Here is a 72089-nt window from a genome sequence, read left to right on the forward strand (position 1 = left end):
ACTCTGTGTAGAATGCTATTTTTCCACTGTCATCAAGGTTAGTTTTCCTACTTCACTAAGATATTTGATCAGATTGGCACCTTCTCAGAGACATTCTCTGACACTCTATCTCTCTATGTAAAATAGTACAGTCATCACTCTCTGTCCCCTTACCATTCTCTGATTTTCATTCAGTATACTTCATTTATTTAAATATACTTTTTAATGATTTCAGAGAGGAAGGGAAAGGGAGAGAGAGACTGAGAATCATTGATTGGCTTCCTCCTGCATATCCCACATGGGGATTGAGCCTACAATCTGGGCATATGCCCTCACGGGGAATCCAACCATGACCTCCCGGTTCATAAGTCAACACTCAACCACTGAGCCATGCTGGTTAGGCTCATTCAGTATACTTTATAACTATTTGATGGTATGTTCTTTTTCAATGGTATATTCTTGTTTTAAAATCTGTATACCCAGATTTTAAGCACCATGATGGCAAATACTTACTTTTATCTTTCATTGTATTCCTAGCACATAGAGCAGTATCTAGCACATAATAGGGACTAGATAATTGAATAAATGATTTTTTTTCCTTTAAACATTATTTTAATCTGCCACCTATCTACCCTATTTTAATTCCAAAGGGCACAGAAATGAATGACAATCTTTACCTTCTAGGAGCCCTTCATTTAGAAGAACAGACTTATACACACACACACACACATACACACACACACACGCACAGAACTAAGATTCAGCATATAAAGGAGGTAATTAAAGAGAGGAGGTAGTAGAGAGGATTATTGGAAAAAATTGAAAAAGTTCAACCCGAGCATAATTTAAAGTAATAAATAACAGTTTATCAGGCACGTATAGGAAGGATGAGTGGGAAGGCATTCCAAGCTAAGGATATAGTATATGTGCAGGCAGAGGCAGGAAATAGCAGATGGCATTTGGGAACTGTAAAGACGTTGGTAACTGGAGTAAGTTATGTGGTGGGAAAGGTGGGAGAGGTGGTGCCAAGTAAGCAATGTGGACTCAGAATGTGAAGAACCTTAGATATTATAATGTGTGCACATTTCCTCCAGTCGCTGAACGGGAAGCTCTGAAAACCTTTAAGAGGAGATTGATGAAACAGATTTTCACTTGGGCCATTTTGCTCACATGTTAGAAATGCCAAAGTTAAGAAATTCAGCTTGGAAAAGTCTAGATGAGAGTATGAAGTAGAAACAGTTGAGGGGAAATAAAAGGATGTATGAGACAGTCATAATTCTATACATATATTTTTTTAGAAATTATATAACTTTTGTCTTTGTTTCTATACTTTAAAAAACAACCTTCTAGATCCAGAGACATAAAAGCATGGAACAGACTGTCAAATCTCGGAGGGAAGGCAGGGATGGGTGGGAAGAACTTGTATGCATATTTGCATAACCCATGGACACTGACAATAGGGTGGTGAAGGCCTGGGGTGGGGTGAGGGGTGGGGCAGAGGCAGGCTAGAAGAAGTAAATGTGGGAAAAAGGGGACATATATAATACTTTCAACAATAAAGATTAAAAAAAAATTTGTGGCAAAAACCCCAAATAAAAACCAAAACCAAAAACCAAAACAAACAAAAAACCAACCTTCTAGTATAACTGGTTTCCCCAAAAGACATTTCTCCTGGGAAAAGAACATATTGATTAGGCAATTCAAGTAATCCAGTGGGGACTGCAATTGTTTTATATTTACCATTTACCCTGTGAGCCTTGCTAGTGAAGTCAGTTCTTTAGACACCAACAAAAATTAAAATGATAATTAATTTCTGACATGCAGAATTGAAAACAAGACTCCTTGGTAACAACTCCAAAGTATGGAGATCCTTCAAAGTCCTAAACAAATAGTTTTACTATTAGTGACAGATATTAATTATAAACTTCATATACCACTGTACACAAATTTAATAGGATTTATTGGAAATTTCAGAAAAACAAAGCTTCTCAACTGTAGCTAATAATTTGAATAACAAATTAGCCTTCATTTTCTTTTTAAATATAATGAATTTATTTCTAGTAGCATACTCATGAAAAACAATATTTCCACTCATTAAAAATATATTATCAATAAAAATACATAATAAAGTATAATTTGTAGCAAAAATGTAAACTAGTTAATTTATTTCTATTACCCATGTTATACTTTACCTTTAATTTATGGTTATAGTGTTTTAATCATTAACAAAATACATAAATAAATGATATATTTACAGGTTTTAAAAAATAGTGATTTCATTTCATTTAATAGTTACTGGTACATTTCATCAGTATTTTCTGTGCAATCTGGATCCAAGGTTGGGGGACAGACCGGTCCTTGGCTGCATGTTCTGTAACATAATTTCAGAATATTCTTTTACTGTTGTATTATGGATTTTGCAGTGGATCTCCTTATAGATTACAGGTTTTAATAAGGTTAAATGCATAATGAAAACTCTCAAATGCTACATATGCATTAATCTGAACACAGAATACCACCTTATGTAAGACATCTGACTAATTATAATAATTCATAAAATTCACTCTTTGCTATTGGTAAAAGTTGTTTAAGAGGTTTTTAAAATCATAATCTGATGTGTAAATGTTTAAAATTTAATAATTTTATTTTCTATAGCAAGTACTTGTAACTCATATAGTACCTTAGGAGTGGTTTAACAACATGCATTGGGCTAAAGAAGTTGCTTGAGCCAGGACCAGTTTGGCTCAGTGGATAGAGCGTCAGCCTGCGGATTGAAAGGTCCCGGGTTCGATTCCGGTCAAGGGCATATACCTTGGTTGCAGGCACATCCCCAGTGGGGGGTGGGCAGGAGGCAGCTGATCGATGATTCTCTCTCATCGATGTTTCTGGCTCTCTGTCCCTCTCTCTTCCTCTCTGTGAAAAATCAATAAAATATAAAAAAGAAAAAAAAAAAAGAAGTTGCTTGAAAGGTAATTGTCCAGAGTGCATTAAATTTATTTAAAAAAGTAAGTAAAATATTCCAAATGAAAATTCTGCTTTATAAAATTCATAGTTTTTACATTGAAAAGTCATGGCAGGTGCCCTGAGGATGCCCCGCAGTAACTCTACTACACTACACTGTTTGCATATTATCTCTATTAGAATATAAGTAACTTGAGGACAGGAAATGTTTTCCTCTTCCTAGTCTAAGTCCTAGCAGAGAGCCCGGCACATGGCAAGATTTAGGCACTATCTAGAAGAGACCAATATAACTTAAAAAAAAAAAAAAAAATCATACTGCTATGGTTGCCAAAAGGACAGGACAAACTAATTTTGGACAGAGCAAAGCTTGGGCTGAACAAGCTGTTCTAGAAGGGATGACACCAAGGCCAATTCTCAAAGAGTCAGAGAAAGGCTTTTATGAGAGCAATCCCTGAGAGGCAGTGGGAGCAGCGTGGGCCCCGGAAGGTGCAGAGTTCTGGGATCAGCCTGTACTCAGCAGTGTGCGAGTTCTGAGCTGAGAAGCAAATGGAGGTGAAAATGGAAAGGTTCTTGAATGCAGTTCTCCTGAGTTTTGTCTTTTTGATAATTGGTAACCACTGAGGGTAGGTTTTAAGCAGGAGAGTGATATGTTCATGTTTTAAAAAGAATTATTCTGGTAGTAATAGGGTGTAAGATGTACCGGAGAGAGCAAACCTAGAGGCGGTTGAAATGGCCCAGAAGAGACATGATGAATTCTTAAACTAAGACACTATCAGTAAAGAATGGAGAGGAGTGAATGGATTTGAGATGCACTTAGTGTTACTGGAAGATTTACTGAGAGAATGAGAAGCTCGGATGAGACTTCTAATTTTTATCTGGGAAATATGGTGGATGATGGTGTCATTAATTGAAATAAGAAATAAACTGATGAACAAAATAGATTCAGAGACATAGAAGCATGAAACAGACTGATGAATTTTGGAGGGAATCCAGGGGTGAGTGTGGAGAGATTAACGGGAAACTTATATGCATACTAGAAGCCCAGTACACAAATTTGTGCACAGGTGGAGTCCCTCCATTTGGCTGACAACTGGGGCTGATCAGGGCCGTCTCGCCCAGTCTCAGTTGGGGCCAATTGGGGCTGGCCAGCTAGGGGGAGGGACCAAGGGAGGTTGGCTGGCTACGGGAGGTTGGCTGTGAGAGTGCATTGACCACCAGGGGATAGTTCCTGTGTTAAGCATTTGCCCCCTGGTGGTCAGTGCATGTCATAGCTACCAGCCGGTCATCTGGTCATAACAGTTGCTTAGGATATATATTATATATATATACACACACACACATACATATACATACTGCCCATGGACACAGATAATAGTGTGGTGAAGGCCTGGGAGGGTGCAAGATCGAGGGGGTCAATGTAAAAAAAAAGGGGGGGGGCATCTATAATAGTTTCAACCATAAAGATAATTATAAAAAGTAGAACATAGTTTGTGGGGTTGTGGAGGCAGTGAGGGGAAAGTGTAGATCCGGGCCCTGCCACTGACCAGCTCTAGGATTTGAGGACATTATTTGATGTCCCTAGTTTAGAAGATTAAACGAAAAGAATATGTGTGACAACAATTGGCACAGTACTTTTCTTTTTTAATATATATATATATATATATATATATATATATATATATATATATATATTGATTTCAGGGAAAGGAAGGAAGAGGGAAGAGAGATAGAAATATCAATGATGAGAGAGGATCATCGACTAGCTGCCTTTTGCATACCCCCTATTGGGGATTGAGCCAGCAACCTGGGCATTTGCCCTGACTGGGAATTGAACTGTGATCTTCTGGTTCATGGGTTGATGCACAACCACTGGGCCACACCAACCAGGCAACACAGTACTTTTCTGTGGTAGGAATCCAGTACTTTTCTGTGATAAGAATTCTTGCTAAGCTGAGAACTTCAGTTTCTGAATTAACTACACAATACATTGTCAATTGTAAAGCTAGACATCCTATATAATAAAAGCCTAATAAAAGTGTCCAAACATTTGTTCAACCTTTCGACCAGTTGCTATGACACACACTGATCACCAGAGGGCAGATGCTTAGCTTGCTGCTGGGGTCTGGCCAATCAGGGCTGGGTGAGATGGGCCAGACATGCCCTGGAGCCCTCCTGTGATCCCTCTCCAGCCCTGACGGTGCACGAGTGGGGTCCCTCAGCTGGGTCCCTAATGCTCATCATTAACTTTTCAGTTATTTGTCAGCTACTCTAGCAATATAATAACATCAATGTATTCAGTAGAGTAATTTGCTGATTAGGTAACTTTCTCTTCCTATTGAGAATTTATAATGCATGATCAGTTAGTCATCTGTGGTTAGTACACTGTTTTCAAGTTGAGCTGAGGTGTATAGGAGAGTGATCTCAGTTACTGCAGGTCTTACTCTCAAAATGAGGTAAGAACCATAAATGTGCTAATATACCGAACATTGTCAGTTAAAATTCAGACACAGAAAAACTATCACTGCAAAAATTACTTAATTTGCTGAATTGATAGAAATGAAAATTTGGTCAAAAAAATCCAAATTAGCATGAAAAAAGTAGCCATGAAAAATAATATACCAGAAGTCAAAGTAACCACTGCCAAATGAGTTGTGTTTAAATTACAGCATCATAAATGCCACATCAGAAAGACTATTTCTAAGAAACATGTGTCCAGTGGTTAAAAGATCTTCAGGAGGCAGGGACAGTCTTTTTCTACTTCCTATTATTCACCACTTTACTCAGAGCATGCAGAAATCTGAAATGCAGATAAATGTATAACTTCATGTAAAAGTAAGAAATGAAGTATACCGCATAATCTTCTTTTTTCCTGTCAAGATTTCAGAACTGAGAGTACATAACGGAAAAACAATTGAACAAACATGCAATTAATTCTCTAACAAAACGTTTCTTTGTTGAAGACCTAAATTGAGGATGTGCCTTTTATAAACCTGAATGTCTCCTATCACTTCTAGGCAGACATGATTTCTTCTTCCTGTGATTCCCTAAGACTATGCAGCACAGTCTTAGCTTACCTGTATTATTTCCCTGGATATACTGTCCACGTGTGTCTTTCTCCTTTAGACTGAAAATTCTTGACTCACTGTTTTTCGTATATATAATCTTTACCAGGATCCAATGCCAAGGTAAAAACAAAATTCAGAGCAGTAGGGTCTAGTTTTGAACTCTGAAGACATGGAAAGGATATGGGCAATGATGGGATCATTGCCAATGAAATTTCTTAGCAATTTTCCGATTAGGCTACATATCTAAAATTATTTGAAAACTAGCACACTGATACCTGTTCCTGTTCTCATGAAACACTCTGGATATTAAAATACTTACAGTTTTTTTTTTAAAATGAGAGGATATTTGCTAGATTCCAAGAGAATGTCTTATAATTGAAAGTTGATTGAGGAAAAAAACTCCCTAAAAACTAATCTCAAAAATTAATATCAATATAGGATTCTTATATATACAATCATGAAGTTTCCTAAAAAGGAAAACAAAACAAAACACCTTCTTAAAATACTTACCAGCAATGGCATTATTTGTAAAGCATTTTTAATGGATGGATTTTTGCAAATGGTTGCTTGTACATCTGAAATAATTATAATAATACAAAATATAATTGCTATGTTTATTGAAAGAGAAGAATGACTAAATCAAATACTAAATTCTGATGTAACAAAATATTCAACATTGAGTAAGAAGAGAATTATTTCTATTATTCCCAGAAGTAGTCTTTAGACTTATATTAGAGTAGGGAATAGAATTTGATTAAGAATAATACATAAAACTTATGTTGATAAAAATGTAATTTTAGTATTTTGATTATTCTATAACAATCTTTATTCAAATGCTAGGTTTTCTTCATTTTTTCCTTGTATTCTTTAAAAAAACACACCAAAGAGCCGAAATCGGTTTGGCTCAGTGGTAGAGCGTCAGTCTGCGGACTGAAAGGTCCCGGGTTCGATTCTGGTCAAGGGCATGTACCTTGGTTGCAGGAGGCAGCTGGTCAATGTTTCTCTCTCATCGACATTTCTATCTCTCTATCTCTCTCCCTTCCTCTCTGTAAAATATCAATAAAAAATATATTTAAAAAAAATAAAAAAACACACCAAAGAAATAAATTTCATTCTTGGAACATCTTAGGAAAGATATGTTTATTTTGTTATAGAGACACAAAAAAGTTCGACTCTTGCCTTTTCAATATTTAGGCTTCTGTCTATATGATAGCAAGGGTCTGGCAAAAGCGAGAAAATTTCAGGCAGAACCTTTAGCAGGAAGCATTTAAATATATGGAAATATATAATAGAAAAAAACCCCTACTTAAAAACTGACTTGAGGGTTTTTTACCTTTTTCTGCATGATTTTGTATTTTAAACTCACAGCTTTAGTTCTATATTGCTTTTGTGTTGTAGTACCATTTTGTTAATATATTTTAAGATTTAATTTTAGAATTAACAGAGTATATAATACATGTATATTTTAATGAATTATATAGCCAATGTCTGTATAACCACCTAGATTAATAAAATTGAACAATATCCCTTCTATAGTGCCCTGTGGATTGCACTCCTTTCCCTGGTTCACACAGAGGTAACCTAGTATTCGGACTTCCTTCATAGTTTTAACACATATGTATACATCCCCCAAAGAATACTGTTTAGTTTTGCCCATTTCTGAACTTCATATAAATTAAATTGGACTGTCTTTATTCTCCTGTGATTTTCCTCAAAATTATATATTACCTAGATTCATCTATGATGATATTTGTAGATGTTAATTTTCCTTGCTGACTGGTATTCCCAGAGCATTTAAAATTTCCAAAGTTTGGCTTTGATTGTCTCTATATACTTAACAAGTTTCCTGATGTACATGTGCAGGGCTTTATCTAGGATATGCGTGTGGAAGTAAAATTGCTGGTTGTCGGATATGTTTATGTTCAGTTTATTAAGTGGTGGCAAAACATTTCCCAAACAGGTTGCCCCAGTGTACACTTCAACCAGCATTATAGGTGAGCTCCAATTGCTTGCATCTTTACCAACACTTAGCATTGCCAGGCTTTTAAATTTAGCTCTTTTTGATGAGGATATATCTCATTCTTTTAATTTGCATTTTCCTATCTTGAATGAAGGTAAATATCTATCAATGTTTATTGTCATTTGCATTTCCTTTGTTGTGAAATTCCTCAAGTCTTTTTCCTCCTATTTAAAAAATATTTTTATGGATTTCAGAGAGGAAGGGAGAAGGATAGAAACATTAATGATGAGAAAGACTCATTGATTGGCTGCCACAAGTACACCCCCCACTGGGGACTGAGCCCACAACCCGGGCATGTGCTCTTACTGGGACTTGGACTATGATCTGGTTCAGAGGTCGATGCTCAACCACTGAGCCATGTTGGCCAGGCTCTCCTATTTTTTTGAGTTGTCTTTTATTCTTATTGAATTATAGTTCTTTACATATTTTGAATGAGTCCTTTATCCTATGTATTATAGTTTCTCTTATTTGTGAACTGTCTTTACATACTTTTAATGACATTTGATATGAACAGAAGTTTGTGATTTTAATATAATCAAATTTATTTTCTCCTCTATGGATTATGTTCCTTTTGCTCTGTTTAAAAATCTGTCCTTACCCCAAGGCTAGAAAATACTTACTTATCCTCTTATAAGCTTTATATATTTTCATTTACATTTAATCTTGGAACTTATTTTTATGTATGGTATCTTGGTAGGGATTCAATTTAATTTTCTATTTTGTATCCAATATGGAAAGACAAACAGCTTGTCTCAAAATGACCCCATAAGTTCTTCATAGCTAGGATCCAAAAACAGGATCCATGTGAGAGGGGCTGTGCCTAAATCCAACTTCCTATGAAATCAGTAGCATAATATATGGTCCATTATTGTAAATATTTTATATGTATTTTGATCAAGTTTGTTAATCATGTTTGATTCTTATATATCTATTTGATTTTTTTGGTCTATATCAATTACTAACCATGTAAAAAAATTCTCTCACCATGGCTAAAAATATTTTACATATTTTGAGGCTATGTTCTTAAATACATACAAAGTGAAAATATGTATATATTCTCTGGAACTACAACTTTTGACCATCACAAAGTTATTTTTTTTATCTGTACAGCCATACTTTCTGCTTTATAGTCAAATTTGTCTGATCATAATACATTTAAACCAGTTTCCTTTGGTTAGAATTTGCTTGCTAGAATTTATTTTCCATCTTTTTTATTTTAAGCTTTTCCATATCCTTATGTTTTAAATATCTTATTTATAAACAGGATATGAGTATGGTGTAATAGTATGGCATATTCAAGTATATTTTTAATTGCTATTTACTTGATTTAAGAGGTGATAATCTGGATACATTTTGTATTTTTAATACTTAAGCTAAATGAAATTTTAAATTAAAATAGTAAGTAGAAAATGTAACCCTTCTTACAAAAGGTGTTCTCCCACACTTACAGAATAACCTTTCATTGAGACGATTAAGGGACTGCAGGACCTTCTGCTCTTCAGCTGATAGTGCACAGATGTTCAATTGCTGGGTCTTATTTAAAGCCAGATTTGTTTTCTGTAGCTGCTTGTTACTCATGACAGACAGAATGTCATCCTCAGTCACTGAAGATTTCACTAGGTTTTCAGCCATCAAAAACTCAGAAGTACTGTCTGAAACTAAAGAAACTTAACATTAACTACTCTTTGATTCCTATTTGTCTTTAGGATCAGCAAATATACATACTTAACTGACATGTCTATATCTATTCATTTCACTAACAGAAACCCAGTGAATCTTCTGTTACTTTGCATTTTGTTTATCAGGACCCTCTATATTTAGCATTTCCCCATCCCCAACTTTTTTAAAAAAAGATATCCAAATGATGGCATTGAGGACATAACAAGTGTTACCTGAAGTAAAGAAAAAATACATTCTGTTAAAATTATTTTGTGTAGTTTTGTAACTCATTTGTAGTACAAAGGGGAAATAAAGTAGACCGTCTTTGCAACAGCAATTAAGATGAGTTATAAATAAAAGAGTAAGAGAAAATAAATTTAAAGGAAGATTAGAAAATGAGATAATCAGCTGAACAGGACAACCTAGAAACAGATCAAATTAGTTATAAGAACCTAATACTTGATCAAAGATGAGATAAAAGAAAGATAAAAATTAGCTTGTTATTTAAAAAGAATCAACATGGAGTTTCATTTCACATCATCCATTTAAACAAATTCCAAAGAAATTAAAGAATTAAACTTAATCTAAAGGAAAAAGAAACACTTCTAAATTTCTATATTGAAAGGTTTTTTGAGCTAAAAAAAATAATGGAGAAATCACTATAAAATACCGAAAACATGTTTATTTATTTATTTTTTAAAATATATTTTATTGATTTTTTACAGAGAGGAAGGGAGAGATACAGAGAGCTAGAAACATCGATGAGAGAGAAACATCAACCAGTTGCCTCTTGCACAACCCCTACTGGGGATGTGCCCGCAACTCAGGTACATGCCCTTGACCGGAATTGAACCTGGGACCTTTCAGTCCGCAGACCGACGCTCTAACACTGAGCCAAACCGGTTTCGGCTGAAAACATGTTTATTAAAGGCCAGTCTTCCCTAATAGACTTTAAATTTTTGAAGGGCAAGAATTTTGTATGTTTTGTTCATTATTGTATTATTGTATATCCAATAGTTGGCTGCAGCTGGAAATTGGCTTTCCTAATCATTTATTGCATGAAAAAAATAAAAATAAGACCTCTATATATAATAATAAAACATAAGTGCAATAAAATACAAATAATAAAGTAGTAAAAATATTTGCAATCAATATAAGGATTAGAATCCTTGATATTTAAAGAATTTTTAGAAGTTGGTAAGAAAATACAAAAATACAAAAATTCCAATATCTATAGGGAAAAGGAATATAAAGAAATAATTCACCAAAAATTAATATACATATGAAAACAAGTATATTAATAAACAATGTACAAATAAAAACAAACAAAAAATCACATCTTTTCCTGTGATATAAGCAAATAATATAAGTGATATATATCAAGTTAATACATACCCCAGAACTGAATAATAATAATACACTCAGGAAAATACTTTAGTAATATATATGAAAAGCCATAACAATACTTACATGCTTTGATCCAGAATTTATTTAGTACAAACTTTTATTCAATAAATATTTATTAGGTGCCAATTACATGCCAATTACTATAATTTTAATTCTGAGAATCTAACTTATGAAAAGAATTGAAAAGTTAGAAAAAGGCTTATCCTATCTAATAAAAGAGTAATATGCAAATTGATCATCATTCTAACACACAAGATGGCTGCCCCCATGTGGACACAAGATGGCCAGCAGGGGAGAGCAGTTTGCAGCAATTACCAGGCTGGCAGAGGAGGGAAGTTGGGGGCAACCAGGCCTGTAGGAAGGGCAGTTGGGGGGAGACCTAGGCCTGCAGGGGAGAGCAGTTGGGGAGAACCAGGCCTGAGGGGAGGGCAGTTAGGGGTGACCAGGCTTGCAGGGAATGGCAATCAGGGGCAATCAGGTTGGCAGGGGAGAAGTTAGGGGCAATCAGGCTGGCAGGGGAGCAGTTAGGCATCAATCAGGCTGGCAGGGGAGTAGTAGGAGGTGATCAGGCTGGCAGGCAGAAACGGTTAGGGACAATCAGGAAGGCAGGCAGGCGAACAGTTGGGAGCCAGCAGTTCTGGATTGTGAGAGGGATGTCCGTCTGCCCATTTAGGCCCGATTCCAATGAACATCCTTTGAGGGGTCCCAGGTTGGAAAGGGTGCAGTGGTGGCAAGAGCCTCTCTTGCCTCCACGGCAGTGCCAAGGACGTCTGACCGAAGGCTTATGGACTGCAAGAGGGCACAGGCCAGACTGAGGGGCACACCCAGCTCCCCCTCCCTGCCGAGTGCATGAATTTTCCATGCACCAGGCCTCAAGTGTAGAACTATGTTTGGTACATTACAACTTAGAATAAAGAAAAACTGGCAACAATCTATTTAAATGAGCAGGGGAAGGAGAATTAAGTCCCAAGTGGTACTTGAACACTGACATAGTATGTTAGTATTTGGGAAAATTCATATAAGAAAAAAAAAATCCCCTGGTCAGGGGAAAATGTTTAAGCTAAAACATACCTTCTTCAATATTAGAAGTATCCAGTGTAGCTTCTTTTGGCTTACTTGAACTTAGTTGGATGCTTTGTCCAAAATTCTATAAAAATAGAATATTAAATCAACATAAGTCGGTATTTAAATTTCATGATATATACATGGACTTTAAAAAGTCAGGAAAAGTGTTATTTGCTATATATATTTTCAGTTACCACTATTCATGTAAATTATATATATTTTCTTAAAATATTAATCGATAATTACTGAGATAAGACCTTCCTATAGTACCTAAATATTTTTAAAAATGTTTAATTTCAATTTTGAAAACTTTTCAGGTTGCAGTGTTGTCTTGGATATTTGGAAGAAAGAAGTAATTTGGGTGGTAATCAAAAATGTTAATTAAAGAAAAGTTAAAAACTACTTTAATGTTTATTTATCTACTTGATTTATAATAGTACAGGTGAATCACTACTGCCAGCCTAAAGCCTTGGATTATGGCTAAGACAAGAATAGGTTAAGTATTTTAGTGACAAAACTTAAAGCAGAAAGAGCTGCATAGAACTGGGAAATGGGAAATCTCAGAGCTCTGGCCATCAGTACACCCATTCAACACTCTCAGGAATACCCACGCTCCTTCCCTGGATATGCTCTACTTTGCTTCTTTACTCCTGTTTCACTTTAAGAAATGACCTTTTCACCGAAAGCAGTTTGGATCAGTGGATAAAGCACTGGGCCTGCGGACTGGAAGGTCCCAGGTTCCATTCCGGTCAAGGGTATGTACCTTGGTTGCGGGCACATCCCCAGTAGGAGGTGTGCAGGAGGCGGCTGATCAATGTCTCTCTCTCATCGATGTTTCTAACTCTCTATTCCTCTCTCTTTCTCTCTGTAAAAAATCAATAATATATATATATATATATATATATATATATATATATATATATATAAAGAAATGACTTTTTCACTGATAAAACTGCCTTGCTATAACCATACCTCACCTTTGATTATTTTGTTCTGAAGAGTAGCTGATGCAGGTTTCCTCAACAGCCCTCCCTCAGTAGCTCTCATAGCCTAGCCTCATCCTCATTATAGACTTGAAACACCCTGGACTGAGACCGTGGCACAAAGTGGTAACTGTGCTTTTTCTATCTTTCACTGATCTTTTAGATTCTCCACACAGAAGTGGTGGGCTGGGAAAAATGAGGGATGACAAAATACATTTTCTAACACAAGGTGACAGGGACCAGTGCTATAGTAACTGAACCCCACAGTACAACTAAAACCAAAATACAACACCCTCCACACTCCCACAAAACCCCAAATCAAAGAAAAACAATGAAATTGAAAAATTAAATTTCAAACTTGATTTTGCCTCAGGAATACAGACCTGTATTCTAAAGCTAACTTCAGAACATGTGTAAAGTGGGTGTGTGAATGAAAGTGGAACTAAGGCTTCTGGAAAGAAGGACAAAAATAGAATTCTAAAGACTAATATAAAATATAAAGGAGGATGACAGAAGAACAGCATAAAACCGGAAAAATAAAGATAAATTTAGAGAGGGCACAAATAACAGCCACTTAAAATTTAGTTTGCGTAATTTTTTATAACTACATTTAAATTTAAGCTATATTAATAAAAATAAAGAAAAAATAATTTTTTTAAGTTTATATATTTTGAGATGTTTGATGTGAATAACATGGAAGTTAAAAAAGGATTTAATATTTATAAACATGAAGTTAGGTTTATAATAAGTACTATGCTTTATATTAAGCAGTAAGAATATATTGGTAAAGGACAACTTAATTTACTTAAATAAATGATTTTTTTGCTGATAAGATATATCATGCTTGATTGTTCTCCATATTAATAATTTTGTTTACATAAAAATCAATAGTTTTTACAATATAAAATAATGGGATCATCAACCTATAACTTGAAATATAAATTCCTCATAAGGCACTATTCCAATTTTATTAAAAAACATTAGAAGTTATATTTATAGTAGAAACTCCAAGTAAAATGCTATTCACTCACATATCTAGAATTTTTAATATTTTATATTCAATCTTTGGATCAAGATAGACCCTTAGAAAATGTAATATCTAGGTCACATTTATTTAGCTCTGATAGAATTATCTTCACTAATTTTAAAATTAATAGTATTGTGCTTTTGACTTTCATTGGAGATGTCTATTTCAAACAGCCATATGAAACTTCCTATTCATTTGTTATTATTAATAGGGTTATGTCCATTATGAACTTCAAAGTTCACTATAGAAGATCCTCAATGGTAAATGTCTTTTAAATAGTATAACTCAAACAAATTCATTATCAATATCTGATGAGACCAGTATAACATCCTTTTTTTTTTTTTTACCATGTCTTCCAGGAAACTCAGACCAAACAGGATATTTAAACACAGGAAACTATATTAGTCTTTATGATTAGCATACTAGCACTTGCTTCCTCTACCCATGCATCTAATTTCGTAATGTATATTTAAATAACTTTACTGTGAATAACCTCAGTTTTTTCCCAGAGCTGACCACATCTATAATAATAAAAGTGTAATATGCTAATTAGACCAGACATCCTTCCAGACATCTGGGACCGCGAGGGAAGCCCGGGTTCCGGGTGCCAGAGGGAAGCTGATGCCAACAGCCGGAAGAAGGAAGGCCTACTCTTTTACGAATTTCATGCATCGGGCCTCTAGTAACAAATAATTATAGTACAGCAAGCTCCCAGCATAGAGATTCCAAGGTTGCTTGACAATGACTTTGGGTATACTTATATTTCTGTTGTGGGGCACAGTTTATAGCAAGAGCAGAATCCTTGAACAGAACAGTCTGTTTTCCAAGCAATTTTCGACCATTCAATAGAGATTTTTACTAATAATGTACTTACATTCATTTGCTCACTGCACTTCTGTCCTACAGATCCAAGGTTTTGTTTTCTCTGCTCTAAAAGATTTCTTTGTTTATTTTCAACAATTCTTTTTCTTCTCATAATAGTAGAATCTTAAATAAATGCCAGCACAATATCAAATTTATACGAGTAAGTAGTATATCCACCACAAACTTCCAAATTACCTTCAAACATCACAGAAAAGTCTGTTTCAAACTTTTATTGCTTTACCTACTATTCTCTAACAGGGCACAGTTACAATGATGAATTAAAATCTCTGCTGGGTTCTGACTGAGTAGCTCAGTTACTTACAGCATCATCCCTATATGCCAAGGTTGTGGATTCATCACAGTCAGGACACATACAGGATGCAACAATGAATGCATCAACAAATCACTCCCTCTCCCTCTCCCTCTCCCTTCCTTTCCCTCTCCTCTTCCCACTTCCCTCTCCTGCCTTTCTCTATCTCTCAACTCAATAAATTAAAAAGATTATATAAAAAAGAATCAACCAATGAATGCAAAAACAAGTAGAACAATAAACTTATGTTTTTTTCCCCTCTCCCTCTTTAAAAAAATTAAAAAACTAAAAAATAATCTCTGCTTTTGAGGGTTACAGTTTAGAGCAGTGACTTCCATAGTGTGGTGCATCACCAAAATCAACCACTGTTGTGCATGAAGAACATATTAGAATTCTACTATATTGATTACCTAGAAGTAATATTAAACTTTATATTATGGTAATACAGTTGACCCTTGACCGGGGGCGGGGGGGGGGGCGCTTTTAGTGGCACTGATCACCTATGCAGTGGAAAATCCTGTATAATTTAAGTTGGCCAAACGTGGATGGGAAATTTGTATATGGTTAGCACTATCACCCTTGTCAGTGTGCAAGGTAAATGGTCACATATTGCACACAAATACAAAGTTATCTTGGGGCAAGAGATTCTAAGTGTGTGAAGTTGGCAGTGTTATTTATATGTGCACTTTTGCATTCTTCAATGTTCTAAATTTTATATGTGCTTTGGTTAAGTAGATTATGGATATCTCATATTATCTGAATGAGTCCTCACAAAATGAGAAAGAGGCTAACAAGATTTTTGTAGAGTTTCCATTACAAGTGTAATGTTTTATTATTTAAAGTGAGTGGTGGGTACATGAGTATATTATTTTTCTATGCTTTTTGTATAATATTAAAATATACATTTGCCCTAGCTGGTTTGGTTCAGTGGATAGAGTGGTGGCCTATGAACTCAAGTGTCCCAGTTTCAATTCCAAGCAAGAGTAAGTGTCTGGGTTGCAGGCTCAATCCCCACTGTGGGGGGCGGACAGGAGGCAGCTGATACATGATTCTCTCTCATCATTGATGTTTCTATCTCTTTCTTCCTCTCCCTTCCTCTCTGAAATCAATAAGAATGTATTTAAAAATATAAATTGCAAAATCAGAGATCAAAAGTAATACAAATAATGCAAGTATTGGTGAATAAGAAAGGCATAACTGACACATCTCTTATTCTCACTGTAAACTCTTTGCCACATAATGATAACGACAGTATAATTATGTTTGTAACAAAATGAGGATCACAATTAAAAATTAAAAAAAAATAAACTTCACCCTAAATACATATTGTACCTGGAGGTATTAGCTAATGATGGCATATGAAGTGGAGTCATCTATATTGATAAGGCATTTGAAAAAGATTAAAAGAAAAAAAGATATTTGAAACTAAGTATTCAGAGGATTATTAATAATATATGATAGAAAAAAGTATTTTATCTATAAGACATGAAAGAGGTGAAGTAATAACCGACCCCACAGATGTACACAGGATTATAAAAAAAAATACTATGAAAACTTTACTCCAAACAACCTAGACAAAATAACATAGTCCTAGAAAAATACAATCTTCCAAAATTCAATTAGGAAGAATAAAAAACCTGAATAGGACAGTAACTACCGATGAAACTAAAGCAGTAATCAAAAACCTTCTAGCAAACAAAAGCCCTGATCCAGATAGTTTCACAGGTGAGTTTTATCAAACATTCAAAGAAGGACTAAAACCTATCCTCCTCAGACTATACCAAAAAATTCAAGAGGAAGGCACATTTCTAAGCTCTTTCTACAAAACTAACATTACCCTAATCCTAAAACAAGAGAAAGACACTACAAAGAAAGAGAACTACAGGCCAATATCCCTCATGAACATAGATGCTAAAATCCTCAACAAAGTTCTAGTGAATTGGATCCAGCAATACATTAGAAAGATTGTACACAACGACTAAGTGGGATTTATTTCAGGGATGCAAGGCTGGTTCAATATCCGCCAACCAATAAACATGATACATCACTTAAACAAATTGAGAGACAAAAATCACATAACCATGTCAATTGATGGAAAAAGCAATTGATAAAATCCAATACCCTTTTTTTTTTTTTTATTAAAAACTCTCAGCAAAATGGGAATAGAGAGATCCTATCTTCATAATAAAAGCTTTATATGACAAACTTACAGCCAACATCATACTCAATGGGCAAAACCTAAAACCATTTTCCCTAAGATCAGGAACAAGTCAGGGATGCTGACTTTCACCACTCCTGTCCAACATAGTACTGGATGTGCTAGCCATAGCAATCAGACAAAAATAAAAAATAAAAGGCATCCAAATTGGAAAAAAAAGTAAAACTGCCATTATTCACAGATGCCATATTGTACATAGAAGACTTTTAAGACTCCATCAAAAAACTATTAGGTTTAATAAGTCAATTTGGCAATGTAGCAGGATACAAAATTAATATCCAGAATTCTATGGCTTTTTTTATACACCAACTAGTGTATTTCTTGGGATATCCTAATATTTGTGCACAGAGGGGGTGGGTTCCTCAGCCTGGCCTGCACCCTCTCCAAACTGGGACCTCTTGGGGGATATTTGACTGCCTGCCTGCCTAATTGCTCCTAACTACCCACCCCTCACCAGCCTGATGACCCCTAACTGCCTCTGCCTGCCAGCTTGATCGCCTTTCTCTGCCCCCCTCTGCTGGCCTGGTTGCCCCCAACTGCTCCCCCCCCCCGCCCCCACAGGTTTGGTTGCTCCTTACTGCCTCCCTGCTGGCCTGGTTGCCCCCAACTCCCTCCCCGCTTTCTGGCTTGGTAACTTCTAACTACCCTCCCCCCACCAGCCTGGTCATCCCTTACTGCCCCCCTGCTGGCCTTCTCTCCCCCAACTGCTTCCTCTGCTGGCCTGGTCACCCTGTGCAGCCTACTTTTCAGTCATTTGGTCGTCTCTCACTAACCACCTGCCAGTGTGGTCACCCCCTGCATCTTGCTGTTCAGTTGTTTGGTTGTTCCTCACTAACCCCCCTGCTGGCCTTGTTGCCTCACGCAGCCTGCTGTTTGGTTGTCAGTCTGGTTGTTTTGGTTGTGATGGCTCCTGGCCTTTTATATATTAGGATATCCCAAGAAATCAGGAACTCCAATCAGAAAGGATATAAGTAGACGTATGTTCACAGCAGCACAATTTATAATAGCTAAGATTTGGTTACAGGCTATGTGCCCATCAGCAGATGAAAGGATCAAAAACCAGTACAGCTACACAATGGAATATTATGCTGCTGTAAAAATAGGGAACTCTTACTATTTACATCAGAATGGATGAGCTTGGAGAGTTTTTGCTAAGTGAAAATAAACCAGTCAGAGAAAGATATACCACATGATCTTACTCATTTGTAGAATATAATGAACAACATAAACTGATGAACAAAAATAGATCCAGAAACACAGAAGCATTGAACAGACTGAACTATCTTTGTTTAGTCCTAAATCTTCTAGAGGCAAGATCTACCAACACTTTTGTACTTACTTGATTTGTAACATAATTATTTATTTTTGTGCTTTACTGCTTTGTATACATGTTCAGTTTTATGGATTGTATATTACTGATCCCAGGAATAGATACAGTATGTGCTTAAACTGCTTATGTATTGTTCCATTCACATACACACAAATACTATCTACCAATTACTATACTAGCTAGAAAACTATGGTACATCTACACAATGGAATACTATGCTGCCATAAAAAAGAAGGAATTCTCATCATTTGCAGCAACCTGGATGGAATTGGAGAACATCATGCTGAGTGAAATAAGCCAATCAATGAAAGAGAAACACCATATGACCTCACTCATTTATGGATAATAAAGAACATTATAAACTGATGAACCAAAAGATAGATATAGAGACAGTAAAGCAACAAGCAGACTGTCAAATTACAGTGGGGAGGGGAGGAAGATCTGGGGGAGATAATAGATCAACCGAAGGACTTGTATACATGCATATAAGTACAACCAATGGACATAAAACTCTGGGGAGGGAGGGTATGTAAGGGAGGGAGGGAGGGGGGCAAAAAAAAAAAATCAATAAAATATATTTAAAAAAAATTTTTTTATGGGCAAAAAAAACCCCCCAAAAACTTGGTATTTTTGCAAAAATAATATAGTTTGCACTAGCATATCTGGCCAAATTTATACATATGACAGTTTTACTACCTGTATCTCATTGTTTTAGTGCCAATTTTCCTAAGGACTGAGGCTGAGATATTTTCATGTTTATTGACCATTTGGCTATCCTCTTTTATGAAAAGCTTATTCAAATATTTTGGCTTTAAAAAGAAATTGGCATAAAAAATAAAAAGAAATTGGTGTGATAGTTTTTTTGATGTGTCACTTAATCCAGAGTCCCCAGTTATTTAATCAAATACTAATGTGGGTGTTGCTGTGCAGGTATTTTGTAGTTTTATGCTATTAAACTCATAACCAGTTTGCTTCAAGTAAGGGAGATTACTGTAGATAATTTGTGTATACCTACTTCAGTCAGTTCAAAGGCCTTAAAAACTGGACTGAGGTTTCCTTGAGAGAATAAAAAATTCTGCCTGTGAGTAGCAATTTTAGTTCACCCCATGATTTCTGGCTTGTCCCTTCCCACATGGCCTGCTCTAGGAATTTCAGATTTGCCTAGACAGCCCTCATTTTCGCATAAACTAATCCCTTGAAATGAATCTTAATATATCTTATTGGTCCTGCTTATCTAGTTAAACTCTGACTGACAAAACTGGGTTGTTTTTTCCTTATTAAATAGTAGGGATTCTTTATATATCAATATTTGAGATATGAGCTCTTCATTAGTATTATACATTATAAATATATTCTGTCACTCTGTGGTTTGCCTTTTCAATATCTTAATGGTGTTTTTGGATGAAAAAGTTTCTAATTTTAAAGTACAATTTATCAATCTTCTTAATGGTTGTATGTCTGGGTAAGAAATCTCAGTACATTCTAAAGTCTAAATTATCTTCTAGAAGCATTTCCTTTTCTTTTCCATATTTATATCTACAGTTTACGTGGAATTAATTTTTATGTATGGCATGAATTAAGGGTCATTTTACTAATGCCAGGCGATCATTGAAATTGAGTCAGCACTATTTAATGAAAAGACAAGTCTTTTCTCCCTGCTATGCATTACCCCTTTTGCCAAAACTCAAACATGTGGGTCTCAAATATGTGGGTCTGTTTCTAGACTGTATTCTATTCCATGGTCTAGCTATCCTTGTGCAGATACCATACTGTAGTCTGAGAGGAGGATGTAAATTGAATTGCTGATTTAATTAATGAATTATAATTATATATAACTATAATTCAGTATTAGCAAAGGGTTCATTTACAATGTTTAATATTTAAATAGTTTTGAAAAATAAGTTTGAGTGACTAAATATAGAAAATATTTAGTATTGTTAGTATTAGATTTTCTAAGTATAATCACTGTATTAAGAAGTATAGACATGCCCTAACTGGTTTGACTCAGTGAGTAGAGCATCAGACTGCAGACTGAAGGGTCCCAGCTTCGATTCTGGTCAAGGGCATGTACCTTGGCTGTGGGCACATTCCCAGTAGCGGGTGTGCAGGAGGCAGCTGAATCAATGTTTCTCTCTTATAGATGTTTCTAACTCTATCCCTCTCTCATTCCCTTCCTTTCTGTAAAAAACCAATAAAAATACATTAAAAAAATTTAAGTATTAAGAAAAAGTATAGACATATACAACATTTTGACTATTTCTCTTTGAAAACATGGCTGAAAGTGTTAAAATTCATTACATTTTTAATGTCCTTATATAAATATCCATAGGAACTATTTCATTTGACTATTGGTATATATATAATTTATTTATTTATTTATTTATTTATTTATTTATTTTTTACCAGAGAATGAGGACATCTTTTTATGCTTAAACTACTGGGAAACTATGTTTCTTAATATTTTTCCTGATCAGCTTAGATTCTGATAAATTATATTTGCTTAATAACTATATATATTATACTAGAAGCCTGGTGCATGAAATTCGTGCATGGGGTGGGAGAGCGATGTCTTTTAGCTGAGCCTGCACCATCTCCAATCTGGGACCCCTTGAAGGATGTCCTACTGCTGGTTTACAGGGATCGGGCCTAAACCGGCAGTCGGACATCCCTCTTGCAATTTGGGACTGCTGGCTCCTAAACCGCTCACTTGCCTGCCTGCCTGCCTGATTGCCCCTAACCATTCTACCTGCCGGCATGCTCATCCCCAATTGCTGGCCTGCTTGCCCCCAATTGACCTCCCGCCAACCTGATCACCCCCAATTACTCCCTGTGTCAGTGTGCTCACCCCCAACTGCCACCCCCTGCGGGCCTGCTTGCTCCCATCTTTCCTCCCCATTGGCCTGCTCGCCCCCAACTGCCCCCTGCTCACTCCAAACTGCCCCTCCCCCCACTGTCCTGATCAACCTCCAACTGACCTCCACTGATGGGGTGAGGGAATGAGGGCTGTTTTCAGGCTGGCCATACCCCCTTCAGGTGGGGGTCCCCAATGGGGTGCCTGGCCCGCCTGAGTGAGGGCTGATGGCTGTTTGCAGGCTGGCCAAGCCTCCCACCAGGGACCCTCACCCCATGGGAGTGTGGCCAGCCTGGGTGAGGAGCTAAAGGCTGTTTTCAGGCTACGCCCCTCAGTGATCCAGGCTTCCAGCCCCTCTTTTTTTACTTTTCTTTTTTTTCAGCGCTTCGTTGAGCAGAGGCCAGGGCTGGCTGGAAGCAGGTATCTGGGATTTATTTATCTTCTATAATTGAAACTTTGTAGCCTTGAGTGGAGGCCAGCACCAGCTGGTAGCCTGGGTTCCCCTGGAAACCCATGCTCCCAGCCCCTTCTTGAGCAGAGACCAGGTCTGGCCAGGGCGGGCAGGAAACATGGCTTCCTCCATTGCTGGGGGCAACCCAAGCCTCCTGCTCACTATAGCTCCATGGCTGCCACCATCTTGGTTGGACTAATTTGCATACTCACTCCTGATTTGCTGTGGGTGTAGCGGAGTGATGGTTAATTTACATGTTTTTCTTTTATTAGTGTAGATCACATGTGTCAAACACAAGGCCCGCGGGCCAAATCCAGCCCGCCAGGCCTTGCAATGTGGCCCGCACCGCGCTGTCATCACTGCACTCCGCTGTCAGTTTATGACATTGTCAGTTTATGACTGTTCAGTAAACCATTCAGCCCGCGATTTAGGCTGGATTTTAGATTTTGGCCCCTTCTCTGATTGAGTTCGACACCCCTAGTGTAGATAATTTTAGTAGAAAAAGCATGGAACTTAGAATCATAGTTATTTAAATTAAAATACCAATTTTGTTATTTACTTGCTCTTGACCTTTGGCAATTCTACTTCCTCCTTTGCAAGTGGTGTTATAAAAAAATACTTATTTTTCAGGATTATTGTGAGGTTTAAAAGAGACAATAGTAACTATAAAGCATCTGGCACTGCTAGTGGCACAGAATAGGAACTCATAATTTATTTATCATTATTACTTTAGAGTGTCAAATCTGTATGATGCTTTCATTTTTTGGAAGCAATGTGAAAACTAAAGTTACATTGTAAAATGGCTGGATAAAAAGAGATGGCATCATAGAGAATAAGAACAAACATGTGAGAGTAGAGGACTATTTTTTTTTATTCCACTCTAGCGAGAGATATAATTTTTTTAAATGTAGGTTTTGTAAGATTTTTAGATTACAGTCTTTGCATTTAGCTTTCCATCTGTCAATATGGCTTGTGTCCGTTCAATTCAAGAAAGTCTGGGTGTCTAAATTAAGTACCAGGCACAGTTAGGACCTGATAAATTACAAAAAAAGTTCCTTGTTCTTAAAATCTCATGGTCTAACTGAAGAAGACTTTAAATAGTTAATTTTAAAGTAACTCCCTTCTTTATGTCTTCTTAATACTTAATCATACCGTTGGGAAAAGGAAAGCATTGCTTTGCTGACTGCTCTCCCTCCCCCCTCCAAGTCCTATCTACTTGATACTTCTCAATAGGGAACGGATTCCTAGTGGTAGGAAAATTTATGGTCACCTAGTCCATTCTTCAGAGGAAAGTAGCTTCATGAAGCATCAACCAGCTACAAAGGGCAATGGCATTCTGTAGAGAAATACTTTTCAAAAATGTTTAAAGGAATGCTATATTTTTTCTCTTCATATGAAAACCAACATATATAACAGATAACAGTAGAGCTGCCACTCCTTTGGAAAGGAGATGGAAGAGTTTAGCACACCCATATTATAACAACTCAATTTCACAAACATTTAAAACAAAAATAAAGAAAAGTATTATAACATCATTTATTTATCTATCTGGAATAATTTAAACATTATTTTTACTGAGATTATTTTACAGACATTTTGACTATAATATTGGGGTAATGACAGAATGAAATAGTATAACAATTAGGTCCTATTCTCTGTCCTCCCTCTTTTAAATTAACAAAAGTAATGAAAAAATGGAGGCTAGCAAAAGTTTCTAATTTTAGTTGAGCAATGGTTGGGTAATTCTCTTAACTTCAGCTATTAGATAGCTAAGGATGCAATATTAAAGAAGATAAGTTGTTTCTATAAGGTTTTTAACATTTATATATATATGTATGTGTATATATATATATATATATATATATATATATATATGGTCTACATTACTGTACAATAAGAAAAATGTCACATGAATTTCAAGAAGTTATATGTTTTATCTATAAAAATATATTAATTTATTCTTACCAGCAGCCTTTCCATTTTGACCCAGACTATTATGCCATCTTTTCCACGAGGGAACAGATTCTTCTTTAGTAGGTCTAAAAGCCACTGAGTGATGACTTTCTTCATAAACAGGACATCTTTGTGTGCAATATAATGTTCCATCCTGCTGGGCAATGATTCGAGTGACATTTGAATGATTTGTTTTTGCTAAAGTTTGGCACTCAGAACAATATGGTAGAGATGGCATCACAGGGATTGAGTTGGAACAAACATGTGAGAGTGGAAGACCACATACTTTATTCCATTGATCCATCTTGTGTTCTGCTGGAAGCACATGTTTCGAAGTAAAATAGTTATTTGTAATAACGTTTTGAGAATTTTCAGGCATTTCTGATTGACACTGAAATACTTGTATATTTTTATCACTCCTAATATTTGGTGGAGTTTTAGGAGGATGAGGTACAACTAATTTACCCTGAGGTTGTAAAAATGTGTTAGCTTTGTTTGCAGATTGTGCTCGAATAACAGTGCCTTTTCTGTTTGTATATAGAAATCCTGATTGGACTTGAGCAGATTTTGTTCTAATTACCTTTTCTCTACCTCTTTGTACATTAGCTTTCTGAGTTTTAGAATCACTATTATGTATAAGAGTTTTACTTTCTTCTTTTTCTGAGGCTGGCCAGGCTTGCTTAGCAATATTAAAAGCTGAAGGTATAAAACAGTTCAAAGACACATGGTTTGTTCTAGATTCTCCTGAAGCAGCCAGATTTTCAGAGATAGCATCATCCTTGGGGTTTTTTCTATTAGAAGAATTTACAGCACAAGCAGGAACATTAATTATGTTGTTGGAAACACCACTATTAGTTTGAACGTGGAATGACTGAGACCACTGTTGAGATATTTCTAGTCCATTCTTCAGTGAATGATTATATTCAGTTTCATCAACCCATCTTAGTTTTTTAATAGTCTTTGGAATTTCTGCATTTCCCCCTTTTTCTTTTGTTAATTCAATACTATCTCTGATAGCTTCTGCTTTTTGATTTCGTAACTTAAAGCCTTGATTTATAACTAATGCCTTAAAAGAATCATGCTCATATTTAGATTCCTTTTTTAAAATACTTTTAAGAAACCTCACACTGCTTTTTCCATCAATATTGTATTTTTTTTTCTTTTGCTGACCAACTAAGTCATAATTAGAGATTACATTAGATAATAATGTTGATGTTTCAGTTATTTTCTGTTTTTTATCTTTTGAGTCAGAGTTGTGAGGTATGCAGGCAGCTAGAAAATTGTCTGAAAATAAAGGCAACTCTTCCTTTTTAGAATTAAAACATTTTATCTTTTTATCATCTTTCAATTCTCCTAAATTATCAGAACACTGCACTGGGTCAGTTTTGTTCATATGTATAATGTTCTTTGGTAAAGGTTCAGTTGATTGTGTATTAGATGGCAAAATTAAAGATGTTGCCACAGGTACAAATGAAGTAGGAATTGAAGTAGCTCTATTTTCTTGAGTTAATTCAGAATATTTCACTTGGTCTGAAATTGTAGCCATTTCTTGAGTTAAAGGATCTGGAGTGCCCCAGGCTTTGCTGCATTTAAATGTTGGGCTCTCAGTAACTGCTGGTCTCTCTCTTTTGAATGCCCTAGAACAGGAGTTAGCTGCCCTCACAGTGCTGGTTTCAGAGGTCTTTTTGATTTTTTCATTGGGTATAAATATGGGTGAATTACATATAAAATCTAATATTTTATTAGCATTTGTGGTTCCTTCCATAGCTCTACATAGAGCAGATGGATTTTGTTCTTTACTATTAAAACATTCCCCTGAAGGTAGAACATTAGATTTACTTAAAATATCTGAGAAAGGTATGTCAGTTTGAGTATTTGGATTATCTAAATTTTTTAGCCAATTATTTATATGTTGAGTTTTAGAGAATGACAGTTTATCTTTATCAAAGCAATCTAGATTAGCTGACCGTAGATTTGCTGATTTGAGAAAAACAGAATTCTGCTGAACTGACGCGGGAGGCTCCTTATTAGTAAGCGTTGAATAGATTTGTTCATGTTCTCCAGCTTCAAGACTATCTACACTTGAGAGGGTTTCCGAATTTGTTATCTGATTAACTTCATCACAAAATTTCTGAAAGAAAAAAGAACCAAGTTTTATAGCTTAGACATTTTGTAAATGCCAACATTTATGATTCAGCACATCATTATTACTGAGCCCAATTCTTCTTGGCATATAAAATACAGTAAAATAATCATAAACAGGGTAGGCATATCCATAATCTACAATATATGTCTGGAGCAGTCCTCAGAGTGAAAAAAGAAAGAGCTAAAAAAGACTTTGATAATAGAGTTATAGCCTTAATTTCTATGCCTAAGGTAACTATCAAATTATTCTAGGCAGAGTTATAGCTTGGAAAATAATTTTGCTATTGCTATTCTTTTTAGAATATGAAGTTTCTTGGAGGTTTCATAACAGCATGTGAAAAAGTTATTTAAAAATGGTATTTTTTCCTGAAACATTCACTAGACTTGAATAAAGCTCCTAAAAGCTCTATAACCCCAATATGAATTTCCTGTTGGAAGGGCTATATTCTATATAATAAAAGCCTAATATGTAAATTTGTCCCCTCGGTGGCTGTTCGACTGGGAGTTTGACCATTCACTATGATGTACACTGACCACCAACAAGCCAGATCAAGGGACTGCACCGATGCATGATTGGAGGTGGGGAGGTATGCAGGAGGTTAGCCAGCCTGGGAGGAGCTACAGGAGGGCTCCATGGCATGTCTAGTCCATCACGCTCAGTCCTGATCAGCTGGACCCCAGCAGCAAGCTAACCTACTGGTTGAAGCATCTGCCCCCTGGTGGTCAGCGCACATCATAGCAAGTGGTTTTGCAGCCTTTATATATCAATAGCATATTACACTTTTATTGCTTGAATGGCTGACCAGACGACCAGACATTTAGCATATTAAGCTTTTATTATATAGGATAATAAGGAAACTAGGTCTGGGGACTTTCTAATGAGATGAAGAAATCTGTATTAGAAGGTCTGTTTGAATAGGTCTGTAATGGCCTCATCTCCCTAAGCACCTCAAAGAAGTTCATTAACTTCTGATTTCCTTCTAGGGGTGTCGAACTCAATCAGAGAAGGGGCCAAAATCTAAAATCCAGCCTAAATCGCGGGCCGAATGGTTTACTGAACAGTCATAAACTGACAATGTCATAAACTGACAGCGGAGTGCAGTGATGACAGCGCGGTGCGGGCCACATTGCAAGGCCTGGCGGGCTGGATTTGGCCCACGGGCCTTGTGTTTGACACATGTGCTTAGACTATACATTCCCTATCCCTAGAATTTTTCTCAGCACTCAACAATGAAACATTATGATCAGCTTCAAGTTTTCTTGTAAGTTACTGATATAAACTGTACTAGAATTAACATGCTTTGTGTTTAAGTTTTTTGAATGTTTTAGTTTTTAAATCAATTTTACTAAGAATACTTATCTACAATAAAATGCACATATTTTAAATGTGTAGTTTAATGAGTTTTGACAAATTATTCACCCATAAGCACTATACCAAACAATATATATAGAACCTTTCCATTTGCCAAAAGTTCTCTCATGTTTCCTTGTAGTTAATCCCTCACCACCATAACTACCACTAATCTTCTGCCACTATAGATCTGAGTTTTCAACTCATAAGATTTTTCTTTTGTCTGAAAAATTTCCTATAGCATTTCTTGTAGTGCAGATGCTGGGGTAGTGCAGTGGTCAGTTGTTTATTTGAAAATGCCTATTTTGCCTTTATTCAGGATATTTCAGTTGGATACAGGATTCTAGATTGATCATTTTTTCCCTCTTTCACAGTCATTTGTCTTGAAGCTAGTGTTACATCTTAGTTTTGTTTGCATCCATGTAACAAATATTTTCCTCTTCTGGCCTGATTTGATTTTGATATCCTTCATGGGTGTATGTATATGTGTATGTATGTGTGCTTATCCTTCTTTTCTTTAAAAAATGCTATTTATTTCAGAAAGAAGGACAGAAACATCAATGATGAGAGAAAATTATTGCTCAACTGCCTCCTGTATGCCCCACACTGGGGATCGAACCTGCAACCTAGGCATGTGCTCTGACTGGGAATCAAAACATGACCTCCTGGTTCATAGGTTGACGTCAACCACTGAGTTCCTCTGGCTGGCTATCTTTCCTGGAGTTTGTTGAGCTTTCTGGATCTGTGGACTTATAGTTTGATCTAATTTGAAGTGTTTTAATCATTGTTTCTTTAAATATTCCCTTTCTTCTTTTGGGGATTTTAATTAAATTGTATGCTTGATATTGTCTCACAGGTCAATAATATTTTTTTCATTTATTTCTAGTCTTTTTCTCTCAGTGATTCAATTGAATAATTTTATTGCAATGTCTCCAAGTCCATTAATTTTTTTGCCCATCCAGTAAAATTTTCATTTCAAATATGCTTTTCAGATGTAGGTTTATTTAGTTCATTTAAAATATCCTTTTTCATTATGTTCATTTTTACTTTAATTCCTTGAAAATATTTTTAAAAATGGTTTTAAATTCCTTCCTGTTGATTCCATCATTTCTGTCATTTTTGCATTTGATTATATTGAGTAAGTTTTTCCTAGTTATCTGTTATATTTTCCTGCTTTTTCACATGTCTAGTAAGTTGTGATTAAATGTTGGATATTGTGAGCATTATGCTGTGTATCAAGATTTCAGTCTTCTTTAAGAGAGTGTTAAGATTTTTTTTGACAGGCAGTTGAGTAACTTGTGGATTTTTTTGAGGCTTATCCAGAGAGTATGTCTAGGTAAAAAGTCTATGTAATCATAGGACTTATTCCATTTGTTTCCCCTTTTCCCTAAGATTATATCCTGAACTGCCTATTGTGTAATGTCTAAAAACATTTGTTTCATACATTTTATTCGAATTATAGTAGTTTATAGCAGGAAGATATTTTGTCATAGCCAGAAGTCTCCCTCTTTGCTTCTTAAATCTTGCCACTATTGCTTAGTTATTAAATTAATCAGGCCACGTTTATGAATTTAATCTTGGTATCAGCTTTAGGGATTGAAAAATAAAACACATGAATATTTCAGGAAAATCAGCTGAAATCCCACTCACTGGTGGGAAAATAACAAAGTAAGTGACCTAAGAGATAGAATATAAGCACTATTTTGCTAGTTGTAATGCATTTACATTAAGAACCTAATGTCCACATGCAGTATAATTTTCAGGTTGCATTTTATCATCCAGTCTCTAATAGTGACACATATTACATTCTACTTTCTACACAATGGAATACTATGCTGCTATAAAAAGAAGGAATTCAAATAGCTGTCTTATTAGTCAGTAAATATCATTCATATAGCATATTTTTTCTAAATATAAGATGAAAAAAGAAGAATAGAGGAGGGAAAAATGAATAAAATATAAGAAAAAAAACAAGAAATTATTTTCCTAGGATATGTGATAAATTTGTGTTGATTCATCCACATTCTTTTTCATGGCTATCATTGACAAATGGCATAAATTTCTTTAATGAAGAAAACTGCAATGAACATAGAATTGTTACTAGATCACAAAATATTAATACTATATAGTTTCATACTTGCAAACTCCTTAGATGTTGATCTTCTAGGAGTTTCTGAGTTTCCATTAGTTTAAGCTGGAATGCATCCTTCTTAGTAGCCGAGTGTATCCTGCTATTTTCCTTCACTTCTTTATCACAATTGATTTTGGATAAGAGATGTTTCTGATCATTTTTTGATAGTGATGAAGTCAAGGCATTATCTATAGCTCTGTGAACCATACATAAAAATGCTTAGTACATTTTAATAAGTTAACTTTTTACATACATGTAAACTACACATTCATGTAATATATGTATGTGTGTGTGTGTCCAGATAATTACATATAAGGATATTGGAGAAATATATAGATATATTAACATGGGAATTTAAGGCAGTCAACAATAGAATAAAAACGGTTGTAGCATTATCGTTCTAATAAAGCACTCCACATTCATGTAGGAATGTCCAATTATTTATGACTTTGATTATTAAATCCTATGCCTCTAATGTTTAGGACAGATACAGAAGAAATTTCTACAGATGTGAAGAGTCATTCCTCAGTTCTTTAAGAGCATTCCTATCTGGATAATAATTTGCATTACCCTTAGTTCTAAGTCGTTTTCATGGCTAGTAGATAGTTCTATCATTCTAGCTGTTGAGTTGGTTGAAGATTCAGGTAGGTAAAAAATATAAAAATTGCTTGTCAGGGGAGGCAGGAATTTCCATTCTAACTTATTAGGCTTGAGTGCTTGCATCTTATTCCATGGAAAAGAGTGCACACACTTGGTTTTGGTTGAATCACATATATAAGCATGGTTTTTATGCCACAGAAAGGTATCTTTAATGTAGACTCTACTTTTAGTGTGCCAAAATGGCACCCCAAAATCATCAGGGGATGACATCATCTTCTACTAGAATTTTGCATCTTCTAGAAACTTAACATCATGTTAACATTTTAGCATAAGTACAAAGTGCAAAACAAAGAACAAAGGAAGATTTTGGGTGGAGGTGGGATCAGGATGAGGTATATAAAAAAAGCTGACTCCTGCTGCACTAGAACTATTAGTGTGAATCCCAAAGGCATTTACTCCGAATTCATTTGAATTCAATTATTCAAGTCAATGAAGATAAAATTTTTTTAGGTGATGTATGTACATATACCTATCTCCAATACCCAAATATATTTTTATTTGGACAAACTGAAATAGTCTGGGTCAATGAGTACTAGATTCCTAACTATCTTTTGTGACCACAGGGAAATCAGGGAGAGGAAGAAGTTATTTAACACAAATTTCTGAACATTGAAATTATGTTTCTCTCTCTTCCTTTTAGGCCTTTCTACTCTAACATATTCTTTCCCCTTCAATCACCCTTACCAAACAAAATATTGTTAAATCTGCAAAGTATTAAATAAACTCAATTTATTTACCTTTAAAGTTGTCGTCTCTCAACTCTTTCTTCTCTATTTTCTTCTCTACTCCACTTGCTTTTCTTCTCTTCTCTACATTCTTCCCCCAGTGAGGAGTATTGAAGGGATGAATAGGAATAAAAGGAGATGGGGAGGTAGAAAGAAAGGGAGAGTGAAGCAGGGGGGGAAAGGAAGAAGAAATTATAAAGGAAGAAGAATCAGGAGGAATTGGAGAGGGAAAATCTAAATAAGTTGGAAGCAAACATGGAGAGGGAGTTAAATGCAAAGATGAGGAAGAAAGAGGAATAGGTGAGGGAGGGAAGGATGGAGAGATAGGAGAGGAAGATGAAGGAGAAGCAGGCAAGGATGAAGAAGAAGAAAACTGTACAGAGGGTGAAGAAGAGGATGTGGAATTAGAAGGAGACGAAGACAAAGAAGGTGATGGAGAATGATAGGGAGGCGGACAGGAGAAAAGAGAGGCAGGTGGATGGTCTGCAATAGCCTGGGGCAGATTTGACAATGTGGTTTGTGGAACAGATTGCTGGACTGACTGGAAAGAATCTAAGCTAGCAGAATGTTCTGGCAATGGAGCAACATGAGAAAGGGTGGGGACAAATTGATGAGGGGGATGACTGGAAAAACTGGAAGGCTTCAAAGCTGGGGAAGCTTCCGAAGGGATTGGGGAAACAACCAGTTGAGCTGGAAGGGAACGGCGAACAAGGGGAGGCATTCGAGTGGCTGAGGTAGAAAGTTGTGCTGGAAGGAAATGTTTACGCCTGAAAGTTTTGTAAAATAACTTGCTATGTGAGTCAGAATCAGGAATGGTTGGGGAACTTCGGGGTGGCTGTGGTAAATGGTCAGGTGGGCCACAAGAAATTGGGGCTGGTAGGAAAGGAAAACTGTTAGAAAAGCTGGGAGTTACTGGGGCTGGAGGTCGAGGAAGATATTTAATTGGGTAGGACAATAATGGGCCTGGTAAAAAGGTCTTCGGAAGAGTAGAGGGAACAGATGGATGGATAGGCAGGGTAAAGGGCTGGCGAGTGGGAGAAACAGTAGGATAGCTTGGAAGAATTTGGGATTGGTGGGATAGCAATGGGGCCCGTGAGGGAGACAGGTGATCAGGTAAGTAGGAATCAGATGTGGAGACAGCTGGACAGGCAGGAATGGATCTGCACAGGTGGAAAAGTATTTGGACAGGCAGGTAGAGAGACAGTCTTATTAAGATGGTTTTTTAGTTTATTTTTATTTTTAGTTTATGGGTTGCACATAGGATTAATATTTTTTCTGTCCTTAGGATCCATGTATAATCTTCTTTGTTCAATCATGTGCACTCACATGGGCTGAGGAATGTACATAGCTTATTCAGATTCCCTTTTTCTCATTCCTTGCTCTTAGAATATTTTCACCTCTCAGAAGTCTGATAGTCATATGGATAATATAATAAATATAGGCTAGATCAGTGGTCAGCAAACTCATTAGTCAACAGAGTCAAATATCAACAGTACAACAACTGAAATTTCTTTTGAGAGCAAAACATTTTTTAAACTTAAACAATATAGGTAGGTACATTGTTATTAACTTAATTAGGGAACTCCTAAGCTGTCCTTTGCTAAAAACTCAAGGGGCCAAAGAGCTGCATGTGGCTCATGAGCCGCAGTTTGCCGACCACTGGGCTAGATGATCTGGTTTAAAGCATTAGTACAAAGGGCAAATAGAGGTCAAGTAGACTGTTGCTCAGCTCTGGCCAGATTTCTCAGGATAGCATGTGGTTTAGAATATATGGTCTAACCACAAAAACATGGATATTGGAGATAGATATCTAACAACATCTTTTAAAGTATAAAAATTGAATATGAGAGTAAAATATAGCTTCTTTATTGTACATCTATCAGAAGAGTCAAGTATATTATCTTTGTGATAAGGATTTTAAATGTGCTGGGAGGTTGATTAGTTATATGTTAAATGTTAGTCCCATATTAACATTTTTGTATCTCAGTATTTCCTGAGGCAGCTTCAATTGTCATATGAACAAATTCTTTTTCTTGAGGCTTAAGCTTTCAATACCTTTCATTTTTTCATATAATTTTTTTCTCCTTTAGAAGACCACATTACCAACATCTTAAATTTTTTATCTACTATTAATATTTTCCATATTAGAACAATTGTTTATGGGTACTAATATATCTCCATTTCTTTGAAAATTCCTTATTTCTTGGCAGTACAGTGATTTGCTGCATAATGACATTTCTGGTCAATGACAGACCATATATATGATTGTAGTCCTGTAAGATTATTAGGAAAATAAAAAATTTCTACTGTCTAGTGATGTCGTAGCCATCATATCATCTTAGCCCAACACATTCCTTACATGTTTCTGGTGATGCTGGTATAAACAAAACTACAGCACATACAATTATGTACAAAGCATCATCTTTGATAATGATAATAAGCAACTATGCTACCTATATATTTCTATTGTTATTTTAGAGCGTACTTGTTTATAAAAAACAAGTTTGTTGTAAAATGGCATGCTGTGTTACACTGTCAGCAGGCTCACACATCTGGCATTCACTGTCTCTTGATTGCATAATTTCCTCGTGTTTCATTTAATTTGCTGTTTTGTACAGTAACATGCTTCACAGCCTAGATGTGTAGTAGGCTATACTACCTAGGTTTGTGTATGGACCCTCTATGATTTTATACAATGATGAAATTGTTTAATTACACATTTCTCAGAATGTATCCCAGTCATTAACTGGCACATGACTGTGCTTTATTCATTAATGCATTTTAGGATTATATTCCACAAAAAAATGTCTTTTTACGGTAACAATAGCTCTTCAATACTTGCATCTTACTTATATTTGTGATAAATATTACATATAAATATTTCTATTAACCTTACATCTGACCATGAATACTTTAATATCTTATATTTGTATATCATTTTATAGTTTACAAAGCATTTTCACACACATTATTTAATATGTTAGTTATCTGTGAAGAAAAGTTCCAACTTTTTAATAAGTAAACCAGGGTTCTCTATAAATTTTTTACATGTTATTTTCCAAATACATAACTTGCATGTGTGTATATATAGATATAGATATAAAAAAGTCACAGTCATAGCAGTGTATTTCAATATAGTGTACTAGAGTCTTGGTGCACAAAATGGGCGGGGGTGGAGTGTTCCTCAGCTCGGCCTGCGCCCTCTCGCAGTCCGGGACACCTTGTTTTCCTTGCTCTTTTCTGCCTGCCTGCTCACTGCTCCTTCCTGCTCAGCTTGCTGCTCCTTAGTGCTGCCAAGGAGGCGGGAGAGGCTCCCGCCACAGTTGCTGTGCTTGCCAGCCGTGAGCCTGGCTTCTGGCTGAGTGGCACTCCCCCTGTGGGAGCGCACTGACCACCAGGGGACAGCTCCTGCATTGAGTGTCTATCCCTGGTGGTCAGTACACATCATAGCAACTGGTCATTCTGGTCTTTCTGGTCATAAGGGTTGCTTAGGCTTTTATTATATAGACTAGAGGCCTGATGCACAAAATTCATTCAAGGGGCTCAGCTTTGTCTGGAAGGTCATCTGGATGGCCATTCTGCTGTTCGGTCTAATTAGCATATTAGTTCTTTATTATATAGGATTACAAGAATAATATAAACATTATGTATTCTAATTTAGAATGAAGACAATTTCTCATAAAAACAATGATGATGTATGTTATTCAATGGTCCTAGAAGAGATTTAGTGTAATGATAACTATGCTTGTTTGTTATAGGGAAATCAAAGTTGTGATAGTTTACCTGTTCTAAGACTTTAAGAAACTATACACTGTTAAACAAAAAATTCTCTCCTTTCATTCATAGTACAAAGAGATTTTTTTATTAAAAATATTTGATAATACAAGGGATAACAATTGATACATAGAAAAAGAAACTTGAGAGTAAAAACTGTACAAAAATTCACATTACTTCTACACTAAATGATTTGGAAATCTTTATCACTCTAAATTCCCTCTGGACCCTAAACCTCCCCTCTGATTGTCAGTCATCTTCCCTTTTCAGACAAGCTTTTCCATAGTACTCTACAAGTACTGCCTTCACTGCCTCAACTTTTATTTTTTCCTTAACATACTGCTTGCTATCTAGCTTCTACCTCTACCACTTCAAAGTATTGATTTTGCTAATAATTAACTGATTGACTTAATAATTGTAAAAATAGACACTTGACTGCTATTTTTCCTGACTTTAATTCCCTTGGTTTCCATATTACCATGCTTTCCTGATTATTTTCCTACTTTTCTGGTTGTTTTTCCTCAGGGTCTTTCTTGACTACTCTTTTTTTGTTTGTCTTTTACATGCTAGAATTTTTGAAAGATATGTGACTGTCTTCTTTGATTATACTCTCTGTGTAATCTTATTTATACTGCCTGTGTGATCTTATTATATCTGCATGTGAGTGAAGAGTTAGCAAAATCTGTTCTTCTTTTTGGACCAATGTGACTTGGGGTTAACTTTCTAAATCTGTCCCCCTGGATTATTAGTAGGATTTGAACTGTATTAAAAGGCACATTGATTATGTTAAAAATGACTCTTCATTGGTAAATTGCATCTGAATTGAGAGAACTGTTAATAAACCATAAGTATTTAGTAGGAAGCTATAGCTTTGGGTTTCCCTGAGTGTGGTAATTCTTATAACTGGCTGGACATCTCTCTTGCATGGACCTGGAAGCTATTCATGTGGAATCATCACAAGAAATACTGGTCTTGTTTAGAACATGAGATTTCTAACCCAGAGTGCCCACCCATTGTGACCTCTTTTCCTTGTAGCTGAACTGTCCTTTTGAGGAAAAGGGCATAGAAAAGACTAGCTCTTGGACTGCTTTGTGGCCTGCCATTAAGATTCCTCCTATTGAAGAATGTTGATTATTGATATTAGGTGTCTTCTGTCCTCCATTTGAAGCCAAACATGGTTTTTTGTAGTCATGTTTACCTGTTTACCTGAACCCAAGATTACCACTGGTGAGTGAGTACAGACCCACAGCTGTAGTTTCATCTATTCATTGGCAACTATCATATCTATATTTATGGCCTAGACTTCTTACCGTGAGTAACTGACCCCGGATATCTCATAAGTATCTTAAACTCAACAACATACTCTCCTCCCAGTTATTTCCTCCATTAAACAGCTTCTTCCCTAATAATACTCATTTTGATAAGTGGTTTCACTATTCATTAATTAATCATACCACAAGCCCTCTCCAGTGCACCCCACAGGCTGCACTCTGCACCCCTTGCTCTGCCCGCCCAGAAACTGCCCCTCAGGTGGGCCAAGAAGGACAAAGCCCAAAGGGAGTGAGTCTTGAACCCCATATCCCATTCTCCGGATTTCATCCTGCACCTCCTCTGTGTTTCACATCTTGAACAGGCACTGGGTTTGGGCACCCTGCGGCCTGGCTATATGGCCTCTGGGCGACCTGATAGAGTTGGTCTCTGCAAACCTTTGCATCTGTGGCCAGAGACCCAGCCTGGGTCTCAGCAGCCCCATGTCTGCTGGAGAGGGCTGTTGGAGGAGGTCCAGTGCCCGCCTGTCATTAGCTCCCCAACTCTAGAGGAGGCGCTGCAGGCTCATGTCCCCTGGCTGCCGTGGCCTGCCCACTTGAGCCTGCTGCCCACACAGCCTGCTAAATGGTCGTTATGTTACAGAGTAACGGACAATTTGCATATCCCTCTGTTATTATGTAGGATTGCATTTTACACTGTTATACTTTTCCCTTTACAATTCTTGACCTAGTGTTATGCTTCAACAAACATTTCTAATAAATAAATGGGAAATATGGGATGTCAGAGAGTACTCTATTGGTTGGCCATCTTATTGCTTCTAGATGACACATTTAAGCTAACCTGGAGAGGAAGCAGGAGACACTGTAGCTTTTTCAAGACATCAATGAAAGATTTTCAGTGAGGAAAACCCATTTCTAACCATAGAGTTACTCGTTTTACTTAAAATTATATCACTATAATTCAACACAATTTTCTCATCTTGGCAAAGATGAATAACCAATATTAATACTTAAAAATGGTTTTGATGATAGTTTCCAAAGATAATTGTTCAACCTAAGCAGCACTGTAATTCCAAGACAACAAACTAAAATTTTGCCTTATTCTTGAAGCAAAATATTTATATTCCACTTAACCTTAATTTAATCTGTGAAAAGAAAATAGTAATTAAGGAGTGAGGATTAACTGATGAAAAGGCCTATGAACTCAGCAACTAGAAACTTATTTAATTATTATACATTAATAATTCACACAATAGTAAATTACTTACCTCAAGTTTATAGTTGGTCTGTAAGAAGAGGGTACTTGTGATTTTAAGTTGGATTCTTGAATTTGTTTGAGGGCCTCTTCTAATGGAGGCACTGGTTTTTGAAAAACTAAGGAGATAATAAAGATCAAATAATACAGAATCACTTCATCTTCAACAATCTCTTTATGTAACTTAATTGGTCAATGATAAAATATTATATTTAAAACTTTGATAAGAAGAAAATAGTATTTAAGAATAGTCTAAATATTTTAATTTAGACATCTAATCCACAAAGAGAAATTGCTACCTCTAAATTATCATAACCAATTTTAAGAATATTTATCTGGAAAAAAAGAAACTGTGAAAAATGTCCAGATTCTTTGTTCTTGCATGCAAAGCTCATTACATTTCATCTCAGAGTTCCATAAATTTCTGACAAAACTTATAAGTAAATAAATATGTATATTTTAAAATTCCTCACCCGATACATATTTGACAGCTTGCTCTCATTGCTCATTCATATATTCTTTCATTATCTCTTTATGCTAATACAAGTAAATGTATTGAAATTTCCCCCTTTTCTCACATAGAAGGCAAAATATTATGTATACTGACCTGGGTCTTAATTTTACACTTAATATATCCTGGAAGTCAGGGATAAATACAGGTTTAATGAAAGTACATCATTTGTTTTTGCAAAATCTCTTTTGACTCTTTGAACCTAGACCCTCTGATAGCACCCCTTTTCAAGCAAACAGTATTCATGAGAGGTAATTACTTCTCTGAGGCATTTGATACAATTATTATATCTTCTCTCTTAAAACTACCTCCCCTTTTGTCTTCATATACATCATTTTCTTTTGATTCACACCTGCTTTCTTGATAATTACTTCTCAAAATCCACTTTTAGTTTTTCTTGCTCTACCTATAGTAAATGTAGGTATATAAATAGTGTGTATAAAGGCTTTATTTTAGGCCCTATGCTCAGTCTTTGGTTTATACTCTGTTATTTAGCTTATGTTTCCTATGGCTTCATTTATCTATCTATCTATCTATCTATCTATCTATCTATCTATCTATCTATCTATCTACTATTAGTAACTCTTAAATATGCATTTCAATTCCATACCTTTTTCTTAAATTTAAGACCCATAGTTCTAGTTGCTGATTGGATTTCCCCATTTGAATGAGTCATACAAGGCTTAAATTCAATGCACTAATTATATATCCTGAATATATCGATATTACCTCTTATTATCATATCCAATGAAGTGTTTTAATTTAATAGTTTAGCATCTCTTGCCTCAAATACTAAAATAATCTCTACTCTACCTACTTTAGTGTCTCTACTTCAATCCATCTTCCATGTGGTAACTGTAATTATCTTACTAACAAATAAATCTAATTGTAGCAGGGATCCCTAGTTTCCTTCCTAATATCAATTTTTCCTTTCTTCCTTGGCAACAGACTCTATATTGTTAGGTTGGCAATATAAACACACATTTTTTTTTTCCATTCTCTCTTGCAGATGGAGATATAAAATATTTAAAGGTAGATCAGAGGTATAGCCTTTTGGCCTTTATATTTCTTCCTTCTTCCTTGCCTATAGCATTGACATAATGGCTGGAGCTCTAGCAGCTACCATAAAACCATGAGGATAAAGAGATATAAACCACATAATAAGGATGGTTAAGCTGTGAGACAGAAGGAGTCTGGTGACACTGCAAAAACATCAAAACAACCTCAGGCTTTCATAAAATATAAGAGAAAAATAAATCCCTTTCACCTTTAAGCTATTATTATTTTTAGCATTATTACTAGCTGCCCTTACTGACCGAAATATCTCTTACTGGCACAATAATGTTTTGTGTTTCAATTAAAATACATTGATTTCATTTTGGAGAAAGATGAAATTCCTATCATGGCATACAATGCTTTTTGAGAATTGGTTCCAACTGAAATTTTTCTAGCCTCAAAACCACTTATCTTCTCTCCACGCCCCCCCCCCCCCCCCATACTATGCTTCAGATATACTGCAACACATAATTTATTTGTAAAAATGATTCCTTCTGCCTGGGAAGGTTTTTTTGTTTTGTTTTGTTTTTTAATTTTTGGCTTGGTTTCTCTGAACTGGTAAAATGCTTATTTTTTAAGGCTAAAATTAAGTTATTTTTTTCCAGGGATGATGTCCTTGATATTCCTGCATAAGTTTAGTGTTTGCTCTATGTTCTCACAATACATTCTGCTATGATAGCAATTATCACTATACTTATTGACAATGTTTATATTACTCTCAGCTCCAAAATAAGCTGTGAGATCTTTAATGGTAGAGTACAACTAGATTTCTCTATAGTTGCGCTTAGCCCAGGGCTACATACAACATAGTAATACATGTTTAGTGAACACATAAAGATGCTTTCTATCCCTTTTCTTTCTGAAGCTTTGACAGTTTGCTATTAATTCCGTGTTACTATTTAAGGTATAAAAAATGTAGATGGATACCAAAGAATCAACCACCATCACATTTAAATTCTTAATTGTTTCCAGGTCTTAGATTGTTGGGTTATATCACTGTGTAGACTTTCTTTTTATTTTGATAGTCTCTCAAATATGAATTTGAGTAACATGTGAATAAGTGCCAGAATAAATGTGACACCAATTTACTGAAACTAAATGTTAAATTTTCCTTTTATAAAGCTATTTATTAGATCAAATTAAAAATGATAAAACATTTAAGCCAGTATAAAGTAGAATCAAACTTGTGAAAATTCAAAATTTACTAATACAGCCAACAAAATATTCTCCAAATTAAACCTAAATTAAATTGCAATTTTTCATTTGTTTAAAGTCCTATTACTTAAAAAGGGATACTGGTCTTTTTCATTTTAATTTAATTTCTACTTTGTTTCTTTATTATTTTGTCTACTCAAGTCAAATGCAATTATTATATTATATTATATTATATTATATTATATTATATTATATCATATTATATTATATCATATTGTATTTTTCATTTTTGTTCTCATATTGTTCTAGAAATTAAGATACCTGGTCTCCTCCGCTGTGAAAGAGGGATATGGGCCCGCTGGAATTTTTCAGTAACTTCTTCAAACTTCTGTTTTCTTTGTTGAAGTATTTGTTCTCTAATTTCGTGTTCTCTTTCTTCTTGTTCTTTTTGTTTCTCTTCAAAATATCTAAATTTAAACATAAAGAAGAATTAGATAATAAGTTTTAAAAATTTCAACACAGAAAATAGTTTCAAAACAATGCATTATATACTAGTAATATAGTGTGTCTCCAAAAAAAAATGTATACACATACTTTGAATAATTAGAAAAGCAGTATTTATTAAAATACATTTCATTTTCAAAACTGAGCTACCAGCTGTTAAAGTATGTTTACATTTTTGGGGCACCCTATATATTTAAAAATTTTACTGACTTAGAAACAACACATTTAACATTTTTAAAAAGCCATTGGCAAAAATTAACTTTGTAAGTGGTTACAAAGTAATTTCAGAACTTTACCCAGGTCAAAGAGAAGGCTTTATAATGAGGCTCTTTCTAATTTCCTACCTCCCAAGTTCTGCTGTAGAAAATTTCTTTTCTCAAAGGCTACCTTATTTTCTGTAATGCAAATAACTAATTCATTGGTGAAAGATGCAGTCTTGTAAATTATGAGCAGTCAAGAAAATACTGTATATTTCTCTTTTTCTTTTAGACCAAAAATTTAAAATTGGTTGTCATGTTAAGTAGAAAGCCAAGAAATAAACCCTGACAAGGTCAAATGATTTACAAGAAGGGTGCCAAAACCATTCAATGAGGAAAAGAGTTTTCTCAGCTAATAATGTTAGAAAAATTTGGTATCTATATGTGAAGATAGATGCTCCACTATGTTCATTGCTGCATTATTCATGGTGACTAAGACATGGGAACAACTGAAATTTCCTTTGATAGATGATGGTATAGGATGTGGTACATATATACAATGGAATATTACTAAACCATAAAAATGATAAAATATTGCCATTTGCAGCACCTTGAAAATATCATGCTAAGTGAAATAAATCAGATATAGAAGTCAAGAACCATATGACTTTTACTCATATGTGGAATATAAAACTGAAAGCAATAAATATTGATACAAATATAAGACAAACAAACAAAAACTTAAAAGAAGGGCAGACACAATACACAAAAGGGACACTCTTGGAACACCTGGCTCAGGTGATTAGGGACATGTACCACTTGGCCCCATAGAACACCTATTACATAAGGCCATGATACCAAGAATGGGAGACATAAAAGACCCACCTAATATATAGAAACAAACACAGAGAGACAGCCAAAATGGGAAGAAAAGGAAACACTACAGATGAAAGAACAGGAGAAATCTCCAGAAAAAGAATGAAATGAAATGGAGGCAAGTAATCTACCAGATATAGAGTTCAAAACAATGGTTAAAATAATTCTCAATGAACTTAGTGAGAACTTCAATGGTATAAAAAGGACATAAAAACAAAAGAGAATCAACCAGAAATGTAGAATACAATAACTGAAATGAAAACTACACTAAAAGGAACCAATATCAGATTAGATAAAGCAAAGGACTGAATTGGAAATTTGGAATATAAGGCAGCAGAAAACACCTAATAAAAGCAAGCCAAAAGAAAAAAGAATTAAAAAATGAGGATATTTAGGAGGAGAATCCAAGATGGCTGCTCGGGTAGGCAACTAGCCGCAGCCGCACACAACAATTTCAATAAAATACAACTAAAATATAAAATGGACATTACCCAGAACTACAGGAAAGTCGACTGACTGGAAATCCTACAACAAGAAGCAAGGAGAAAACAAGAAGGAAGCGCGAAGGAGCTGTAAAAGCCTAAGGTACGGAGACACGCAGTGCGCGGAGAGGATGGAGCCGGAGAGGAGGGAGGCCGAGTGCCTGGCTGGCATTCCCAAGTGGGAAGCAGAGAAAAGCTCTGATTGTGCTGGGCCCAGCTCCAACTGCTCTGAACCCCAATTCTAGGCCAGACCCTGGGGACCCAGGCTCACCCATAGGGAGCTGGGCTGTAAGGCGGAACTCCAGGGAACAACGAGAGGAGGTCCCGGAGGCGCGCACAGTGCGCGCAGAGAAGGGCCGGCCGGCTGTGCCGCGGGATTGCCCTGACGGGAAGGAGACAGGGGCTCCAGACTGCTCTGAACGTCACCTCCAACTCCACTTCCAACTGAACTGAAACCCAATACTGGATTCATTGGGGGAGAGCATAGACAGTTTGGCAGCAGGCGAAAATCGAGGGCACCTTTCTCTCAGAGGCGCTTGCAACAAGTACTGAAGGACCCTGAGTCTCAGGAGTCGCATAGGGCGGGGCTGACGGAAGCCAAGGCTGTAGACTCCACCCTGAAACCCTGCCCCATCAGGAAAGCTGCCTGCGAAAATGCCTAAACCAAATAGATCACAAACGAAAGAAATGGAGGACAAAAAGCGACTGGATATAGAGTTCAAAACCACACTTATAAGGTTTTTCAAGAGTCTCCTAGAAAAGGCCGATAAAATAAATGAGACCTATGAGGATATGAAAAGGGATCAACAAGAAATGATAAGGGATCAACAAGAAATAAAGAATGCATTGTCTGAAATAAAAAATATTTTACAGAGTCCTAAAAACAGAATAGAAGATCGCAAGAATCAAGTCAAAGATTTGGAACATAAAGAGCCAGAAGACACTCCTCTGCAGAAGCTAGAAGGCAAGAGAATCCAGAAAATTGAAGATGATGTAAGAAACCTCTGGGACAACTTCAAACGATCCAACATCAGAATTATGGGGGTCCCAGAAGATGAAAGAGAGCAAGATATAGAAAACATACTGAAAGAAATAGTGACAGAAAACTTCCCCCACCTGGTGAAAGAATTGGACTTACAAGTCCAGGAAGCACACAGAACTCCAAATAAAAGGAATCCAAAGAGGACCACACCAAGACAAATAATAATTAAGATTCCAAGAGCAAAAGACAAAGAGAGAATATTAAAAGCAGCAAAAGCTAAGCAGGTAGTTACCTATAAAGGAACACCTATACGATTGTCAGCTGATTTCTCAACAGAAACCATGCATGCCAGACGGGAATGGCAAGAAATATTCAAGGTGATGAATAGTAAGAACCTACAGCCAAAGATAATCTATCCAGCAAAGCTATCACTCAGATTCGAAGGTCAGATAAAGAGCTTCACTAATAAAAAGAAGCTAAAGGAGTTCATCACCACCAAACCAGAATTATATGAATTGCTGAAGGGGGTTCTTTCAGAAGAGAAAGTAAATAAAGATAAAAATTATGAACAACAAATATGTAACTATCAACAAGTGAATCTAAAAACTAAGAAAACTAAAAAAAAAATCTGAGGAACAATATTAACTGTTGAATATAATAGAATCAGAGGTATGGAAGGGGAGTGAACTGATGATTCTTGAGGAAAAGGGGAGAGGGAGATGTGGGAAGAGACTGAACATAAATTGTGCACCTATGGATGAGGACAATGGGGGGTGGGGAAAGGACAGAGGGTGGGGTGAGAAGGGGGGGGAAAGTAACATTTGTAATAATATGAACAATAAAAATTTATTAAAAAAAAATGAGGATATTTAAAGCAGTGGTTGCAAACTTTGGACCCCATAGATCACCAGTGGTCTGTGGACCACCGGTTGGCAACCTCTATTTTAAAAGACTTCTTGGAAAACATCAAGTGTAAAAACATCTTCATCATAGGGGAACCAGAAGGGATTGAGGACCTATTAGAAGAAGTACTGAAAAAACTTCTTTAACCTAGTGAAAGAAGAAAACATACAAGTTCAGGAAGCAGAGTCCAAAACAAGATGAACCCAAAAAGACCAACACTGACACATCATTTTAAAATGGGAAAGGTTAAAGACAAAAAGAGAATCTTAAAAGCACTAAGAGAAAGACAGTTAACTACAAGGGACCACTCATAGGACTGTCAGTTGACTTTTTTAACAGAACATTTGCAGGCCAGAACGGATTGGCATGAAATTTTCAAAGTGATGAAACACAAAGCCTTATAACCAAGACTACTCTATCCAGCAAGACTCTCATTTAAATTTAACTTCCCAGACAATGAAAAGCTAAGAAGTTTATCACTCACAAATTATTATTATAAAAAACATTAAAGGGACTTTTTAAAGAAGAGTAAGATGAAAAAAGGAACATAAATATAAATAATAAACTGTTAATAACTGTGTATATATCATTAATTATTGATATATACACAGTTATTAACAGTTTATTATTATGGTTTTTATGTCCTTTATCATTATCAATAATTGTCTTCATCAAAAGTCATAGGATAGCAGCATGAATAAGGAAACAATATCCATATAGATGCTGTCTACAATAGACCCAATTCAGATAAAGATACATATAGCCTAAAAATAAAGGGATAGAAAAAGATACTTTATGCATACATTGGAAACAAAAAAGCTGGTAGCACTATTTATATCACACAAAATAGACTTTAAAACTAAGGTTTTAACAAAAGACAAAGATAATATCCAATGATAAAGAGATCATCCTAACAAAAGGATATAACTGTTATAAACGTTTATGCACCCAATATAGGAGCATCTAAATATACAAAGCAAATACTGATAGACATAAAGAAAGAGATTGACAGTAATACAATTATATTATGGGACTTTAAAATACCATTGACATCATGGATAGATCTTTCAAACAGAAAATCAACAAGGGAATAGCAGCCTTAAATGACACATTATACTAGATGAATTTAATTGATATTTTTTAGTATTTCACTCAAAGCCCCAGAATATACATTATTTTCAAGTTCACCTGGAAAATTTTCCAGGATAAATCACGTTAGGACACAAAACAAGTCTCAATAAATTTAAGAAGACTGTAATATCAAACATCTTTTTCAACTACAATGGTATGAAACTAGAAATCAATTACAAGAATAAAACAAAAAAAGCACTCAAACAAATGGAGGTTAAAAAACATACTGCTAAGCAATAAATGGGTTAAAAATAAGATTAAGAAACAAAACAAAACATACTTAGAGCCCCTTTAGCCAGTTTGTCTCAATAGATAGAGTGTCAGCCCACAGTCTGAAGGGTCCTGGGTTTGATCCTGGTCAAGAGCACATACCTTGTTTGCAGGTTCGATCCCTGGCCCTGGTTGGGGCACATGGGGAGGCAACCAATCAATGTGTCCCTCTCAAATCAATGATGTTTCTCTCTCCTCCTTCTTTTCATTCTCTCTAAAAATCAATGGGAAAATATCCTTGAGATTAACAAAACAAAACAAAAAAGATACCTTGAGACAAATTAAAATTAAAATATAACAACCCCAAATCTATGGGACACAGTAAAAGCAGTCCTAAGAGGAAAATTAATAGCAATACAGGCCTACCTCAAGAAACAAAAGAAAAATCTCAAATAAATAATTTAATCTTACATGTAAAGAAACTAAAAACAGATAAGCAAACAAAGCCCAAAGTGAATAAAAGGAAATACAAAGATCACAATGAAAATAAACACAATAGAATCTAGACAGGGGTCTTCAAACTACGGCCCGTGGGCCACATGCGGCCCGCAGAGGAGTCTGATCCGGCCCGCCAGGTTTTTTGGGCAGTGAGCGCAGCCGAGGTGTTACAGTAGGAATTAGTAGTTCATATAGTCCGGCCCTCCAGCTCTCTGAGAGACCGTGATCTGGCCCCCACTTTAAAAAGTTTGAGGACCCCTGATAGAAGAATAATACAAAAGATTAGTAAAATTAAGACCTGGTTCTTTGAAAAGACAAACTAGATTGATAAAATTTTAACCAGACTCATGAAGAAAAAAAAGAGAAAGGACCCAAATAAATAAAATAAAAAATGAAAGAGGAGAAGTCACAACTGTTACCACAGAAATAACCATCATGGCCCTAACTTTCTCTAACAATAGAACTCAAGCAGTATTCAGAGCACTCAAGGTCACAGGAGACACAGGTAGAACTGGAGAGCTGGACTTTTGTGATGCATTTCTTTCTTTGTGGGTGAAACCAAATTTCACATTTAGGTAGTTATAACTTTCTGGACATATGATCATATTTAAGTTTAAAACTCAATTATTTTTTTTAAATAATTAGCAATTTAAAAATGTAAAAATATGATAACATATCACTCTTTCAAATTAAAAAATGCAATAGGAGAAAAAAATGTTTTTAAGAATAAAATATAACATATTAAAATGAGTCTATTCCCACCGGGGTGTCAATGGAGACGATGTGAAGAGATAGAACTCAGCCCTTACCCCAACCAACATAGCAATGAGGTGGTGTCTCCTAACCTCTCTCTATGTTGGCACAGTGCCAAAGACAGCCAGCCAAAGCTGAAGGTTTAAACAAGCCCCAGAGTCTATAACACAACACAAAAGTCCAGATTTCAAAAGAAAATCACTTGTCATTCCAAGAACCAGGAGGATCTAAAACTGAATGAAAAAGATAATCCAAAGATGCCAAAATCAAGATGATAGAGATGTTAGAATTATCTGACAAAGATTTTAAATGCTTGATAAAAATCTTTGAAGCATGATAAAAATGCCTCAATGAACAATTATGGACATGTTTCCAAGTGAAAAAAAAATAAGTTTCAAAAATAAATAGAATATATAAAGACTGTCCAAATGGAAATTTTAGAACTTAAAAAATATAACTTAAACGAAAAACTCAGATTTATTAGCAGAAAACAGAAAAGATTTCAGTTCTCCCTACACCACATAGATGTACAGGTAATAATGGAATTTCTAGAAACATCCAGGCAATACTTTTTGCAAGTACTGACAAGATTATTCTAAATTTTATGTGTAAAGGCAAACAAATTAGACTACCTAAACCTATTTTGAAAAAGAGATATAAAGAGGGAGGAATCAGTCTATTATATTTAAAGATTTACCACACACACACACACACACACACACACACACACACACACCACACATATTTATATATTAGAGGCTCTGAGAATGAAATTCATGCACGGGGGAGGAGCGTGCCCCTCAGCTCAGCCTGCACTCTCTCCAATCTCGGACATCCCTCTCACAATTCAGGACAGCTGGCTCCCAACTGCTCGCCTGCCTTCCTTCCTGATTGTCCCTAAACTCTTGTGCCTGCCAGGCTGATCACCCCCTAACCACTCCCATGCCAGCCTGATTAAAGTCTAACTGCTCCCCTGCCAGCCTGTTTGCCCCCAACTTACCTCCTCTGCTGGCCTGGTCACCCCTAACTGCTCTCCCCTGCAAGGCTGATCGCCTACAACTGCCCTCCCTTGCAGGCCTGTCCCTCTCAACTGCCCTCCCTTGCAGGCCTGTCCCTCTCAACTGCCCTCCCTTGCAGGCCTGGTGCCTCACAACATCCCTCCCCTGCTGGCCATCTTGTGGTGGCCATTTTGTGGCCGTGTGGTCAAAGATAGGGGCAGGATCTTTGACCACATAGGGGCAGCCATATTGTGTGTTGAAGTGATGGTCAATCTGCATACTGCTCTTTTATTAGATAGGATAGAGGCCTGGTGCATGGATAGGGGCTAGCTGGTTTTCCCTGAAGGGTGTCCTGATCAGGGTGGGGGTTCCCTTGGGGTGTGGGATGGCCTGAGAGAGGGGCCTGTGGTGGTTTGCAGGCCAGCCACGCCCCCTGGTGACCCAAGTGGAGGCCCTGGTATCTGGAATTTATTTACCTTCTACAATTGAAACTTTGTAGCCTGGAGCTGAGCCAAGCCTCCTGCTTGCTCCATGGCTGCCACCATTTCTATTTGGATTTGTTTACCTTCTATAATTGAAACTTTGTAGCCTTGAGTGGAGGCTTAGGCCAGCTAGGGCAGGCGGAAAGCTTGGCTTCTTCTGTTGCCTGGGAAACCCAAGTCTCCCTCCTGCTCTCTGTGGCTGTAGCCATCTTGGTTGGGTTTATTTGCATACTTTCTCTGATTGGCTGGTGGGCATGGCTGGTGGGTGTAGCAGAGTGATGGTTAATTTGCATATTACTCTTTTATTAGGTAGGATTTTAAGTACACCAAATAATGAAAGAGTTAATAGACAAAGAAACATATTCCAGAAAAACAAATTATAGGCAAACAATTTTGTATTCCCTAAATGGGACTTGCAACATATACTTAATGATGTAGTTAATAAACTCCAGTGCTTTTCTGCCATTTGCCTATTGTAGGAATATAAAGAAGGTAGCAAAAACAATAATAAAAAATGGCTTACTTACTATATGTTAAGATAATCCAATAATTCAAACAAATTTTGAAAAATGTTTAAACAGTGATTGGATGATTTTACTTTACTTTCCAGCTTATACTAGAAAACTCTTTTATGGCAATCATTTATAAAATTCTTTTATCACATTTCCACCATTATCATATTTCTGAGTGGATGAGAATAGCTATTACAGAAACAGTATATAGAAGTGAATAATAAATAAAAATAAAATTATATTCTATTAGAGACTAAATACTAATTGGTAATCTTTTAATTTATCATGAAATTATATAAAAATAGAGTACATTTTATAGTAATTTTAGAAGTGTAATCAGAAGTTCTATGACAAGAAAAGATGATTATGGTCAGAGTCAGTAATTTAGAAATTACACCACAAGGTTTGTGCTTTAGGCAGAAAAACAATTTTGAAATATATAAAGCCACCTAAATCTTGATCAGTTTTACAGATAAAGCATCATCATGACTTAGGCTCATAAAATGCTACAAAGTAGAGGAATTATTATTTTATAAAGATTTTGAATTTCTATACTCTGAATAAAATACTACCAATTACTTACTTTTTTCTCCGGTTTGACTCCACAAAATATTTACGTGCTCGATTTCGAAATATTTTTTGTTGCTGCATTAATATTTTGCGCTCTTCTTCTAAATTTTTCTCTAGATAGACTTTCATATCTCTAATGATAAATAGAGTTAAGGAGATGGTTTATGTTTTTAGTGGGTGAGCGTCAATGCTATATGATAAATACAATTACAGCTTCATACCAATGACATCATGATTTTTTGTGGAACTCTTAGTATGTGTACACATTAGTGTCAGTATATGACTGGCAAATTTTTTATGTAAAAAAAATTCTGACTTGTTATGAGAATTGAAGATAGATCTTGCTTTTCCTGAGGGAGGGGGTGCGGGATCATTTTTAGACATCATGAGCTCAGATAAGGAGACTGCATATCATTTCATTTATTACTTAGCTGTTTGAGTGATGATGAACAAATTACCACCTTAGGCACATATGGAGGAAAATGAAGGTTATATTTTACTAATAGATATGATATGAATACACTTTTCAGTAGATTTCAGGATCCTTTCTGTATTAATATTATAAAAACCTTATTATATCAAAACAATCATGTTTATTTGAACTTTTGGGTGTTTAAAACTTTGCTAATGGGAGCTTATTAATTTTCAATGATATTGCTATTTAACCATCTTTATACCACTGACAAAAACTTATTTTTTCTTCATTATAAAATTTGCACCACCTCAACACAAACATACACACACACACTTACTTAAAGTGTCTCTTGAAGGATTTATAAAAATGAAACAAAAAGGAAGGACATCTTGTTCTCTGCAAGCACAGAAACACCTAGAGACTTACCTTGTTCTTTTCTAATACAGTATTTTATTAGAAGGAGTCAGACTTCAACAAGACAGCTAACTACTGAGAGTCACACAAGGTAGTGGAGGAGAGGGCTCGCTCCTCTCGAGGCACACAGAGCAACAGGAAGGGGCTCAGGGGGAGAAGTTGCTTTGGCTTGGGTGAAGCAAGCCAATTCTGTTCTCTGTTGAATAAGTTTGAGATCTCATCATAAGAACTTAAAGAAAATCACAAATGTAATGTTTCTAAGGTTCTGACAATTATATATATATTGTTAAATTTAATCAAAGGACTCTCTCCATATATACATGTATAAATATTTTTATATATACTTATAAACAGTGTATTATGTACAGTTTGCCTGTTAAATTATAAAGAATTTTGCATTTTTTTTTCAAACTATGCTCTTCAAGTTCAGAAAATATTAGATGGTTGGTTAAACTTTTGTTTTTCCTATAAGCTGTAATATATAGGTAAACTATTTCCATAAGAATCACTGTTAAATACCTGTTCAAAGGAAAATAATTTTTATATACTTAACATTAAAAAACAAACCAACCAAGAATAATATGGGTTGTAGAATTAAGTAACACATAATAATTTAAAAACATAGTTTAATCTACTCCACCTCAGCCTCATCTCTCACTCTCCCAATTTAGTCTTTCTCCAATTGGAGCTCATTTACTGTTATTTTAAATATGTTACCATAAAAACAACTATGTATCATACAACCTATATTACTGCCAAATTTATTAGAGCTTTTCTGATGAAAACTTTTTCTTCTTTGTAACCCCTTCCACTGCCTTGGCTCATGCATTCTAAATCTCTTGCCTGAACTCACTCAATAATCTTCTAACTCATCTCTTTACTTCTAAACTTGTCATCCTGCCTGCCTGGGTGGCACAGTGGTTGAGCGTTGACCTATGAACCAGGAGGTCCTGCTGCGATTTCTGGTCAGAGCACATACCTGGGTTTCGGGCTCAGTTCCCATCAGGGGTTGTTCAGGAGGCAGTCAATTGATGATTCTCATCCATGTTTCTATCCTTGTCACCCTCCCTTTGAAACTCTATTAAGCTAGCTAATTGCAAATCTGATTAGTTTTTTTCATTCTCTGTTGCTCTCCAAAAGTTTCTATCATCTTTATGACAAATTCCAAATTTCTTGGAATATAAAGCTTTCTATAATTTCAACAATATTCCTCAATAGTTCCCTGCATGAATCCTATGTCCTGCCACACAAGGATACTTAAGAACAGAACACGCCATGCCATATCATGCCATTATCTCTTAGCATATGCGTGGCTAACTCATCTTTTCAGGGTGCAAAGAACCAAGGATGTTAGTGAGAGAATCAGGAATAGGGTATAAATTGGGTAGAGAAGAAAGAGAGAAAAGTGGGTCTTGGATAAAAAAGGAAGGGAAAGAGAGTGGAGATACTTATGAGAAAAAGAAGCACAGTGTGAAGGGGACATGAGACAATTCACTTCAGCTAATTAGAATTAGGAGAATGCATTTAGAGCCAAGAGTACTGACAAATAGGAAGCTGGATGTCTCTCAGTACTGACTTCATATTTAAAAATCACATGTAGAAATTTTACCAAATTAATTTTTTTTAAGATGACAGGTCTTTCATTTTTCTCCTTTAGTCATTCATTCAAATAGATGTGAGCATTACAGACACGAATAAAGTCCAAATTAATATTTATAAAAGGTGCTTAAGTGTTTGTTTAATTAGTAACATGATATTCTTGATTTAATGTCAGTCTTTATTATACTAAAAAAGAATTCATTTATTTCAATTTAAATATATATATACACTATGTGTTTTATATAATATATACTAGCAAAATATATATGTAGGTACATGTTTATATATGTATGTGTGTATATATTCATATTAGCAAACATTATTGGGTTTTGTCAAAGCCCCTTGGGCATCTATTGAAACGATCATTTACATCTTTTAAAATTTTAACCATATGTTATGAATACATTTAGCATTTAAGTATATTTTTAGTAATATGATGTCTTTAAGAAAGCCATCATTACAATTATGGAATTAAGTCTTTTTGGTTTTGTTCATTTGAGGTACTGTTGAATTTTTACGATATATGTATCAACATTCAGGCTACAAAAAATTAAAAGAATTCAGTCTATGGCCATTTCATTAATGAAAATGATTGAACTATACACTCTGTCAATGAGTCATTTACAATGCTTCCCTAGATTTAGAGATAAATTAGGGTCAGTGTAATAGGAGTTTAGTGTTCAGAATCAAATCCCTACCGAAAACAATACTGCCTATCCGGGAATACATCTTTGAGAGGACAGATTTTGGAGAGTAGCAAAGCAAAAGCCAAAATGAGCAGGGTGAAGAGTGAAGAGATAAGAGGCACTAGAAGGTGCTCCTGCAGGCTACCGCTTTCAGAACTTAGCCAAAGAAAGAAAGGACAGAAGGGTAGAAGCTCCAGGAAAGCACCATCAGAGGAGAGGCGTTTTAATAAAGATGAAGCTCTGTACTGTACCTATGTCTTTTTTTTTTTTTTTTTTTTTAATCCCCAGGACCTAGAACAGAGTCTGCAAAGGGCAGGCACTAAGGTGAACGTGTCAACTTGCTGCTAAATTTGCAACATCCCAGAAGCAGCGGGAGACAACGGGGGGAATACGGGGTTAACTTGGAGAGAGGAGACACTCCACCACATTCTGAGGAAAAGAAAGATGATGAGGCAACGCCATCCCTGCCAACCGAGTCCTTTGAGAGCGAGCGCAACACTTAAATGCTAGTCATCATAATATTCTCCAAAGGAGTAAACACGACTTTACATATTTTGGAAACAAAACTCTTTCCATTTCCTACAATGCAACCAGCAGCCACCTCGCAGGCGGACGGTGGACGTTGCATGGTCAGAGGTAACCCAGCGGGCAGCACCCGGTCCCGGCTTCTCCACTCTCCCCGCTGCAGTCGCTCTGACAACGGAAGGGGCAGGAGATGGAAAACAAAACACAAAACAAAAACCACCCCGCGGTGCAGCTCTGGTAAAAGAATTAGCAACGTTTGTTGGGGGGGGGGGGGGGGGGGGCTGTTAAAACATGCAACATAGCAAAAACATTTCACTTATTTGTGGAATTCTTCTCTCCAAGGAGCACGATGGATCAGGAGGAGAATAATACCATGCAGTAAAGGACATCGGGCGCAATTCTAGAAGGCAAGAAAACAATCCCCGCGATCAGACTCTCAAACCTCAGAGGGAAAGTAGGGGAGGGTGGGGGTAAGGGGGAGAGATCAACCAAAGGACTTGTGTGCATGCATATGGGCCTAGCCAGTGGCCATGGACAACAGGGGGTGGGGGGGGGGCACATGTAAGGGAGAGGTTTGGGATGAGAATGGGGGGATAAGGACAATTATGTGATACCATAATCAATAAAAAAACAACAATAAAATAAATAGTTAAAAAAATTACAAACATTCCCCCAAATTCACAACCATTTTACACTCAAGTGGACGGATGGGGCGGGAGGTGGGGTTAGCGATCACAGGACAAAAAACGGTATAATTTCAGGGCTAAGGGGGAGCAACGACGGAGCTAAAGCAAATGTCCTCGCGGGGATGCTGGGATGACGGCTAGTTGCTATCACCTAGCGTCCCCGGTAACGGGAATCTAACGGGAATCTAACGGGAAAAGAGGGGCCCATTTCCATCACGCTGCACCACCCGCACCCCCAGCCCCCCGGCGGCCGCGAAGGAAGAAGGATACAGGTAAGCGCCAGGCCGGCCACGCCCGTCGCCCCACCGAGGGTCGAGGGGTCCTCCGTCCCGGGCGTCCGAGGAGGGATCGGCGGCGCCCAGTCTCGGGACGGCGCTCCGGGCTCCCGGCCTCCCGGTCAGCATCCTTCACCTCCGCGCCGCCTCCGGGCTCGCCCCTGGCGCCGCCCTCATGGCCGCTCCGGCCTCTCCTCCTCCGTCTCCTCCGCCCCTCCCGTCACTCGGCCACTCCGGTCCCGAGTCACGGGCGAGGAAGGGTGGCCCGTGGCGGCTCTGGTTCGCGCTCAGCGGCGCTGGCGGCGGCGGCGGCCAACTTTCCGGACAACCGGAGCGGCGGTGACAGCGACCCCGCGGTCGTCGCCATCTTGACAACCAACTGACGCGCGCGGCGTCCTTCGCGACAGAAACCAGGGCGGGGCGGGGCGGGGCGGGGCCTACGCCCGAGGCAGCCAATAGGAGGCTTCGGCGGCCCCGCCCTGCTCCAATTGCCTCTCTGGCAACCCGTGGGAGCCCTGGTCTCCTGGGACCCGCGTCTTTGCTGAAGTGGAGAATTCAATTCTGCGTCAGACCCTGACTCGGTCCTGTCATTTTATTTTATTTTATTTTATTTTATTTTATTTTATTTTATTTTATTTTATTTTATTTTATTTTATTTTATTTTATTTTATTTTATTTTATTTTATTTTATTATTTTATTTTATTTTATTTTATTTTATTATTTTATTTTATTTTATTTTATTTTATTTTATGAGGATGTTTTAGTGGGGGGTATTGAGTCATGAGAGACCGTGAGATGCAAAATCCCCAGCTACAGCTGCCATGGAGATAGGAAATGATTTCCCCCAGAGATAATTGTTGTTTAACTTACCTGAATGCTGTTGTGGGGTTTTGAGGTTTTTTTTTTTTTTTTTTTTTTTTTCCTGGGGCATTATTATCCCCAACACCCTCTCTTTTAAAAAAGCTTCTGAAGTGGAAATTTCCTTTCTCTGCATTCTCTCACCCACTCCAGGCTACTTCCGAAGGGACCTGCAGTCCTTTTCCTGGCTCTTTCCCTACCTAAAGGGCTTACATTTCAAAGGCTCCTCCTGATGGCGCCTGCCTTGCTGCCAGCTTCTGGAAATAGACCATCATAGCATCTGTGGCCTGGAAAGAAGATCAGATTTAGCTCAATAATCTCCGGGGAAGATATGCCAAAAGAGATACTGAAATTGTTCCAGGAGGTATGGAAAATTGAATGGGTGTTCGAGCCATCAGTGTAATGGCTCTACAAATGAAAATTTCAAAAAAGCTGAACTTTTCTGTTGGAGCCCATTATAAAAGTACACATAAATTCGGACTGTATTTCAGCCAGGGTTTTATTTAGGTGGAAAAATCCCCAGGTTGGAAGCAGAATAATGTACAAACCAAATAAAGATCACTCATCCATCATTCAAATATTTCTGCCTTTGTGAATCAATTTGCTCATTTTTAGCATTTAAGTAATAAACTTTTCCAGTTGAACCTACTTAAAACAAAGTTTTTGCAAAGTTGGGTGCATCGACTTGAAAGGTGCTCTGGTAACAGATTTTAAAGTGCCACAAAAAAATCCAGTTAAAAAATATATGTATATATTTATTGATTTTAGAGAGAGGAAAGAAGAAGAGTGAAATCAATGTGAGAATTAATTTGTTGCCTGACTGAGAATAGAACCGGTGACCTTTTGGAGCATGAGACCACACTACACCAAATGAGCCACACTGGCCAGGGCCAAATTCAATTTTAACTTGAAACACGAAACACATAAGCCCCTTTGAGGAAAATGCCAAGATGATATACTAGAGGCCTGGTGCACGAAATTCATGCATGGGTAGGGTCCTTCGCAGCTGCTGGCCAGTGCCTCCCCATGTTTTGGTTGAACTCCTGATGGAGGGGACAATTTGCATATTAGGCTTTTATTCTATAGGATAATTCTGGCAGAGAAAGACTAAATGTGTACATTTGGACGATTAACCATCATGGCAAGCTTTTAACTGGTCTAGCCACATTGACCTTGATTCTATTCCCATCGTTACTATCACAAGTCTGTTTCTCTAGTGCCAATTAGAGCAATGAGAGAGATGGGGCGGGGGAGAGAGAGAAAGAGAGAGAGAAAGAGAAAGAGAGAGAGAATAAAATAGGGCAGTGCACAGTAAAAATAAAAGGGAGAAGATTGTCGTTGCTGTTTGAAGTATTTAGGCATTTTTAGCTTCCTGAAAATCTAGCATTTGCTAATTATTAAGTTTAGTATCTCATAACTCCTAAACACCTTACTGCCTTTTTGTATGGTATATTAACATGATGTGGTTGCCTACAAATACTTGCTAATATAAACATTCTTCATTTATATGTTGTATTACAATAACAAAAAAAAATAAGTAAATTGTAAACATAATATTGCCAGCTTTTAAAAAATAAATCACAGGAATTAATTTTTTGGCCCTAAGTTATTTCTTTCTTCAAAATATTAAGCAAGTTGTCCACATTTTATTTAGTTATATAGTTACAAATTCTTTTAAAAGGGCTTTATGATGAGATATTTGGTTAATAGAAAGATAATTTTAATTAGTTATAAACTTTATCTTTTGACAGGAAAGGCAAATATGATTGAAGCAAAAAAAGAGAATATATTAGAATCTATATATTTTGTCAGAGGAGATACTCATATTAAATATCATGCTTGATTCTTTCACCCTCCAAAACCATAAAATAACTATTTTTGTGTCAATCCTCACCTGAGTATATTTTCCCATTGGTTTTTAGGGAGAGTGGAAGAGAGAGGGAAAGACAAAGAGAAACATCCACGGGATTGCTTCCTGCATGCACCCCACCCAGGGCCGGGGGAAGGGGAGGAGCCTGCAACTAAGGTATGTGCCCTTTATCAGAATCGAACCCAGGACCCTTTGGTCCGTAGGCCAATGCTCTATCCACTGAGCTAAACTGTGTAGGGCTAAAATAATTTATTTATTTTTTAATTAAGGAAGCATATATTGAGCATGTGCCAAGCTTTTCAGGTGAACAAAATTTCCAAGTCCCTATGCTCATGAAGCTTGTCTTTTTATTTTCTTTCCCTCCAGAATATATCATGTAGTAACAAGTGCTACGAGGAAAAATGGCACAGTGTAGGGGAATAAAGACCGATGTCAGTTCTATTTTAGGAACAGTGTTCAGGGAAGTCCTCTGAGATAGGGAAATTAGGGTAGAGGTCTGAAAAAAGAAAGGTATTATAGTTGCCATTTAAATATCTGAATGAAGAATATTAGAGGCAAAGGATGCTGTAAGGGAAAAAGGCTTTGAGGGCAGTGTTATTTGATGTGTCCACAGAACAGCAACAAGCACACTGTATTTAGAACAGAGTTGGGTAGGGGAAGTGTGTTAGTATATGAGACTGAAGAAGTGCATGGGGGATGTACTTCAGATTCATTATGCAGGACAGAAATATAAAATCCAACTCCCAATGAAGGGAATGCCATTGGAGAATTCTGAGTAGGTGGGTAATACGATAGAATTTAACCTTAAAGAATAATCATACTAGTGGCTGTGGGGAAATTTAGACTATAACTGATAAAACTAGACACAATGAGGCTGGTTTGAATGTTGTAGTTGGTCAAGTGAGAGATTATGGCGACTTGGACTGCAATGGCAGTTATGGGAGTGGCAAAAAGTGTTCAAAATTTTAACCTTGAGCCAATAAGAAGTGTTGATGAGTGGCTGTGGTGAGTAGGGGAAAAAAGAGTTAAATGTGACTCAGATTTGAAACTGGAACAACTGAATAAAGGGTATTGTGGTATACTAAGATAGAGGGATGGGCTGAGGATGGAAGAAGGAATAGGAGTTAGGCTTCAAACACATAACATGTGAGATGCTTATTAGACACACAAATTTATTAACCTGGTTTCATAAACATATGTTGTATTTATAACATAAATTAATAACAACCACTTTATGGCTACAAAGCATGTTCCATAACTTATCTAATTTGAATAGCGCTATAACCTTGTGACTTATATGGTAAGACAGCTGTGATAACCAATATTTGAGCTTTCACTTTCAGCTTGGATGAAGCTATTTTTTCCATCTTTTGATGAAGTATTTTTTTTGTTCCAGTAAGAATTGTCTTTGGGCAAGCTGTGAAAGAAAAAAGAATTTAAATGTCTGCTGATTAAAAAAATTGCTTAAGTTTTACCATCTTCATTTCAATTTTGTAAGACTTAAACTGGACATTTGAAGTTTAAGATATACATTCAGCTACTCCTAATGTGGTTTTCAAAAGTCATCAATATTGTCAGCAATGTTAGAATTGTAATACAGTTCCACTTAAATAATAATAATGACATTACCTAACATTTGAGTGCTTGTGTTCTCCATGTTCTGTTCTAAGTGCTTACATATATTAAATCATTGAATCCACACAACCGTCCCCATTCTACAAGGGAAATAATTAAGCTACAATGATATTAAGTAATTTTGCCCAAGTTTCCAGAGCAAGGGAGTGGGGGACTCAAGATTCAAACCTGGGCAGTCTGGTCCCAGAGCCAGCACTCCTAACCACCCCATACTGCCTCACTGGAGAAACTCTGAGAACTTTTCACTAGGTTAAGAGATGAGTTGTTTAAATAATAGGTGTTAAAGAAATAAAGTTAGAGAATAAAGAATTAATTTAGGATGTTTTTTCTTAATTTATATTTGAGTACCTATTATATACCAACTAGAGGCCCAGTGCACAATTCATGCATGGGTGGGGTCCCTCTGGGTGGCCTGCAGGGATCGGGCCAAAACCCACAGTGCAACGCTACCTGCAGCTCCTACCTGCTGCTCCCTCTCATCCTGGCCCTGCTGTGCCTGCCGAGGGCTCCCACCCAATCAGTCCTGATAGGGAGTGGCTCATGCTGCCCCAGCAGCGCTCACCAGCCATGAGCCCTGTGCCTGGTGCCCTCTCAAAAGGAGTGGCCTGCGGGATCGGCCTGAAACCGGCTCTCCGACATCCCCCGAGGGGTTCTGGATTGGGAGAGGGTGCAGGACAGGTTGAGGGACGCCACTGGTGCATGATTGGGCCAGGGAGGGACCGAGGGAGGGCTCCAGGGCATGTTTGGCCCATCTCACTCAGTGGCCATTGGCTGGAACCCAGCAGCAAGCTAACCTACTGGTTAAAACGTCTGCCCCTCATGGTCAGTGCACGTCATAGCAAGCAGTTGAGCATCTTTAGCATATTATTAGCATATTAAGCTTTGATTGGTTGTTTGGTTGTTCTGCCAATTGGTCTATTTGCATATTACCCTTTTATTATATAGGATTATTATATAGGATCACTATGCTAGAACTATAAAAATGATTGTTTCTGCCCTGTGGTTCCCAGACTAGGAAAGAAATGGAGAAAATAATGCCCTGAATAGGAAGTAAGACTCAGGAAAGTTTTGCTTTGCCTCTTAATTTTAAGATAGAGAAGACTTATTTATGTTCACATAATGAAGAGAAGGAGACATTGTATGGGAAAATGAAGAGTTGTCACAGACATTGATCTATCAACTTTCAGAGTGGTAATTTTCAATAACAGTAGTTCCCTTATGTTCAAAAATTCTTAAGTTTTAACAATCTAGATGTAAAACATACACATCAATTAGAGTCCTAGAAATTTGGCATTTATGAGTTAATACAATCATTATTGATAGCTAAATTCAGTTAGGAGATATTTTAACTCTGAATTATCTATCTACTCTGAATATCCTCATTGATTAAATTTCTATTTAGCATTTTGTAGAAATAGTTCCAGTGTAAAACTGTTTCCACACCATCGCTTATTTCCACTTATTATTTTTATTCAAACTGGCTCATAATTATTGAGGTATATCTTATCAAAGGCATTTTTTTTTTCTAATGCAAAAAAAAATCTGACTCATAAAAACTAGGTGACTTTATAAGTTTATGATCTAGCTATTTATTGCTCATATTAAAAAGGCATGGATTTATAATGAATACCTGTAGTAATAAAAAAAAAAGGGGGGGGGAGGGTGGTTTATAACTTCAAATGATAGCATCTCTTGAAGCTACCTTGTTTTTCATGTGAAGGGAGTTGTTTTGAATGAGGGCATGGAAACCAGTAAGTAATGGCTTCTGTTTTTGTTGTACAGTTTCCAGAATTTTTGACTGAAGACTCTATGCACTGTAGTTCTTTCCACAGAGAGCTGACTGATATTTGAAGAAGTTTTTTTTATTTCTCCAAGAAAAATGAATCTTTCCCAAGTCTCACTCTTGTTCTTTTAATATATGTATTTTTATTTGTGGAGAAACTATACAAGGTAACTGTGTGTATCAATCTACGGTAAGAATTTCAGCAATATTACTTTAGCTAGGAAAGCATGATGACATTGTACTATAGACTCATATTAGATGTTTGAAAAGATTAATTATACCACCCAATATAATTTATGGCAAAATTAGAGTGTTTATTTAGAAATGTTGAAATTTTGCTTAAATGATGTTATTTGTAAATGTAGGAAACCATAAACTGAGGATTGACTCTTAACCTATTTTTTGTGAGAATATTTTATTCAAATTGCAGGCCTAGGTTAAAAACTAACCAGAAACTTTCTGGTTAACTTTGATAATGAACTATCTGGTAAGTAAAAAAAAAAAAAAAATCCACTTCACTTATAAAAACACTATTCTATAAACTTTCACATTTCCAATATAGTCTGTGAGTGGTTACCTGGGATGTTAGAAAATGTCACTCAAAATAATGTCAGAATAATAACTTAATAACAGGGTAGATAATACTATGAAGAGATGGGGATTTGAAGGTTATATATTTAAGTATTGGTTTATATATTTTTAAACATTATGAAATGTATTTACCACTGTATAGATACCAAATTCTGAAGTTCCAAGGTTAAGGAATAATAAATTCTAGGGAAGCTACAGAAATATTAATAATCCAATTCTCTAAAATACTGTTTAAGAATCTTATTTAAATCTGAAAAAATAACCTATAATGTAGGTTGTTTTTTTTTTGTTTTTTGTTTTTTAAATATCTGGTATGTTAGTTATTATGAGTAGAAGAGAAAGCACAGGAAGTTAAAAATAAATCTGTGTTACAAAATGTGTTTATCATTCTATTAATATCCAGGTCTAAGGAGGATAAAGTTTGTTATTAAAAAAATATAACAGTTATTCAAATCGATATAACTTCTATCAAATAATATTTTATCATTGAAGAAACCAGAGTACCAACAGAATAGATATTGTTTGAAGGACTGCTGCAGTTTGCTTTTTAAAATGACATCTATTGATGATTTTGCAAAGCAAAATGCCATGCTTTTTTTTTTTCCTGTTGTTATTGCCACCTTTCAAACCTGAGTATTTTACTTTTAAATCTTTAAATGTTTAGCTCATACAAACGTGACAATTCCCTTACACATTTCTCAAACTCTGCCCCTCAACACGATTCCTGATTACTGGTGGCAGAAAGTCCATTTGGCATAGAAATATTGTAGGGAACCTCTTAGTCCATGTTCAAGGAACTTAAAATTGCAGATTCCTAGAAGGGGGATGGCTCAGCACTGTATCACCCTCCCCCAAATGTGCAGACATTAAAGCCACACAGCTATGGTTATAGACCGTAGACCCTGAGTGCAGTTGGCTTTCTGTATCCACGGGTTCTACATCCAAGATTCAACTAACTGTAGATTGAAAATATTTGGGGGGGAAATTACATGGCTGAAATGTTTTCTAAGTAATTAGGCCTATGATGGTTTCATCTGTTATTATTCCCCAAACAAAACAGCATAACAACTATTTACACAGCATTTACATTATATTTGGTATTACAAGTAATCTAGATATAGTTTAAAGTATACAATAATGTGTGGTTCCTTTTGTTATAAAAAACATCTTCAGTATAATTGGAGAAAACTTGCATGAGGCCTGAGATATTCATGATAGTCAATGTTTATTTCCTGGTTTTGATGGTTGTCTTGTAGAAAATGCCTTTTTGTAAGAAATGCACAGTGAAATATCCAGGAATATCATGGCAGGATGCTCTCAAATAATTTAGGAAAAAGTTATTTGTACTCTTCTTGCAACTATTCTTCTTGCAACTAAGCTTATTTAAAAATGAAAACATTTTAAAAGGAAAATATATAGTGAAAATTCAGTCAGAAACCAACCAATCAAAATTTGTGACTAAGAGTTATGATGTGTGTATATGTATGTGTGCTTGCAATTTGTTTATATAAAAATATAACATTATTATAAAAAATTAAAAGGTTTTAATATTAAATTTAATGATAGGGGATTATTGCCTTTTACTTTCCCATATAGGAAGAATCAATGAGTCTTGGATCTCCTGCTTCTACACCGCTCATCTTATAAAGTGAGAATTGATATTCAGAATGTTGTCTCTCAATTATATCATATTAAATTATTTGGGGGGTAATCTAAATTATTAGGAACCATAACTTCATTAACAAGTGTTAAAACAGTTGTGTTCTTGGTTCATCATGAATTATACAAAAAATACACTAACTAGAATATGCAATTCTGAATATTTATAGATATCATTGTTTACATATTTGTCCAAAATTATGTGAAATTCATTATTTTTTCATTGTAATTAGTTTCTACAGCAATCTAATATTTAGAAAACACTTTTTATTATGATTTAAGGAAATTTGCAAAATTCTATTATTTCTTACACATGAAGTACCAAAAAATCTACTAAGAAATATAATGGTTGAGCAGCAAGCTTCCTTGGACTACTTATCTAATCAGGTATGAATTTTTGGTATCATGTTGTTATTGTATTTGCAGAATGATATAGTTATCTAGAACAGTGGTCGGCAAACTGTGGCTTGCGAGCCACATGCGGCTCTTTGGCCCCTTGAGTGTGGCTCTTCCACAAAATACCACGTGTGGGCGCGCACATACAGTGCAATTGAAACTTCGTGGCCCATGCGCAGAAGTCGGTTTTCGGCTCTCAGAAGAAATTTCAATCGTTGTACTGTTTATATTTGGCTCTGTTGACTAATGAGTTTGCTGATCACGGATCTAGAAGTACAATGATTTACTTTTTTGAATGCATTCATGTCCAGACATCTATTTAGTGTCTACTATATTGGAGGCACCATAGTAAACGTAGGGCAAACAGAAAGTAACAACAACAGCAACAACAGCAACCTTCACTTAAGGGTAATACAGTCCAGAAGAGCAGACTAATGTATTGAGAACATTTTGATTGCTGTCAGAATGACACAAAGGTATCCAAGATCCAGGATGTGAAGAACCTTCCCAGATGAATAGATGCTTCAAAAATCACAAAGGGTGGGTAAGAGGGTAGGGCATGGTATTCTCAGAAATACTTAGAAGTTGGTGCAGTGATGGAGTGGCTGCTGAGCTAAGGATGTAGAAGAAACACTGACTTAAGGAAATAGGAATTAAATTATGCCACACCAATGAGTCACCCAAATGTCTGAGCAGGGAAATTAAATGGTTAGATTGGAAGCTGGTGTGAAGAATGACTTCAGAAGGAGCAGAGGAAAGAAAGAGAGACTCCAGATAGAGAACTACAACAACGGTTCAAGCAAGATATCAGGAACAGATTTGCAAGAGCAGTTCAGTGCAGAAATAGGCAGATAAAAGCAAGAGCAGGAGACAAACAGTACTGAATGTAATGATTGCTACTTAGCTCTGTCTTTACTGCTTTGTTAAAACAGTAAAGGATTCAATGTAGACATATGTTTTTCAGAGCTGGATTTATAAGAAGCTTAGAGATATTAGTTATAGAATTCAGCTAAAGGAAGTTTGTTCAATTAGAAATTTGCTTAAATGTGTGCTTGTGTGTTTAGGTTAATGAGCTCATGAATTGAGTTCTTTTGACCACTGAAGTTTTTAGGAAACAGCTGGATCCTTTTCTTCCCAGACCAGTTCAGTCACATGGTGAGAAATTTAATATTTCAACCTTTTCATATTTCTCCTTTATTGCTTAAAATTTTCCTGGACAGTTGGGGCGTTTAGAAGTTTTGTTTCAGCAATACAGCTCACTGTTATCTAACAGACCAGAGGAGTAATATCTGCCCTAAAACAAATTTCAACCCACACCATGTGTACTTTCCTAAATTGGGAGACTTTTCTGGCCTTTTGAAAGCCATGCCTGTATACAGATATTCTGAATCTGTTGAAAAATAGTGTAGCTTGATGTAATTGAATTCTGGGCTCCCTTTTCCATTTTATTGTAATTAATCTTTGGTTAGAAGAAAAGAAAGTTTCAGAGTTCCCCCCACCTATAAAAATATTTTTGACATTTTTGAAACATTTCAAATTAAGACTTAAAATTTGAAAAGAACAAGACAGAAATAAACCAGGATTTAGCATTTTTAAATACAAAAATACAGTATAGTAATTCTTGGAGGCTTGGGTTTCTAAGAAAAATGCATATAAATCTTACATATATAAATGAATATAAAAAATTCCAAGTAGAAGAATATTATTGAGGGCCTAGTAGTGTACGATCTCTCTTTTTTTCCTTACAAAGGAAATAGAACAAACAGCTACTGAAATTCTCCCGTGTGTCAGGGATTACTATAGGCACTTTCTCATGTTATTTTGTTATTTTTTTCATTTATTGTATCTCATTTATTGCTCATAACCCTCCAAGGTAAATAGTGTCACATGGTGGTGAGGAGCATGGAGTGTAATGTCTGGTTGCCTTCTTCAGATCTCACCCACTGTTTCCTTAATATCAGTATCCAAATCTGTAAACCGTCAATACCTACCTCATTGTGGTTGCTGTGAGGATTAAGTGAGTAAATATATGAAAAGCTCCTAAAATAATGCCTGATGTGTATAGTAAGACAATATAAGGGTTTGCTGTGATGGTGATTATCATCAAACAAGGAATATGCAGTTCAGAAAAATCTAAGCAATCTGTTCACACTTAAATATGGTGATGTCAAAGAAGAGATTCCAATCCAAATCATTCTTTCACTGGAAACTTCTATCATGTCTTTGAGCATAAATGTATTATAAGAATGTCTCAGTAGTTCAGAACAAAGGCAACAAATCAATATCTCTTGGAAGGGAAGGGAAAAGCAAATAATTTTATGGCTAATTTTTTGTAGATGACATTTTTTGAGTATTTACTGTGTACTAGGCACTGTGTTAAGTGCTTTACATAAAGCCTTAGGCTAACAGTACAAGTAGATATTATTATCATTATAATAATAATAATAATTATTGATATTATTATTATTACTATATTGCACATGAAGCAAAGAGGTTAAGTAACTTACCGAATGTTCTCGATTAGTAAGGACAGGAACTAGGACTTTAACCCAAGCTCGTGGCTCTGGAGTCCCAAGCTTTCTTCATGTGTTTGTTTTTCTGGGTCATTGACACTTGTGAGGGCTGAATTTATTTTATTAGATTTATAAAAGGTAATACAGAATAAAGCATCGTATCCACGTAAATACAGTATGTTTACAATCCCCTGGCAATTGTAGAATGCTTGGGGGAGGGTGGTTATAGGGTACTACAATTCTATTGTCAACAGAGCAGGCTTCAAGCATAACTTCTTCTTGGTGAAGAAGGTGATTTTCCCCTCCTTTCCCTTTGCTTCTTGTAATAGTGGGCCCCAATACATCAAAGTTTCTGAAGTTTTGAATATACCGTGTTTCCCCAAAAATAAGACATCCTCCAAAAATAAGACCTACTTGCAGTTTTTGTTCTGAGTGAAATATAAGGCATCCCCCTGAAAATAAGGCCCCTCCTAGGCTAACCATGAGAGATTTGGTCCACTGATTCTGAAAGAAATGGAGTCACAAGAAATTCACCAGGAAATTCAGGAATTGGATTGTTATGATGATGTTCTAGAAGATGATGACATGATTGTCATTGAATAAACGAGTAAATTCTTGATACTGTAGGATTCACAGTTTGTCTGGTTTGTGTTGACAACTACCGTACTACCGTACCATATACAGGTAATAAATTTCCTTTATTTTCATTTAACAACAAATGTGTACCGTATCCTTCTTCATGAAAAATAAGATATCCCCTGAAAATAAGACCTAGCGCATCTTTGGGAGCAAAAATTAATATAAGACACTGTCTTATTTTCGGGGAAACAGAGTAGTAGTCAAACATACGTTAATAGAAGTTAATCTATATAATTCCTTTGGGTTTTCTCCTCCCTATAGATAAGCCTACATTCCTGAAAAGGCATTATTTATTGGGCAAGAACTTTAATTATAAATTAAATAAATGTTGATCTCAAATGAAACTTTTAAACAGAATTGAATATTAATAACTAACTGTGATGTTATGTTTATTATAGCATACATTCTTTCTTTCTTTTTTTTTTTAAAGAGACCACAAAGTGTTTAATTTGCTGCCATTTATATACTATATAATTTTACATGCTGTATATTTACAGTGGGGTAAGTGCTTTTTCAATCTTTAAAAAAAACAAAGATCAAACTTTAGACATCTCTGAACAACCACACATTCTTTTTTTAAAAATATTTTTATTGATTTTTTACAGAGAGAAGGGAGAGGGATAGAGAGCTAGAAACATCAATGAGAGAGAAACATCAACCAAATGCCTCCTGCACACCTCCTACTGGGGATGTGCTCGCAACCAAGGTACATGCCCTTGACTGGAATCAAACCTGGGACCTTTCAATCCACAGGCTGACGCTCTATCCACTGAGCCAAACCGGTTCGGCAACCATACATTCTTTAATCCCAGTTTTTCCATGTATTTTTTCCTTATTTCAAAAACTGAGATCATGTTTCATTTCCATGAGTTAAAATCACCATATCATTAATGGAATTTGTAATAATCTCAAAGAACACTGTTAATTCTCAACAGTAAAGTTATTATCTTAAATGTATACTTGAAAATATCCTAAATAACTAATTTTACTTTTCTAGGTTTAGATTGTACTGATATTAAAGATACTGTTGGCTCTGTCACCAAAACACCAAGTGGTTTATATATAATCTATCCAGAAGGATCTAGCTAGCCATTTGAGGTAAAGTTTTCCCTTATTAAAAGAAATAGGATGAATATCTAACCAAATTAATTAATGTTAAAATGTAATTGCTTTAATATTTAACATATCTCTTGAAAAATTTTAAATAAGTTAGTATAAGTTCTAGTTTCAAATTTTGTTTTTTTAAAGTTCTTTGCCCAAACCACAAATGTGTAAAGGGACTACAGTGTCTTTCACTTTTCTGAGTTTTCATGGTTATACTTTTCAAAGTAAATTCTTTTGATTTAGAATCTTTAAAAAAAAATTTTTTTTTATTGCCCTAACCAGTTTGGCTCAGTGTACAGAGCTTGGGCCTGTGGACTCAAGGGTCCCAGATTCGATTCCAGTCAAGGGGGTGTGCAGGAGGCAGCTGATTGATGTTTCTCTCTCATTGATGTTTCTAACTCTCTATTCCTCCCTTCCTCTCTGTAAAAAATCAATAAAACATATTAAAATATATGCTTTTGTTGATTTTAGAGAGGAAAAGAGAGAGAGAGAGAGAGAGAGAGAGAGAGAGAGAGAGAGAGAGAGAGAGAGAGAGAGAGAGAAAGAAACATCAATGATGAGAGAGTATCATTGGTTGGCTGCCCCCTGCATGCCCACACTGGGATTGAGCCTGCAACCTGGGCATGTGCTTTGACCAGGAATTGAGCTGTGATCACCGGATTCATAAGTTGACACTCAACCATTGAGCTACACTGGCTGGGCTGGTGTAGGATCTTATGTTATCCTTACAGTAGGCAGAATTGTGCAATATAAATACTTACTTGCTTTGATTAGCTTATAAATATTAAAAAATAATGGAGTGCTTTGCCTTAGAGTTCACTAAAAATACTTTTGATTTATCTTTCTATATATACTTACAATTTTTTGTATGATAAGTGGCTTTATGTGATTGTATAAGTTAATAATTAAAAAACATTAAAGTAAAACATTGAAAAACTGATCCATTCATAAATTGAATGAATTAAATTATTGCTGTCTATTCTCAGTAGTTCTATACTGAATTTCTAGAAGTAATTTCTACTAGAAATTCTGTATATTTATATATATATATTATATAATTTTTCTGATACTTCTTTATGCATAAGAAAGTTTATTACACTTTGTTGATAGTATTTATTACACCAATAAAATAATTTTTTCTAACTACATAGATACTAGTAATTTCTTTTCTTTGAATTGCTTTCCAAAGCAATTCTGTGGTGTGATTATCTGGATGGATTTGGTGACCTTTTAGGTCAAATTATTCTTTGACACCTAGTCACAAGATGCCAAAAAATTAGGAATTAGGCAGGAAATAATTTTTAAATTATTTAATTAAAAAAAATGGGCCAGAACAGATGTGGAAAAAGGAGGCTTCTAATTTTTGAAGAGTAGGACACATAATTACCTCTTTTGTGGGAAAGCATTTGTTCCCTAGCTCCCTCCATCTGCCTTTCTCTGCAGCAGGAAGTTTCTACTGGAGAGGATTGCTCTGATTCCCCCTAAGTCACTTCTATGGGCTCCCTACAATTGTCCTATTAGGGGCATTTTACACCTGTCCCGGCAGATACACCTATGAGTGCCTGCAGAGATGGGACCCAGATCATACCTGTGTGCCTGAAAATTGCAGTCTACACACAGTCCTCCCAGGCTTTAGGAGAAAAGAACAATCAAAGATAGGTACACTGTATTTAAAAAAAAATCAACATTTTCATTCAAAGGAAAAGTTAATTTGTAAAGAAATACATCACTCTGCCACATCTTATTGGTACTCTTATTACTCAACTGAAAAATATTTAGAGTTAAGGGATAAGAGAATAACCTTAAAATGCTACAAACACTTATATGTTTAAAAAAATGATGGATAAAAGAACCCATAGAAATGACATTTAAATTTCTACAAAGAATTTAGTTTATCATAAAACAAACTTATAGTTAATGGAAGTATAGTCTCTGCATCTATCTTTTGAATATATTAATATTATACAATTGTATTGAAACTTTCAGTGAGAGCATCTTCTCTTCCTCTTGGCTTAAGGTTGAAGCATGAGTTTTATATGAAAGAATGAAAGTCATAGTATGTTATTTCTGTCTTTTCTTGGTCTATTTTAGGTAATGTGTGACATGGATTATAGGGGAGGTGGATGGACTGTGATACAGAAAAGGATTAATGGAATAATTGATTTCCAAAGGTTGTGATGTGATTATCTGGATGGATTTGGTGACCGTTTAGGTCAAATTATATTTATTTTTCCTTTATCTTTTTTTTCTTCTTTTTGGCATTACACCTATAGACTGTCTCTTGGTCAAATTGTTAGTAAGATAATAGTAAATACTGTGAATATAAAAATGCTAGAGGCCTGATGCACAAAATTTTTGCTGGGATGGGGGATAGGGGGTGGTGCTTTGAGTAAAAATTCTAAATTGGGTATTTATTAAGTATCTCCTATGTACCCAGAAGAGTTCTGGCAGGTGCTCAACAACTATCTGTAGAATGAAAAATGTATGGGCATGGTTGTCATAAACCTTGAAATTCTTCAGATGCATGCTGTGTCTACACAAGCAAATCAAATGGAGAATTTAGATATGTGGCTGTACAAATTTGAGTTATGTGAACTGGGAGTAGTGTTTTATAAAAATATCAATTAAAATCACTATATTCAAAATCTGAAAAATGTAAACCTCAGGTTGATTGTAAAATCTGTTTACATTGTTGCCACACAACAGCATAACTTTTGGTGGTAAATATAAATATCAGTATTTCTGAAAACTATAGATTTTACATTGTTGGAATGTTTGCAGGTGATTTCGATCATTTTTATGCCAGTTTAAGTAACTGTTGTTATAATTTAAATCTTTAGCATCCCATAATAATGTCATCCAAGGATTTAGCACTGAATACAAGTGATTTTAGAAGAGACATGAAATGTAATAAAATGTTATGTATAAGGCCAAATATATAACATGGAGTGTAGTTAACGTACTGGTATTTTCTCAGCATCAACCTATAAATTTCCAGTAAGTGTTTCTTCCTGAATTCAGCCTTTGAATTTTCATCTTCCTTAGCATACATTATGCTTGTTTCTGTGGGGAAATTATGTGAGTTTTGATAAAATGGTCTTCAGGCTGATTTTTTTTTCACACAAACAGACTGCTTTGTACTTCATTTATATTTTAAACAACTTGTGATTAAGCTAACTATCTTACATCTTAAATTTGTGGTGATGGCAGAGAGGAGAGATGGCAGGGACATTTAAAATGGACAATCATAGATTTGAGACACTACACAGACCCTTGAGGACCCATTTTACTTCCTGCATTTCTTTATTGCTTCCTGTACACCCCTTCTTCCCTTACTTCTTCAGGATAATTTTCAATTCCAAGTTGGTGTGTAGCTAAAATACATCTGTAAGCCCTGGAGAGGGACTTAGTATCTTAGCTATAGTTTTAGGAGTTTGAATGCTGTCTCATTGTCCCCCAAACTCTCTGAAGTGTATTTTGACTGGGCCCTTACTTCCTTCAGTAGATCTACAATTGTCTTGGAAATATTGACCCTAAATCTTGGGATACTCTAATGTTATTACATTATGTTCCCATTTGTAGGTAATTCACAACCTGCATTATAACAAAGAAATATTTGTTCACAAAGCATTAGTCTCAAAGACGGGAAAAAAATTATTTCAACTGAGCACTATCAGGGAATGTCTCATTAAAAGGTGTCGATTTGGAGGTTAGACCTCTTATATTTACCAGGACACATAATTTTGTTACTTGCTATAATATTTCAACTGGCTTTTTATTGACATGTTTTAAGGTAAAACTTGACTTTTTACTTAATTAACCTTTAAATGAATTTTTGAATTTAATTTGGGGAAATAAAACTGAGTCTAGTTATCCACAGTCTAGCAAAGTAGAAGTGGGAGGTTTCCCTCCCCCCCACTCCAAATTAGGCAATCACTGATAATTTGAACGAGATCCATCCAGTCCCTCCAATGATTTATGTGAGCCATTTCAGATAAATAACACCAAACACTCAATGATAAAGGGTTATTCTAATTTGTGTTAAAATATGTTTTAAAAAACTGTGTTCTTATTTTACAGGTGAATTTTGGCTAGGTCTAAAAAAGACTTTTTACATAGTAAATCAGAAAAATACCAGTTTTATGCTGCATGTGTCATTAGAATCTGAACATGATACATTGGCTTATGCTTCGTATGATAATTTTTGGCAAGGGGATGAAACAAGATTTTTTTAAATGCAAGTAGGACAGTATTCAGGAAATGCTGGTAAGTTTTTTATTCCTAAAATTATCCAGAAGATTTAAATATAAATGACTCAGAATTATGTGAAGATAAAAGTAATGCATTTCTCTTGGTAAATGACACATAACTGATAAGAGAAAAGATTAGGAATGAGAAAAATTGGCCAGGTTTTGAGTTTTGAAACTGTTATGATTATTGTACCACCTGTGATTGTGCAGTGCTTTATACTCTTTGGAACAATTTGCCACACATAATCTCCATTGATTCTTTAGATAGAGAGCGTGTGGGTTAGGCTTGGAAAACATTATTTACATTTTTATGTCCAGAGAGGCTGGCATTTAGAAGTCATAAATGTTAGAGCTGATCTTCACTCTTCTCACTCTACAGGTGAAAAAAAAAAAAACAACTGGAAAGATTAAGTGACTTCCCCAAGATCCCTAGCTCATCACATCAGGTTGATAGAATAATTATGTTGTAGAGCGAATGCGAGTGAATGACCACTGGAGTCCAGACAAAATTAAAATTTAGGGAGCCTTTATTAGCTGGCCAGCCTGCCGGTGACTGCTCTGCCTTTCTCCATGTAGGGAGTCCAGAGAGCAGCAGAGACCCTTTGTGTAAGAGCACTTTTAAGCATTTAACCACAGTCTGTTTTTCAGAAAGTAAGCAATCCAAGACAAACAGTTTTTCCTAAGCTATGTCAGGATCATGCCATTGACGACCATGCTATTTACAGGGTCATCCTGTTCTTCAGAAAGCTGACAGTGATCTATGGAAGAAGGACTATGTGCTGAGAAGGGGCCTTGAGACCCTATCTAAAGGCCTGGCCTGGGGTCAGCACTGACAACTCTATCTAGGGCATAGTCCATGGCCTCTCTGGAATGGGCAAAAATTCCCACTCTCCAACAGTTTAGTTTTTTTTTTCCCCC

General features: G+C 36.0%; 2 protein-coding genes across 6 annotated transcripts in view; one reads left to right on the plus strand and one right to left on the minus strand.

The window, feature by feature from the left end:
* Positions 1-1939: 1939 nt before the first annotated feature.
* Positions 1940-54260, minus strand: CEP126 (centrosomal protein 126). 5 transcript variants are annotated; one of them, XM_084893578.1, is made up of 11 exons: positions 53868-54260; positions 49286-49405; positions 40496-40641; positions 37466-37571; positions 29777-29966; positions 24156-26274; positions 15041-15153; positions 12163-12238; positions 9474-9683; positions 6516-6580; positions 1940-2350 (listed from the first exon to the last, which is right to left on the minus strand). In XM_084893578.1, exons 1-11 carry the CDS (start codon positions 53999-54001, stop codon positions 2288-2290), a joined length of 3342 nt encoding a protein of 1113 aa, XP_084749704.1. In that variant the 5' UTR covers positions 54002-54260; the 3' UTR covers positions 1940-2287. The 5 variants fall into 5 exon arrangements, 2 of the variants coding, with proteins under 2 accessions (XP_084749704.1, XP_084749705.1); XR_014795870.1 differs by lacking the exon at positions 15041-15153; XM_084893579.1 differs by lacking the exon at positions 9474-9683.
* A 5717-nt stretch (positions 54261-59977) lies between these two features.
* ANGPTL5 (angiopoietin like 5) overlaps positions 59978-72089 on the plus strand; it is a gene marked incomplete at both ends in the record, with an annotated part of 16502 nt that continues 4390 nt past the window's right edge. Inside the window, 11 exon segments of the mRNA XM_084894111.1 lie at positions 59978-59987; positions 62552-62583; positions 62585-62656; positions 63730-63747; positions 63751-63820; positions 66815-66903; positions 66907-66915; positions 69013-69096; positions 69100-69133; positions 71002-71153; positions 71157-71187. Of these exon segments, the coding sequence (XP_084750237.1) occupies positions 59978-59987; positions 62552-62583; positions 62585-62656; positions 63730-63747; positions 63751-63820; positions 66815-66903; positions 66907-66915; positions 69013-69096; positions 69100-69133; positions 71002-71153; positions 71157-71187 (601 nt within the window).

Source organism: Pipistrellus hanaki, assembly GCF_964339955.1.
Source record: "Pipistrellus hanaki genome assembly, chromosome: 9".
Classification (NCBI taxonomy): Eukaryota; Metazoa; Chordata; class Mammalia; order Chiroptera; family Vespertilionidae; genus Pipistrellus; species Pipistrellus hanaki.

Coding starts and splice junctions, on each gene's coding strand:
- CEP126 (XM_084893578.1), bottom strand. CDS start 54,001: ATGCTGACCGGGAGGCCGGGAGCCCGGAGCGCCGTCCCGAGACTGGGC. Junction 37,572..40,495: donor TTCACAGCGGAGGAGACCAG/GTATCTTAATTT, acceptor TTATCTCCTTAG/TTTTTCAAAAACCAGTGCCT. Junction 9,684..12,162: donor TACTTCTAATATTGAAGAAG/GTATGTTTTAGC, acceptor AAGTTTCTTTAG/TTTCAGACAGTACTTCTGAG.